The following is a 72,089-nucleotide window of genomic DNA, read 5'->3' on the forward strand; positions in this document are numbered from 1 at the left end:
CGATCACAAAATTATACATTTTTAATGTATATGTTATCACGAACATGATTTTTTATGTAAATATGATAAATACGTTGTATGCTTGGATTTAAGGAACTTTACGTATATACATGATTTTTATAAGTGATGAATATGTTGATATGTTTTGAAAGATGGGAGTTGGTTGTAACTAATACGAATACGAATACGATGACATGTAAGGACAAGGCTCAGTGGATGGGTAATACTTTCGCTGATGTTCTCGTCGCCGGGTACCATGTTTATACGTAGATGGATCCATCGAATAGAGCTGATACGGTAGAGCTGATATGAAAGTCACAACTAATGAACAAAATTCAAATTAAATAAAAAAAATTTATGCGTATATGCTGATATGACGAGACATGTTTTGACACGTTATGCTTTGATACGTTATGTTTAAGCTCATACTTTTAAGATCATGAAAGGTATTTTAATTACTGTACTTTTCACTGCTGGATGATATGTATATGTACTTGTTATAATGGTTCAGGTGTGTTGAGTCTTTAGACTCACTAGGTGTAATTGATGCATGTGATCTTTTGGTTGAGGAGACTGGAGGCGTTGAAGACTGAGTAGGATGAGCTGGAGTGCACGTGGAAACCCGAGGACCTTGCATTTCTTCCGCATAATATGTTTATGAGACATGTGTTTAAGCAATATAGTTAAATGTTTTGAATCATGTTATACGTTGTCGATTCATCATACTTTTGTTATCTATTCGAGTTTCTCTTTTAAATCAGTAGACTAGGAGATTGATTTCAGTTTAAGATTTAATTATCTGCAGCTATTTTTATTCAGAGGTTAGATTATCTTTTAAAAACGCATGTTTAACTTATTTAAATGTTGTTGTGTGTGAGTATTTTCGGTCGTAAATAGAATTTTAAAATGAGTGGACGTTTCATTGATGATTCAAGCTAGGTACCTTACAGATCCATTTTTGTTGTTATGATTTCTTGGTTATAACTCTTCATTAATTGATTTCTGGAAAAGTGATGATCATAAATTTATAGTACTTTCTCTTAACTCTCCATAGAATTAAGAAGCACTCGATTTCAAGCTCATATGAGAGAGATATGCTCAAAATACGATATTTATGCAAACTAGAACATTTTCTTCATTTAGTAAAGAACAAGAAATTTCAATGTGATTTGCACCATCTTAGGTTATGATTCAGACTCTGACTTGTGAGGTTTAATTGTGGACTATTGTCTTAGTTTTGTAATGTATATTGAATCGTTTTATTTTCATTACCGAGCAAGAAGATGTAAGCAAAATACCAGAACGAGTTTTTATTAACCAGGTTATTTCAATTCGAACCACCTGGATCTAGCGACCATTATTTTGCTTATATAAAGTCATAATCACCGAAATGATTATTAGAATTTTGAGTTTGGTTGTCGAACAAATTTGGAAGCAAATGATTTGGGTCACCGAGTAATGAGATATTATCGAAAAGTTTCACCTCACCAGAACCTCTACTATGTTGAATTTGAGTTTTCAACAAGGTAATTCATTTAAAAATCATTCTATCAACTGTACACTCAATTCAACACTTAATTAAATATATTAGAAACATAATAAAAAAACATTTAACAAAATTAATATTGTTTATATTTCCTGACCCAAGATTCTTTGTTTTAATTTAATTGTTAATCTAATATTCGTTGTGAAAGGTCTATTATATAACATCATACTAAATTTTATATCTTAATAATTATGTATGATATAAAAAATATATTGTTATATTATGTTATACGCGCAATGTGCCTGATAGCCAGTCATGTGTGTGAGGAATCCTTAAGGTGTTGGAACTTCAAAATCCCAATATTTCCCTCCACCTACTGCAAAGATGTAGATTTTAAGATGTAGAAAATTATTTATTATACATGATGTAAATTTTTACCATTAGCTACCTATCGCACCTTGGTATTTTTGATATATTTAATTAATTTTGAAATTGTTTATTCATTAATTTTTAATTTCTTTTTCTTTTACCTTCGACTATGCAATTTGTTCGTTTATTTATCTCGTTAAATATAAAAATGGTGGCAAAAACTTGTATGAGACGGTCTTACGGATCGTATTTTGTGAAACAGATCTTTTTTTGGGTTATCCATGAAAAATTATTACTTTTTATTGTGAATATCGGTAAGATTGACTCGTCTCACAGATAAAGATTCGTGAGACCGTCTCACAAGATACCTACTAAAAAATGATTGCCTGATCCAAGAATGTATACTTATTTAGTTTCCAACGACTACGAGTTAGCTAGGCTGTGGAAGTAGTTCATCAATTAATTAGTATCAATATTCTCATTATATATATCCATTATAGTTTGGGTTTATTTCCGGTTCGACCTTTAAATTTTTGACTCGGTCTCGCCCTTGACATTGACTCTGACGTTAATTCATTTAAGTCACATGCCTACATTTGGCACCAATGAAACCCTGCCAGCCACAATTTTACATTCTCATCTTCGATTTGTCCCTTCTTCGCCAAATCGAAGTCATCTTTCGCCTAATCATTGGAGAATTGCAAAGCAATATGGTATTATAATAAGATTAATATATTCGAGAATCCTACTAAGCAAATGATGGGTTGCCAACACAACAAGCACATCACAAGCATAAAATCTCTCAAATTGAAAAGTAAACAAATAAATGTTAGATTTTAGGACATAATATGGACATCTTATACTATATTTTCTGGGATGGTGTAATTAAACATAGTTATATTGTATATTTGATTGATTTTATTTTTGTGATTTATTGGTCAAAAAAATTGTTAAAAGATCTGAAGAAATTATAAGATTTGAAAATGAGATTTATTTGAATATTTTTGGCTATTTGTTGATATGGTATGATGCAAGAATATATTTATTATTTTGAAGATATGGTGCAAGATTTTGAAAAGATTTATTTTTTGAAAGAATATTACAGAATTATTTTAAATCTCGTTGGTGAATTTATCACAGATTTTGTTGCAACATGTTTTAAGACAACTTTAGGATTTGTTTTGATTCTGATCCAGATTGAGCTTCCTGTTCGTATAGAAATCAAGAATTTTCATTCATTTTGATGATTGTCGAGCGTGTTTATGTGTGTCGAGTGTGGTCATATGTGGTCGAGGGAAGCATACGTGCTTTCAATGTCAAATCTTTCAAAGTGATTTTGTTTCTTGTATACACTGTATTCATTTAGGCATTATTCCGGAAAAAAAAAAAAAGGCAAGTTCTCAAAAAAGAACGACGTGTGCTTCAACGGGATTTCTAGAAAGAGAATTCAAAAGTCGAGTGGTGATCATCGAACGGAGATCTATTAAGTATATTTAACATTAAAGCTTCAAAGGTAAAGAGAGAGTCTTTAATTGTACAAGTCCATAAATGCAACTAATACTGATTTCTTTAGTGGATTTGTTCGCTACTAGGCGTGGCTTGTGGAGTAGGTCGATTGGACAGAACCATGTAATGTGTTGATCAAACATCATAATTCTCAATTGTGTTTCGGTTCAAGTTTGGGCTCACGTGTATTGCTCATCTCACTTTTACTCGCTCTTTCATGAAGCATTTCATAGGCTTTCTCTTCATACCCTTCTCCACCACCTTTCTATCTCGTCTTGAAGGGTAATTAGACAAGTTCAATTTTGTTTCACCTCTCTTTTATAATGTTAAACAAGCTCACATCTCTCACACAGTGTAGAGCTCAAAATCAGTACACGTAAAATCTATGCATTTATTAAATTGTTAAATTATTTATTTAAATTTTTAAATGATTTTTTAACGATGCATGATTTATGATTTTCGCATTATTTTAAATTATTACATGTTTATTTGATGTACGCTAAAATGTTTTCTTGAGTATATGTTTTAGGCGAATATTCGATGTGGGATCGGGAAAAGAGACCGGTGACGATTTAGGCGACTTTTGAAAATGTGGTATTTTATTTCAAGCCAAGAAAATTGTTATTTTAAATGATTTTTGGAATTTTAAGCATTTTAAAGCCTAATTTTATTTATTGGGTTATTTTAAACTTTTCAAATACTAATTTGATTATTGAGAGATTTTAATCTTTTATTTGGCACTCAACTATTGTTTTATTTAAAATTTTGTTTGAGGTTAAATAATTAGATTAGCATTATTTTATCACTAATTATTTAACTAAGCAATTGTTAGCCCCTAATTATTTCTCCACACATACATACGTTACACACACTCACACACTCTCGGCACACAAACTCACACACACACACCTTTTTTTTATTTTTTTGAGAGGAAACTAGGGTTCTTATTATTCAGCAGCAGTCACCCTTCCCCCTTGCAAAGTTCCTGAAGATTTTCACTCATTTCCAGTGAGAAAACGGGCAGCAATCGTCTCCCGTTCATCTCTCGTGATCCATAGCGTCGGTATTCGTTATCTTCGAGCGTTTAGACGCAAAGACATGTATATTCTTTTATTTCTGCATCGATCTTGTCGTAGTAAGTATTTTGAAGCGTATTGTATGAAAATCTGTGTATGTTATGCAAAAGTTTGAGCAAAAATGTTTGAAACGATTTTGGATCAAAATTTTAAATCTCAAAACTAAGTATGCTATCATTTCGAGTACTGTGAATTTTCGGTCGACTTTCTAGAAAAACTTTCAAAATATAAAACGTAGTAATTTTTTATATATTTGATTTGACAGAAAATTCGTAATTTTCGGACAAGAAACGAGTGAGTTATGATTTTTCTCGTGTGAATGCTCAAACTGTTATTTAAAATGTGTTTTTTTGAGGATTTTCGAGTTGCAGCTTCGTTGGAACTGGGTGGCGCCCGAGCGGTCAGATCTTACAGCTCGAGCGCCAGGCCTGTTGGACGGGCGCGCTCGAGCGGTAAGATATTACCGCCCGAGCGCAAGGCATTCCAGAAATTTTTTTTAAAAAAAGAAGTTTTAGCATGTGCAGTAGTCGTCCAAGCGGGATCCAACGAAGCCCTCAACGTTATGTAAGTATGTTCGACGTGCAAAAGAAAATATTTTATGTTTTTAAGGTATGCTAATTGTCTTGTGACCAAATATGAACGGGTTTGGAAGCCAGAGAACGTGTTCGAGGACCTCTCTACCCCGGTAAAGTATGATCGAGTTTTGATCAAGATTAGAAAACGGTAAAGCATGACCCGGGACCAATCCACCCGATAAAGTATGACCGGAGATCTTATGTATGTGGTAGTGGACATCCCTGTCAGCCTAGTACTGTGGTTTAGTCTGATCAGGCGCACTATGTTATGGGTCACTTGCTTTGAAACATATCTCTACGCAAAATGATGATGATTATATATGTTTAAGTATGTATGATGCAAGTACGTTTATGAAAAATATTATGAAATGATGGCACGTCTATGGTTACGTAAATATTCAGGTTTTAAGTATGTATGGACTACTTTAAAGAGCATGTGGTTTTATTATGTACTACTTGATATTCTCAGTTTATACGTGTTGAGTCTTTAGACTCACTAAACTTGATCGATGCAGGTGAGGACGAGTTTGAGGAGACGAGAAACGGAGACCAATGAGATGACTCGGACTAGGCGGAGGACTAACCCGAGGACCGCTTAAGTTTAAATAATTCTTATGCATGTTGAACTCATTTACTCTGATTTTAACGTATTACTTTATGTTGTTTTAAACAAGTACTTATTGCAAATTTGTTTACATTTCAAATATTTGTTCAAGCATTTTATTTTTAAGGCATTTTGAAGGAGAATTATTTATTTGAGAAAATTTTATTTTCTGCAAATTTTAAGTATGTTCAAAAGTACGGTATGTTACACATAGTGTATAAATTTCCCTCATTCACAGTTGATTCATATGCATTGATCCATGTGCATGAAATTTATTTCATAGTTTTGATACAAAATAGTTTAAGCCTCGTTTTTATGATTTACGATTACGGTATATGCCCTTCAATCCTAGGCACAAGTCAATCTCTATTGTAATCCAACCTATAACAAATTAGGTTCTCATGTAATCACAATATAATAAAAATTTTGTTGCTAGTGGATTTTCAAAATTTTAAGTATATTTTTGAATTAGGCATTCCCATTCATACTTCAAAATTTACAATGTTCTCAGTTTAGTTCTAAATAAAAACGGTTAATAACATACATTACTATTGTGAAATACCGATATTTCTGAAAAACCCACATGACTATTAACTCCTCATTTTTTCAAATATTGAGCACACATACCCTGAAAAACATATGAACAAGGGTGCATGTGCTCAAAATTTGAAAAATGGGAGATGTATGCACTCAAGATTAGAAAGCACGATGAGTTAATAGATCATTTTTTTCATTGTTTTATTTAGCAATTTCAGGATTTCACAGGGGTACTGTATACAATTAACTCAAATAAAAATTACAGTAAGAAAGTATAAACGCAAAACACTTACTTGAAATTGATGGAGTAAGGCGGTTCCAGTTGAACGATCACTTGCACTTGAAATAGTTCCATATATTAAAAAAAATAAAAAAAGAAGAAGAAGAAGAACGAATTAAATTATAAAATAAAATATAAAGGATTTGAAAAAACTAAGTTGCCTCCCATTAGTCTTGAATTTATAATCTATAGCCTAACTATATTGAAGCAGTCATCAAAGAGCAGTTGTCGCTTATAATAAGTATAATACTACATTACATGCGAGTCCTGATTTTGTACGCCCTCAAACTTCATATGATATTGAAATTTTATCCACGTCGCTCCAACAATACTTGGCCTTGATTGATTAGCATGAGTAAAGAATTCTGATTTCGATTGAAGTTCATGGGGGACATAATGTCGTTGTTAAGATTGGTTAATATGGGTAAAATATTTAGAAAGTGGGATTGAATAAACACTTTCACTTTTTGAAATATTTTTCGAAAGTCAATTAGTTTTTTGATGAACTGATCCTGAAATCTTGTATGTCAATATCAATCAATTGACTAAGATAGTGAGGAAATAAACAGAAGGATAGATTTGAATATTTTGGCAAGGGTACTTGTGATAACTGAATGAACAAGAAGATTAAACACACGATTTTTTGTGGATGTTTGGAGATTTCAAATATTTCTACGTCACCTCTTCTATCTAAAGGATATGTATTCACTAAAAGAATTTGATTGATTACAATAAAATGTAATAACCCACTTCATTTTGGACTTAAACACTGCCAACATTGAAACTATTAGCTTTTCTTACAAAATTTATCATTTGATAACTTAATAGCTCAAATGAGTTGCCTAATTTCTACGGATAAATCGGTGAAGTGTGAGCTTTTAATTTGCAAACTGAGTATAAGCTTGAGAATAACTAGCAAATGAGAGTTGTTTGTAAAAATGTTATATTGTTAACCTCTTCCAAAATGAACTACTCAGCTATATATAGTCTTCGATTCCAACGGTCACATTGAATACATTTAATGATTAATATCCATTGAATCGTATTTTAGTCCATGTAGACGACTTTTACTGACAGAGGTACGATGTATCAGATTGTTATGATTTGTTCTTCTTTGGAACGGAGTGTCAGTTTTTCTATTGATATTCAAAAACTGTAATTGATGACGTGGACAACTGATCAGGAGTCAAATTGGTCGACTGATCAGTTCAGCTGGTCTATTTTGAAAATCAGTTCTAACTGATATCCTTTCAGTTTGAACGCGCTTATAGCTTCAGTTCAGTTTTCAGTTATGCTATACTAGTTAACATTCAGTTCTGCTCTTCAGTTCTGTTATCATTTAGTTTGCCAATATTTGATTTATCTGTTTGAGATTTATTAATACTTTTGAGAACTTTAGTTTATTTAGTTTAGTTCTACTTGGTTCATTTCAATCTGATAAGTCTCCTTCAATTCTGAGATCAATTACGTTCTTTTAGTTCAGTTACTGTTCAGTTCGGGTCTTCAGTTCTATTACTGATTAGTTTGTCAAACTCTGAACTGTTTATCTGATTTAGATTTTTTGAAATCGTAGGTAGATAAAAAAAATCTTCTGAGATGTACAGATTCATACAAAAATAAGAATAAACTTTTCATTAATTTTGAAATAGGTAAGTACAGATTCATCAAAACATTTCAAATTAAAAAGTTACAAAATAATAAGCTCCAACAGACTGTATAACTGATATTGGACTCTGATCATTTCTTGGCTTTTTTGTCTGCTGGTCCTTTATCAGTTGTACTATTTGGTTCACTACGCTTCTTGCTAGTTTATGCCTTTTTTTGCTCTTCCTTCTTTTTTTTTCAACACCCGCCATCTTGGAAAATAAGAGGAATTTTGAACTGAACTGTGCGAATAACTATTTGATTTTGTACAATATCAATCTTCTTGGACAAGCTTCAGTGCACAAAATCAATCTGTTGGCTGATTAGTTCCTGGGAGGTGACTAGTTTAGGGGTCGTAACTACTTCTATTTTCATCTCTTCGACTGTTGTGAATAGAGCAAATACGTCCTTGGTCAACTTCTTCAAGTCTTTCATTGTATGGTCCTTGAGTGTATAGAGACTTAAAGAATGAAGCAATTGTGTAGACTTAACTTGAGAAATTGTAGACCCCAGATCCGTCGAACTAGACATTATATTCTTGAGCATGACATCGGTTGTTATCGACAGTTCAGGAGAGAAGGTTTCAGCAACAGCTGGGGCTTTCCTTTTTCCTTTCCCACTGAACTCAACGACTGCTAATTGTCCAGTGCCAGCATCTTGGTCCACATCCTCAGCGACTTTGTTTACAGCTTCTTCATGAACAAAAAGACTTTGAGGCTGATCTTCATGAACAGTAGATGAACTCAGTTCCTCAACAGTCTTCTTTCCAGCAGAAATCAGCTGTTGGGTGGCTTCAGAAATAAAGAACATCTCGGGAATCACCAAAGTGGTGGAGATCGGTTATGTTGAAACTGATGGTTCCTGGACTGTTGTCTTGGCTTTAGCAGCAGTTATTTGTTCAGTTATGAACTGAACTTATTCTTTGATTATCTCAGCTGAAGCCATTGTTTCAGTTACTGCCTCCAAGACTTGTTCACCAACAACTTCTTCAGAGGCCTGCTCTTTCTTGTACACCTGCTGAATATTTTCGGCAACTGATAGCAGTAGCTCATTCACGTTGGCTAAAAATAGTTCTTCATCTATATTCCAAAACAGAAGAATTTCAATGGCAGAGGTATCAAGACTAATGATGGAAAGATCTTCCTTCCTCTAGGAGAACAGTCTTCTTATTGACCAAGGGTTTTTCTCTACTCTGTTTTAGTTACCCTCTGAAGGGATTTATGCTTTCTTTGAAGTGTCTCAAAAGGATGTTGAAGAAATATAGGATAATTTTTATGCATCCAGCAAAGCTATCAAGACATCAGGAATGAAGAATGAGATGAATTTGGAATATCAGTTGTTTTCTGACATAGTGGTCAAGTATCTGTTGGTCAAGGCAGGTTCATTTGATGTGATTAGTGCTGAGAAATTTCTGGTCATGACTGCAATTACAACTTGAATGAAAGTCAATTGGTCAGATTCCAAACTCTGAAAGCTATGAATCAATCGGAGAAGCAGTCTCCTGGTTTTGCATTTTCACTTTCAAGACTATTTGAAGATGCTCTAAGGAGACCTGTTCTCCGTTTGAATCATAACTTTTAGAGTTTGGAAAAGAATGGGTGACCAATTGACTTTTTCATTTAAGTTGTCATCAATAATCATAGGAAATAAACATGCCTTAGCCAACAGACATTTGACCACTATGTCAAAAAACAACTTATATTCCAAATTCATCTCATTATTCATTCTTGATGTCTTGATAGCTTTGCTGGATGTAGAAAACTTATCCTACATTTCTTCAACAATCTTTTGAGACACGTCAGAGAAAGCATAAATCCCTTTTAACTAAAACAGAAATCTTTTGAGTACAATAATTTTTTAAATATATTTTTAATTATCCAAATAAAAATAACCTAAAAATTTATTATTTGACCACCACCCCTCAACCAAAATAATAAATATTAAATAGTGCTGAGAACGTGTCTGGTCTCGTGAAAGAGTCGTGGGACCCACCATAAAGCTGACGTCAAGAACTTTGGCAGATGAAACCGCCAGCTATCTCCGTTCTGGCAAACTACCCCCGTTTGCCTATACCCATCTCCCTCTTTTTGCCACTTGGCATTAGAGCGTATTCATTGGTCCACGTCCTACTTTGGCATTGGATAGTCAAAGGTCAAATCTACCCTCTTATATTTATTACTTAATTAATTAATGATAACGTATATTTTTATATAATTAATTTAATTTATATAAAGTAGATTCTTATACTAAATTTGAAAAAAACCAATAAAAAATGGGAAAAACAAAAACAAATCTTGAAATATTGAAATCAATTCTTTTTGTTCTATAATGTCAAAACTTAAGAAATAGCAAGAGATTATATTATTATTATTATTATTATTATTTTAATATTTATTATTATTATTGAAATTATTTATATTTATTTGGAAGGGAGAATATTATTCTTTAATTAAAGCACTATATTAGTACGAGATAGAAGCATGTACCTAAATATCAATACATAATTAAATTTCACATAGAGTAAATTTTCTAGTTAAATATAATGATTGTAAAATATTTTTTTATTCAAAATTAATGTTTGAGTTTCTGTTTTATTGTATAATATTTTATTTTGGGAAAGAAAGAAAATAACCGAAATTATTAAAATCATAATAATCAAATTAGAGAGTTCTCGAATTTTTTTTTTGCTTAACCTGCTCTTTTTTTTATTGTTTTATATTTGCGATAGTGAGTGATCATAATTTTCAAATTAAATTAAAATTTTAAATTTTATTATCGTTAAAGTAGGTGTCCGAAAAATCATCATGTGGTTATGAGATTTTATTTTAAAAATAAATATCTATTCCCATAGTTGTACGCATGCACTTGTATTAATATAAAGACATTGGTTTAATAAAGTCCATGAAAAATATGATTACACAATTTTTGATAATTATTAAATATTGTGAGATTATTTCAAATATGTGAATGAACTACAAGGCACGTGTGCAATGTTTTCTTTTAAAAAATATTTTATCCTCCGCTTTAGTTACAGGGATACGAAAAATTTCTATCAGGACACAATGGAGATTTTTTTTTTCTGAGTTTGTAGGTGACTAAATCAAATCAGAATCTCAATTCTTTTCTTGAACTAATGATGCCATATATATAGAAATGAAACATTGATTCAGAACGGACGCGACTCTTCATGAAACAATGCACTCTTTCATGAAAACGTATCATGAAACAATGTGTTGTTTCCAAAGAGTTGTCTTACCCCTTGCGAAAGGTTGTGTGGATTCTGAATAGTTTTTGGGGGCCATGACCTGACCGGACAGGTCGATTTCCGTAATTTTCGCTGTAGTAACTTTGTTCTTTATCAATAAAATAAATTATGAAAAATTGATCTAACATTAAATACATTTCTTAGTGACGATAATCTCTAAAATTGTTGCTAGGAAACGAGCTCTTAAGGAAAAGGATATTGACAAGGCGATCGAGATCAATATTCGTGATGTGTGAATATTACGTTTTATTAGCATGGATATAAGGACATCTGCACACTTGATAGGTGCTTATATGATACCATCGCCCTATAAAAATTTTTTGAAAGAACTTTCCCAATTGTAACATCATGGTTGATTTACAATTATGCATTCAAAATTTTCATGATGGTAGCTTAATTTACTCCTTTAATGACACGTTAATGACCTCTTGACTGGCCTTTCATCATGCAGCCTCTAAAGTTTCGGTTTTTTTTTTTTTTTTTTTTTTTTTTTTTTTTTTCTTGTCATGAAATGGCATTATGCTGCCTCTCAAATTCTTGGTACTCTTGAATTGTTTTGATCGTGTTGTGTGTTATCATCTCTTGGTAACGTATATTTAATGTGTCTTAATTGTACACGTATCCTTCTAGAATAAGGAGTTTCTCCCTTGTCGAATCTCTCATACTAATCTTATCAACTTTTTACAAGATTTGATAGGATTAAATAAGCTTTTATCTATTCACGAGATTGTAGAACCTTCTAAAATTCTCCTTGGGTGATTTGACTTACTAGTTAGAAATCGACTAATCATTGTTTGATCAGGAAACTCCAAATTTAATCAATCAAACAATACATGATTATATTGTTATCACAATCCTGATTTATGATCAGACATCGCTAATATGACGAAGGTACATAACTCATTATTACGATAAAAAGTGAAAATTTCGAAAATCTAAATTTTCACTGCTTTATTTTTTGTAGTTGTCTTTTTTGGATTTCCTTCACCAAATTAGAAAGTTGTACTCTACTCACAAAATTAGTAGTCAAGCAAACTTCCACAACTTTCAAATATGAAATCTACTTATAAACACATTTATAAGTCATTTGTTTGATATTCATCAAACTAAATCATCAAATTTCATTCATTGAATTTGACTATCTGAATGAGAACATATAATCTAATACTTGTGTGACTCTCTATGATTTAGATATACAACTAGTCGCTGGGTTCAAAACTCTGTGATTCGAGATTATATTTATCTCTTATACATGCTTACCCTTATTAGCAACATTTTGTCCATCAACCCCTTGACCACAAGAATGTTATAACTCAGTTATGATTGCATCCATCGGATCATATAACGAGCATCTAGTAGCATCGTCTCATGATCATCTATGTATCATTGATAATGTCTACAAGAACCAATATGTTATGATTAACATACATTAAAGTCACTTCAACTTATATATCTTGATCGAATATGCAACCATTGGTATATCAAGAGTTGCATACGAATTCGATAATGATGTGTTGTTTTTTTGAGTAATCATTGTGACATCATATGTGCAACTAAGAAAACCCTTTTCCATAAAGCACAACTCATGTTTTTGCCAGAGATTCTTTACAATATTAACTAATCAGATCACATAAGATATCTACATTCGTAGATGAGTGGCGAATCTATGATTACAATGCGTTGAATCCTACATTTGTTGAAACTATACTCAATCTCATCACCTGATGACTATCATAGATTCAATAAATAATTCAAAGTGTAAAACTAGTACGTAGAGCGTCTATCTTATTGGTGTAAAATCATAAATGTGGATTTAATCCATTTTATAAGTGAAAATCACTTGGAAAATCCGAGAAAGGGTTATTCAGTGAATCAGCCAGTGAGCACTCATTTGTATAATTAGGAATCTCGAGACCCATACCAAAGAAACGTGGTGTTGACATTATCATCGTTACTTGTGGACCCTAATACACATCCATAATGAACACCCATCTATAATACACATCTATTGAGTTTCATGATCATCGTGATTTTGGATCTCATAATACTTTAGTATATTCAAGAGATTTATCTATACAGCTTGCATAGACAATCAGAATCTTTCACCACTCGTCATTCTTATATATTTATTTTCTTTATTATGAAACATCTGAGAGGGGGTTCTTAAGCCAAGTGGATTTTATGAAGTCATCAGAAGAGTGTCATTTAAGGTCGAATGATGGAATATCCACACCTAGGATATCATCATATATACTTTCAAAAATCGATATTCAATCATTAGAAAATATTTGAGACCATTCTAAATCTCACATAAATTTGATATTCAATCTTTGTACATCCAACGATTTAAAATATAATCTATCGAGTGTATTTTACTTAAAACACTGATTTTGTCCGATTTCTTTTTGTTTTTTCTAGCACATTTCCTCTTGTATAACAGTTTAGTTTTCTAAAAAATCGGTTTCAGTGGTTGCTACTCTTTCCATTGGTTATTAATTAATAATTAATTAAACAGTACAAAATATTCGAGACGATAACGAATCTTACATAAATTATTAATAGAACCTATAATTTTCAATGAATTGAAAATTATAATTTGATATAAAAATACATTGGACGACAAAATCCATAAATTGGGAAGATGGGGACCTATGATAAACTGTTATCTTGGTGGAAATCTCGACATAAAATAAATAAATAATTAATAATAATAATAATAATAATAATAAAATGTTCATTTTTTATATAAAATATTATAAATAATTATTAGCCACTCTACCTAAGAAAAGACACGTCGTTTTTTATTCATTTTTCTATGTACTGTATAACTGTTCACTTGTATTTAATTTCACAACGTGGACGTGGCTGATTCTCGAAGGAATCTGAATAAAAATTAGGTGATCTTGGCATCCATTTAGTTCATCCCCACACGACCAAATCTCATTTATCACAACTCTTTTCTTACCTACTTAGCCAATCTTATTATAAAACCTAGTGAATATGTACTTTATATTTTATGTATATATATATATATATAAATTAATTATTATCATCCACCAACTACACCACTTTTCATTATTATTTGTATTAATATGCCTTTATACGTAAGTGTTCCAAAAAAAAAAAGAAGAAGAAAACATTCAATTATATTATCGAACTATATTGTACGTGCTCGGGCTTGTGCTCATTCAAAATGCTAAAATGATCTTTATAAATAATGCTAATTTTCTAATTCCCTTTTCAACTTTTCCTTTTTGTGATGCAATATTTTTTGTCTAGTATTAATTTTTTTTTGAAATATAAAAGATTTTATTTAGATACATTTTATTTCAAATTATACCTCACAACTGTTACAAGTCCATCCAAACTGGCACTTCTAAGCGGAGAAAAACTACCTAGGAAAAAATAAACCGAAACGACAATTATTTTTCTTTTTATTTTGATATATTTGGTATCTTATTATTATTGCTCTAATTTTGCTTAAATATATTTTAATATATGTAACATATTTTATTTTTACTAAAAGAGTCACGTAAAAAATCATCGATACTTACCCAAAGATAAGAGAACTTGAATAGAAAATGAGAAATTATCTTTGGAAGGAGAAAAAAATGATATATTTATAGATCTCTTTTGGGCTTAAGATTTTTAATTAGGACATTTAACACATAATTAAAATAAATAATTACGAAACTCGATCTTAATTTAGTTTAAGTGTAATAAATAATTATAATAACCCGTAAACCATCAATTGCCAAATAAAAGCTAGTTGGTGGGTTTGTTGGATTCAAGAAAAAAAAGGACCATGCCAAAAAAACAAAAAATAAAAAAAAAAAATGTTACTAGAGGATAACTAAAATTCAACAGGTTATATGCTTAAAATTTAAGACATATCATATTTTAAGATTAAATTATAATTTATAATATTAAAACATTTAGACTAATTGAAAATTATTGACAGCTAAAAAGTTTTAAAGAATTTAATTATGTAGTTGACCTACATAATTAAGTATTTGTCTTGGTTAATGAGACGAGAGTAATATCCTCGGGCTCATGCAAAATCTAAGAGTTTGAATTAATTTGGCTTAATATAATATTTTTTATGTACATCTTATATATCGAAGTCCATCGCCCTTTGGGTTAAGCAAGAACTCAACCAATTATCGTACTTTCTTAAATACCTAAATTTACTATAAAAAATTATATAGAAAGATTTCCAATATAACCACATTTTATATAATTTCATTAGAACATTTATGTTTTGATGTTAACAAATGATTTAACGCAAAACTGATGTAAGTTAAACTAAACTATACTGTATGTCTCATCCGAACCAAACAGAACTGAATAGTCCACAAACTAAACGATTTACCTAATCTTGATTAGTTAAAACAAAATTGACTCGGACCTAAACTGAATTATGTCAAAGCAGGTTTTGACAAGTTATCAGTTTAGAGATCTTTATTAATTCTCAAATCCATCAGTTTACACCAGATGACTAAACTGATTATTGGATAAGTTTTTTCGTAATTTGCCGACACAGCTTAATCCAACCGCTCTACAATTTTGTACGGATGTCAGAGAGTGATGACCTGAACAAAATGCAGCAACGACTATTATTATTTGGAACATATATTTTTTGAAGTTTGTGACCGTTGCAGCGTGAAGTCTATAGATAGAGATACAGATAAGTTAAGCAACCAAAAAAGGAAAAACTTACAGAACAAAAGATTATATAAACATAAATCTGTTTCAAGCTTACAAGTAAAACTGATCATACACTAAAACACACTTTGCATAGTTGTATCTGATCATCATCAAGTGCTAGGAGAATTCTTTGTATTAAAAATAATTTTTAAACTATTACTTCGTTCAGTTGATTAGACTAGGAGTTTCAGTTTTGCAGTGTTCAGTCTAAACTGAACTGGGTTTGTGCAAATTTCTTGTAAAGATCAAAGTCTTTTAGTATGAGACTTCCCAAAATAAAGAATGAATAACGTAGAAGCTTGAGTTATTAGAACATCTAGAAATAAACTTCTATACATTTTACTTTCAATTTTCCATTTAGTTTACATGGCCAGACCATTATTTGAACTGTTCTAACATGTCATTTTGGCTACTTTTTGCACATATTTTGTTAGTCAACTGTCATTGAAAATCGAGAATACCAAGTTCAATTTTTAATCAGATTGAATTATTATTGAAGAAATAAATTTTAAGAAGAGTTTATTCAACCTCTTTTCTAAATACTTCAACCGATCCTATCAAGTGGTATCAGAACGAGCTTATTCTCGTCTCTGAACATTTTATAAAATGGCTTCATTCAACAATATCTCAATGTTCTACAAAGAAGAATGTGATGATTGGAAGATAATGATGCAGACTCATTTATTTTCACAATACGATGACATGTGGTAGATCATAACTGATGGACCAATGACAATTGTGAAATAAAACACTGTTATTGCTACAACAGATGGGGCACCTCAAAAAATTTAAAAGCCCAGAGATGAATGAACAAATGATGATAGGAAGAAAGTCAACCTCAATAATGTGGCTAAACAAATACTGTACAAAACTCTTGACAATAATACTTTCAGCGAGATCAAGATGTGCAAGACATCAAAAAAAAATTGGAAAAAACTGATTTGGTTGTGCGAGGGTAATGAACAAACAAAAGAAAACAAACTTTTTATTGCTACAGAGAAGTTTGATAGCATCAAGATGAAGCAAGTAGAGTCAATGTCTGAATTTGATGAACTAGTAAGCAGCTGCTTATCATTGAACTAATTGCACTTGGGAAAGTATACAATAATTGAGAAATTATTTTGAAAGTAATGAGTGAATTGCCCAAGGAGTGGATGTGAAGACTATGACAATTAGGGATTCAAAAGATTTAAACAAGCTCAAACTAGTGATCTGTTTGCATATATAAAAGCTTATGAATTTGGTTTGGAAACAAGAGAGGATGATCAATCGACCACTCGGTTGATTAAGGCCTTAACTGCAACGAAACTAGAACCATCAGTTTTAAGTGAGATGTCAGCCAAGCAATGATGTCATGTCATTATTTGTGAAGAAGTTTGGCAAGTTTCGAAGGAGGAATTAAGTCACTTTTCAAGACTCTCACCGAATATCTTATCAGAAGATGGAATCAACTGATGAATCCAATGCTTGTTTCAAATGTAGCAAAACTGGACATTTTATAGCTGACTGTACCAAACAAAAGAAAGATGACAAGAGATCAGTTGGGAGGGAAGAAGTCTTTTGACAGAAGCAGATCCAAAGAAAAAAGGTCTTTCAAGAAGAATCATAAGGTGTTGGTGGCTGAAGAAAGCTAGTCAAAGTGGGCTGACTCTGACAGTGGATCATCTGAGCCAGAATGCTCAAGTGTTCGAGTGATGAAGTGAAGGTGAAATGCTTGATGGCCAATGATGCTGAGTTAGAATCTACCAACGAACTTTTATTTGATTTTAGATAAACTGATTTCACAATATATGATCTTGTCACTGCATTTCATGAGATACTAAATGAGTACCAAAGACTTTGTATCTCATTCCAGGAAGTTAAAGCTATGCAAACTGATCGGCTAGACAACAAAACCGAACCTGACTTGGAACACTCTAGTGAGATGTTGAGTCTAAAAGCAGAGATTTCCAAGCTTAAAATTGAGAATGGCATGGCACATTATGAAAATCAAAAGTTAAAGTATGAGAATATGAAGCTAACTGAACTAGTTTAATCTTAGAACAAGTCTTCAATTTCCTAGACTGAAATGCAAGAGTCGCAAAATCATTTGGAGACAAAACTGATATTTGTTTTAACAGCAATGAAAGCATTTCCGAGTCTAGTACTCAACCGAAGCTAAACATGTGAAAAGAGAAGTACATTCACTTTGTGAGATCTAGTTCGGAATATGAACATACTGAACCATTCCTTAAGTTGCACATCATGTTGAATTTTTGAGTAAATACAGAAAATTTTGTGTTTATTACGTGCCTGAGAGTTCCAATGCTAAGGCCAACTGAAAGCTTAGCCAATCCAGTCTAGCTATGCATAACTCGATGAAAGACAAGTCTAACTGATAACTTAACAGCAAGGATGTTTGTTTAGGAAAAATATAGGCATCTCAATGAAGTTGGAAGGGTCAAACAACATTTGTATCTAAGGTACACAAAACACATCACACACATGCATATGCACAACCTCTTTGGAACACAAGTGGTCGATCAGTTAAACTGATCCAAGTTTGAGTTCCAAAATAACTAATTTTGTGTGGACCCAAGTAGATATGGGTACCAAGAGTTATTCCTCATTTGTGAACAGGGCACAAAAGCTGAACTAATCAAGAAGTCAACTTGGTATTTGGACAGTAGATTTTCAAGAAACATGACTAGTGAAGCTAAACTGCTATCTAAACTGACTTATTTACTAGACCTAAGAATAATTTTGGAGATGCTTCTCAAGGTAGAAATGTGGGTCGGAGTAAGCTTATCCATGATTACATCATTATTGAATATATACTACTTGTTGAAATCTTAAATACAATTTGATTAGCATAAGACAACTGTGTGATAATGACTATTCAGTTAAGTTTCATAAACATATTTGTATTGTCAAAGATATTTCTGGATGCATTATAATGACAGGTGAAAGATGTGAAAATACATGTAAAACCAATTGAACTACTCAACCTAGTGAACCAGTGTATGTCATTGCTCCTAACTTACCAAAGAACTGGTTGTGGCACAAGATGTTAAATCATTAAATTCTAAAACCATTGAAAATATGAGCAAGAATGAATTGGTCATTAGTTTGCCCAAAATTGAATTTTTCAAGGACAAAGTTTGTTTAGCTTGTTAGTTTGGGAAGTAAATTAGGTCATCTTTTAAAAACAAATGGTGAGTCTCATCAACCACTGTTGCATATGGACTTGTTTGGTTCTATCCCAGTCATGAGCTGATCGAGCAAAACTTGCACTGTGGAATCCTTAATAAAAATATGGTTTTGTATGCTCAAAAATTAATTGCAAGTGCACGATGTCAAGTAATAGTATAGTCTACGTGAGTACGAGTATCGTTCCACTGAAGACTGTATTTGACAATTATTATTTCTAGTTATCAAATCTTTAGCAACGAAAATTTGATTGATTGATTATTACTACTATGTTCAAATAAACATGCAAACAAAAAGATTCAGGAATTAAATAATGAGATGTAATATCTAGAATGATTGATTAAAATTCAATGAGAAATAAATTTGTTGGAAATTTCAGTTCACCTACCCCTTTTTAATTAATTAATTCGTTCGATAGTGATTGTATGCTTCCGACAGGATTTCCTATTCAATTGAGCACACTCTCTCGAGCTATGCCAAACTAATTGTACTCAGTGAAGTAATTAAATGTCTTTAATTATTTATCAAGAGTGAATCGCATATCGATCTATGAAATCCCCTAGTTTTTGCCCTACCGGACTATGACTATCGACGCGTATCCAATTTCATATATCTATGCAAATTGTAGATCCACAGACTATTCTACTCGTTCCTATCACAAGCTATTCTCTCGAACTCACTCGCAATATAAAAATGTTTTTAAAGTTATCTACGCTCTAACAACACCATGAAAAACAGTAGCACATGCAAGAATAAAGCAACAATCGAAATATAAATTAATTAAATCAAAGTTTGGGGTAAGATCTCCTTAAATCCCAACAAATATTTTAGTTTAGCTACTTGAATTCATAACGAAAATAAACAACACAATGTTTAAAGGATAAAAACTAAATTAGAAATACTAGATTTGACGAAAAACATGAAGAATGGTGCCCGGAAATCTTCGAATCTTCAATCCAAGCGCTTTCTCCAAGATTTTCTCTCCTCCTTAGGCTCTCTTTGCTCCTGAATAGTCCTTGAATAAGTTCCAAATCGTCCAAAATATCAACCTCCTCTCGAAATTTTGGAAAAAGATCGGGGGCAAATCTTTCCAAAAATCAAACGCGCCCGGGCAGACATGAGTTTCTGCCCGGGCGGATGGCTTGCGCACATCTTGTATTTAACTTTTTCTTTGACGCTCCCGGGCGGATGACTCTCGCAAAACATCTTTTTCTCACACCTTGCAGGCGCCCGGGCGGTCTCTCGAATTTCTTCAGTTTTTGCACGAATTTCCTGCATTTTAACCAACTAAACGCATGAGCAACAAGAAAACATAAATTATGCTAAAATAACACAAAATGCATGCAATCTAAATGATAAATACAACACAATGGGACATAACACGATATGAAAAACAAGTAAAATCCACCTATATCAACCCCCCAATACTAACCTTTTGCTCGCCCTCGAGCAAAACAGGTGACAAGACAAAATGGAACATGAGTCAAAGTAGCTCGACAGTGAATTCATAGTCATCAACTAATCTCAGCGAAACTCAACATATTCCCTTGTCGATCAATGTAAAAGCACAACTCTTTGCACTTCCCTTGGTCTAGACATTGTTTCAAATAAAACCGTAACGTGTATGTGTGTGTCGTTAGTCCTAGCATCATAAATGACAGAGGGATCAATTCTCAACCATTGTCAGAGATTTAAATCAGCCTGTTAGTGTAAATCTCACTCTATTTTATTCCTCTATACTCAGTAACCACCAGCAGTAGTTTTTTTCTTCTCTTTTTTTTGATTGAATTGGAATACTGTAATAAGATTGAATTGGAATACTGTAATAAAAGGACTATGTTAGAACCTTTCATTTCAGATTCAAATCCATGTGTTTTACATTTTTATCCAGGAATAGGATTTCATTCCTTTATTTGGCTCCCCAGCACCTTGCATCTCCAACTTTAGCCAGGAATAGGATTTCATTCCTTTATTCGGCTCCCCCACACCTTACATCTCCATCGTTCTATCTCTCTCTCTTTTTTTTTTCTGATAGATACCTTGATGCAAGAGAATATAGTCAAGTTCAATTTACACCTTCAACCATCTTCGTTCCCCACTTTAGTTTTAAATTTTCACCATCTTATCATGTATGCTTCTAGTTCTAATATTTGTGCAAAGAGAATTCAACGTTTTAAATAAAATTACATGTCTTTACCACAGTATGTGCTTAAGGAGTGCGATTACACGACAGACAGGGCATGTCTCATCACCTCTTAATCATCCTTGGCTAACAAGTACTACTCCAAACACTGTTGGCTGACACACACAAATGCAAAAAAAATGACTAAAACTAATGCCAACAGATAAAACCAACAAAGCACAAAAAATGAACACACGAAATAACACACATCCACCCCCCAATACTAAAGTCAAGCAGTGTCCCCAATGCAACAGACGATAGAAAAAAAAAGACAGAGAGTGCACAACAAACAAGGATGCAACATAACCGAAACATGCAACAAAAACATAAATAACTAAAATGATCTAAATGAAATGCAAGAAATAAAAAAGAAGGGACAGAAGTGACTCCCCTCTCACTGATCATCCTCTTCGTGCTCCTCTGGGGGAATGACGCCAGCTTCCGGCCTAGGTGCATCGGCATAGTGAAACTGAAATGGTGGCGGGAAAGCTGGCATAGGTGGTGGCATAAGGGCCGGGTCAACACCACTATGGCTAAGGGCCAGACGCAGCATGACATCAGTAGCAGTCTGATATGTCTGACTCACAGCCTGCCACTGTAACTGATGGTCTGCGAATGCAGCAAACTCGTCCATCCGGTCCTGAAGAAGGCAACGTCGAGGTCGCGGGGCCGGTGGTAGGGGCGCCTGTGGTAGTGGATCGAACGTCAAGCTTCCCAGATAGGGCCAAATTGAGGGAAGGCCTTCCGCCGTACTGCCATTTTCTGTAGCCTGCTAGCGTCATCAAGGGCCTTGGTCGGTGGCAACCATTCATCATCATCCTGAAAAACGACCTCAATACCAGCACACAGCTCGATGATAATGTGGGGAAAGAATAGTGTCACATTCGGATTTTGAATGCTCAGCTGGATTTGTGAATGAATAATCCTGCCCACATTGATTGGCATATGGGTCATCAGTGCATACAGCAGCACTCCCCTCTCCCTCTGTACTTCACTGGTGTGCCCAAATGGCATCAAACATGTGGCCAAAAATGCATACCACATCGGAGCCGAGACTAACAAATATTTTTCTGTGAAACAAGTGTACGATCCAGGTGAAACAAGTGTACGATCCAGCCGGGACTAACAAATATTTCTCTTCTGCCCATGCCACATACACCGAATCATCCACAGCGGGTGTCTCAAGCACCCTATTAATCTCAACGGAACTAAAATCTACCAGCTTCCCTCTCACAAATGCTTTACTATCGCTCCTCTCAACCGCATTAGCATAAAATTCCCTTACCACCGGTGCCACCGCAGCTTGCGATTGGCTACAAAATTTTCCCCATCTTATATTCTCAATTTGATTTATAATAAAAATTTGGACAACAAGTTGGAACCCTCGCTCTCAAATCGGAGCTCGATGTATTTTTGCATGTTCGTAGCGTTCTTCAGCAGCATTAGTCACAAACAACTGGGGGTTACGAGATGAAGATGAAGAAGCATCGTGACTTACCCAAGCTTTCTTAGGCGCCATCGTGGATTATTTGTGAAGAACAAGAAGCCCGGAGTAGGAGGCGTGTTGTCCGAAGAATGTGGTGGCCGAGAACTTCAGCGGCGGCCGGAGAGTGGCAGCGGTGGCGGGAGAAATTGTAGCGGTGACTGGAGAATTAACGTTGTGGTCGGAAAATTGATGCCCTTGGTGCTTGGTGAAGGTGGCGACACTTAATTGTACCTGAAATTGACACAAGGCAAGGGATTTGAGTGAGATTGAGAGAGGGAGCGACGGACATGGAGAAGGAGGAGGAGTAGGGTTCGAATGGGGAGAAGAAAAGAAGTCTGCACTTTTAAAATCTCCGCGACCCGCCCGGGCGGACATTAGTTTACGCCCTGGCGGATAAGTTGCGGCTTTTTAAAATTTCTTGAAAAAGGGTCGCGCTCGGGCGGACATAAGTTTCCGCCCGGGCGGACCTCGTTCGCTGCCCCACAAATTTCTTTTTTTTTTTTTTAAGTAAAACAATAAGAAAATAAGCTAAAAATCGAATTAAATGAAAGATAAGGGAAAGAGAGGTAGTTCTCAATTTATAGTCGAGAGCTTGACTGTCGGTTAGTTTCAGTTCGGATTGTCTTGGAACCAGTTGATTCCAAGTTGTGGCTCAACTGTGCCACCCATGTAGTGCTTCAGTCGCTGGGCATTGATCGTAAATGTCCCATCCTTTCCAACTTGCAATTCTACAGCTCCTGATGGGTAAACTTTAGAAATCACGAATGGACCAGACCATCGCGACTTCAATTTTCCGGAAAACAGTCGCAACCGGGAGTTGTAGAGTAGGACATTTTCGCCTTCTTTGAATTCCTTTTCGACGATTCGCCTGTCATGAGCCCTCTTTGTCTTTTCCTTATATGACAGTGCGAGATCATATGCCAGATTACGGAATTCCTCCAACTGATCCAATTGAAGCAGACATTGTTCACCTGCATCAGTAAAGTTAAAGTTTAATGCTTTTGTTGCCAAATATGCACGACGCTCTAACTCTACAGGTAAATGACATGCTTTACCTATATGGTGTAGTGCTTATAGGTGTTTTGAAAGCAGTCCTATACTCCCAAAGAGAATCATCTAACCTCACTGACCAGTCTTTCCGACTGACACCTACAACTTTTTCCAAAATCCGCTTGATCTCTCGGTTAGACACTTCCACTTGACCACTCGTCTGAGGGTGATAGGGAGTAGAGATCTTATATGTGACACCATATTTGCTCAAAAGTTTTTCAAAAAGTTTGTTGCAAAAATGGGTGCCACCATCACTAATGATTGCTCGTGGTGTCCCAAACTTGTTAAAAATATTTTTCTTTAAAAATTTCAGGACCACTTGAGCATCATTAGTGGCATATGCTTCTGCCTCTATCCACTTAGACACATAATCAACCGCCACCAAGATATATTTTTTCGTGAACGAACTGAGAAATGATCCCATGAAGTCTATCCCCCACACATAAAAAACCTCACACTCAATGATATTATTTAATGGTATTTCATGACGGTTAGAGATGTTACCTGTCTGTTGGCATTTATCACAGGCTAGCACATAAGAACGAGCATCTTTAAAGAGGGTTGGCCAATAAAAGCCGCATTCAAGTACCTTAGATGTCGTCTTTGTTGGCCCAAAATGACCACCTACCTCACAGTCATGGCAATGGTTAAGAATTTGACCGAACTCCTCCTCTGCAATACACGTTCTTATCATGGAATCTGCACAGATCTTAAACAAAAATGGTTCCTCCCAAAAATAATGTTTCACGTCAGAAAATAATTTCTTACGTTGGTGAAACGATAGGTTGGGTGGTGGTGTGCCTGTGACAATAAAGTTAGCAAAATTTGCATACCAAGGACAGTGTTTCACCTCAAATAGCTGCTCATCAGGAAACCAATCATTTATAGCATGATATACACAGTCATTACTAATTAGCTCCAACCTAGACAAGTGATCCGCTACCACATTCTTGAAACCTTTCTTATCCCATATTTCTAGATCAAATTATTGCAACAATAAAATCCACCTAATTAGTCGTGGCTTTGCATCTTTCTTAGCTAGTAAATATTTCAGTGTAGAGTGGTCCGTGTAAATAACGACTTTTGACAAAACAAGATATGAATGACGTTTGTCAAGCGCAAATACTACTGCAAGTAATTCTTTTTCAGTTGTTGCATAATTCAATTGAGTCTCATCTAAGGTCTTACTTGCGTAGTAAATTGTATGAAATACCTTGTTTTGCCGTTGGCCAAGCACAGCCCCCACTGCAGTATCACTGGCATCGCACATGACCTCGAAGGGTAGATCCCAATCTGGTGCCACCAAGACAAGAGCCGTCACAAAGCGCTCCTTCAAATCCTCGTATGCCTGTAAACAGTTACAATTAAAATCAAAAGGCACATCTTTCATAAGTAAGGAAGATAGAGGTTTGGCAATTTTAGAAAAATCTTTGATAAAACGCCGATAAAAATCGGCGTGGCCTAGAAAACTTCTAACTCCCTTTATGGATGTCGGAGGTGGTAAGTTCTTGATAACTTCCACTTTTGCCTTATCCACCACTATTCTATGCCCTGATATCTTGTGCCCCAATACTATGCCTTCTTGTACCATAAAATGGAACTTTTCCCAATTCAGCACCAAATTTGTCTCCTCACATCTCATCAATACCACCTTCAAGTTCTGCAAACAGTCATCAAAAGAAGAGCCAAAAATCGAGAAGTCATCCATAAAAATTTCAAGGAAAATTTCTATCATGTCATGAAATATAGCGGTCATGTATCGTTGAAAAGTGGCAGGGGCATTACACAAACCAAAAGGCATCCGTCTAAAAGCAAAAGTGCCATAAAGACAAGTGAAAGTGGTTTTCTCTTGGTCCTCAGGCGCAATCATGATTTGTTTATATCCTTAATGCCAAAAAAAAAAAACAATAAAACTCATGATTTGGGGATCCGAACGCTAATTCATTTCCTTAATCGTTATTAATATCAAATTCACAATTAAGTAATGTGGGACATAAATTTTTTTTTTTAAAATGCAATGCAGAAACGTAATGTACATATAAATCTAAAAGGACAAGTCCTGTACTAATACATTTACTAGGTTCAACGACATATCAGTGCTGAATCCTAATCTACTTCTGAGCCCGGATCTCCACGCTAACCAGTCCTGACTCGTTCTCTTCTTGATCCCGATCCTGTCCCACCTGTTGTCATGCACACATACAGACAAGACAACAGCCGAAAACTCCGGTGAGAAATACATCCCAGTATAAACAATGTAAACATGCAATCATATAGAAACATATATAAAAGAATATAACAGCTATCATTAACCTGTAGCAAATCAACAAACATGAATGATATAAAACTGTAAATCAACTAGTCATCTCAGACTCGACTCAATCGACGCGTCGTCTCAGACTCGACTCATTCCTAATCTAGGGATACCGGGGTCTGGATATTGACAAATATATCGAATCTCAGTCGATAGGAATGAATCAACCCTAAACGACATCGATATAATGCGTATATCCAGTATCTGGGCGAATCAGCCAACAGAATAAGCGAATCAGCCAATAGAATAAGCGAATCAGCCCAAGGACTCAGCGAATCAGCCGAAGAATAGGCGAATAGCCAAAGACTAGGCGAATCAGCCTATAGCTCTATACATACATTGTCTATGAATCAATAGATCACACACATCAATTCTCATAAATTGCAAATATCAATGCAATAAACTAAAGTATGTGATTTAGGGAAACTCGAGTCAAACCTCACTCGAGTTGTGCAATCCCAACTCAACATTAGTTTATACCTTTCACTCTATTACTCTGACTATGTCGAAGTCTCTGATTCAAAGCCTGTCAATATCACTCTGGAAATAACAACATCAAGGAGTATAATATCAATACCTATTCAATTCAATACTGGATATAATCAGAACTCAATCAAATTCTGTTTCAAAGGCATAACGGCATAATCTCAATATACCCAGCCATATCATATCAGTCAGATATCAATTCCAATATCTCATAATCGATAACAATTCAATTCTGATATCGAATCTTTATCAAATCAATTCCGAAAATCATAACAATTCCATAATCAGTTCGTTTCTCAATCTGACTTCGATTATACGATGTCTACTATGTCAAGAACACTATATATCAATCACATCTGACTCTGGCAATGTCATAATTTCAAATCATGTCTAAATGTAACAAAACTTACGTCCAGTTGTAGCCTGCGTTTGTAGGAACACAATACTGAAGTCGGATTCAAAATCGGACGGGCGGATTTCTTGCAAATCACAAATTTAATCAAAAGAAAATGCGTAAGGATATCTTCAAAACTTCTCGGTGCTTCTTTTCTGAAGGAACCATTGCTTTGTACATATATATCTATATATATACCTCCGGTTGCATGCACTTGAACGTTGCACAATTTCATCAAACTTAGGTGGCGCTCGGGCGGTTATAAATTATCGCTCGGGCGCCGCATCTTCTGCCCAAAACATTTACTTGTCGAACCATGGCGCTCGGGCGGTCCAAAACTACCGCTCGGGCGCAGAGAGTTCTGTCCGAAATCCTTTTTAAGATACATTGGCGCTCGGGTGATCATCTTCTACCGCTCGGGCGCCAAGAGTTCTGTACCTAAAATCTTGTTGATCTTGCACCGACGCCCGTCTCTTCCACGAGAGCTCCTACAATCTTAATTCTGTCAATTAAGTCATATCTGATCACAGTAATTAAATCTCGGGCCTTACACATGACCCGCTAACCTCTATAACATTTGATCAATAAAGGGAAGGGGAAAGTGGTCTTTACGGGTGGCATCATTTAATTTACTATAGTCAACACAAACTCTTCACCCCGTGACCGTCCTCGTGGGAATAAGTTCATTCTTTTAATTAGTGATCACTATAATACCACCTTTCTTAGGTAGACACTGAACAGGACTTACCCATGCACTATCAGATATAGGATAGATAATACCTGCATCAAGGAGTTTGCTAGTTTCTGCTTTTACTACCTCTTGCATCTTTGGATTCAATCTTCTTTGAGGTTGCACAAGAGGTGAGTACTTGTCTTCCATCAATATCTTGTGCATGCAGACTGATGGATTGATCCCTTTGATATCCGCCACCTTCCATGCGAATGCACTCTTGTGCGCTTTCAAGACTTCAAACAGTTTGTCCTCCATCACATCTATCAAAGCAGTAGAAATAATGACAGGTAAAGTGTTATTCTCACCTAGGTATACGTACTTTAGGTGTGGATGCAATGGTTTGAGCTCAAGTGTCGGTGGTTCCTCGATGCTTGACTTTTGAGGGGTCAAATCTCTCTGCTCTCCTAAATCCTCCAGTCTCATCCTCATTGGGCTTCTCCATGGATGGTTGGCATTAAAGTATGCCACGATTTCATATTTTTCTTCGTCCAAGTCATCTTCTTTCAATTCAGTTGTGAGGGTGGCTTCCAATGGGTCTTTCATGGCATCCTGCACAAAATTACACACAAGTGAATCCACATCATCAATTCTAAAACAGTCATCAGTGTGCAGTGTGTGCTTAAGAGCATTAAAGACGTCAAAAGTAATTTCTTCCTCGTCCACACTCAATCTCAACTTCCCTTCTTTAACATCAATCAGGGCCTTGCCAGTCGCAAGGAATGGTCTCCCAAGAATCAAGGGCATCTCCATATCCTCCTCCATGTCGAGCACCATGAAATCTGCAGGAAAAATAAATTTGTCCACTTTCACTAGCACATCCTCAATAATTCCCGTGGATACTTGACAGATCTGTCTGCTAGCTGTAAGGACATCCTGGTTGGCTTAGGCTCTCCTAATCCGAGTTTCATGAATACAGATAAAGGCATAAGATTAATACTTGCGCCAAGATCACACAAAGCTTTGTGAAAAACAACATCACCAATCATGCAAGGAATAGAAAAACTCTATGGATCTTTTAGTTTCGGTGGGATCTTGTTTCGTACCAATGCAGAACAGTTCTCAGCTAAGTTTATCATCATGTGATCCTCCAACTTCCTCTTATTAGCTAATATGTCTTTCAAAAATTTAGCATAACTAGGCATTTGCATCAAAGCATCGGCAAAAGGAATATTGATATGCAATTTTTTAAATACCTCAAGAAACTTACCGAATTGTGCATCAAGTTTTGCTTTTTTCAATGCTGCAGAAAAGGAAGAGGTATAAAAATTTTAGATTGTGCAGTGGGTGCTGGTGTAGAGTTAGAAGACTTACCTTTGGATGTCTCAGTCTGTTAATCCGATACTTGACTATTTTCTTTTTCTCTAGACTCTAAAATCTTCCCATTCTTCAACTCAATGACCTTCACTTGCTCTTTTGGATTGATCTCTGTGTTACTTGGCAAGGTGCCCGACTCTCTACTTGCTATCATCTTCGCTAACTGCTCAATCTGATTCTCTAGCCCCTTTATTGATGCATCTTGGTTTTGGAGTCTAGTTTCGGTAGATGAGATGAACAAGAATGCCAAGAACTTATGGGTTAATCGTAGGATTTTCGAAATAAAGGACCAATTTGATAATTTTTGAGGAAATTAATAATTTATTTCGCAATTGTTAAGGAATTTGAGGACTAGTTTAACACTAAGTGATAATTGAATACGTTAAATGATAAGAATTTTTGATGATTTAGGCTTTTAAGAATATTTAGAACATTGGGATATCTTGGTTATAATGTTATAAGGAATGTTATTTAAGATTTTTTAAGGATGAAGCAATATTAGGCTTGAAAATCTAAGCGTATGAGATTTTAATGTTGAAATATGATACGATGATGAACATTTTGGGTGTAATATAAGGAAAGTAATATACGATAAGAGTGGTCATCCATTCTTTTTATATAGGGAATTGTAAGAAAAGATGAAATTCGAGGTTATAATAACATAATACTAAGTCATCATGGGTCGTTTTAAGTTGCGATTCACAAATGAGAATTTAGAATGTAAATTTAATTGGGATCAAGGAGACATGAAGACACCCTAAGACTTATATTTTTATTAGAGTAACGCAGCGGAAGCGTGGATTATTGGGATTCTAGAACTAATTCTAAACTTTTGATTATCGAGGATAAGCGAATTTCGAGGACGAAATTCAATTTAATGGGGGTAGATTGTAACACCCCAAAAATTTGAAGGACCATGTGTACCACGTGCATACAAGTTATTAAATTCTTTTGTATTTTTAATTAAATGTGTTGGGATCGGGAAATAGTTTAGATGGGGGTGAATGAACTCTTTCAAATTTTCTTCTTTAAAATGTTTATTTCAACCTTTTTTAGGAGGTTGAAAATTCTTCTCAAACGATTGGAAATGTGAACCACTATTAAGTGCGGAAAACGGTTCACAATCTCCAATAGAAACTTAAACACGTTAACAGGCTTAATCAACAATTAGAGACTGGAAAAATAAGTGCTTGCGAGAAGTAAAGTGACACAAGATTTTTTATGGATGTTCAGAGAATGAATACTCCTACGTCACCCATTCTTCCTCCTTAGGAAAGTTTCCACTAAAAGACTTTGGCTTTACAAATTTTTTGCAACAGCCCACTCCAATCAGGCTTATCACACTGCATATTTTTGAAATCTTAGTGATCACTTTACACTTCTGGATATTGAGAACACTTAGTTCACCAGACACAAAGAGACACAAAGACTAAATCAAATAACCAAAAGGTTACTGATATGAATAAGAAGTTTGGTTTGAGTAGCACGAAATTGATCCTTAGATGATCGAATGTAATTCTGTTCAAAGCGTGTTGAAAGAGCGATGAAGTGTGTAGACTTTTGATAGCGCTCTGAGATCTTTGTTCAAGCTAGCAATGTGATTTTTTCAGCTGTGAATCAAGTGGTAGTTTAGCTAGCACACTCCTCCGTTAATATACATGATCTTCTTAATGGTCGTTATGGACAAAGCAACGTTAACCTGATTTTCTGAAAAAATGTGTTGATGTCGTCTTTATGAGCATTAATTGATCTCCAATAGACGCAATTAATGTTCCTTTTGCTCAGCATAGTTTTGAAGCACTTTTCTTGTGGAGTTCCTTTTATGGTAACTGTTTTTAGCATCAGAACTTGAAGTCTATACTTGGTCTTCCTTTTCTGGGATAGAGACATAAATGCAGATCATTCTTGGAGCTAATATAAGTATACGTTGACTTCAAGGCGGTGTAATACTTTGAATGTATTAAGCCGGTCAGAGAATGTCTTTGAGCAATTAATGGTTCTCTTTAATGATCCGGTTCTGAGGAGCTTCTATTAATGCTGTTAGACTTCTTTGAGCTTCAGTCGGTTAGAAAGATTTTCCTTTGAGCTGGGCGGTTGAACTGATACCTGTTTATAAAGTGCAGCTATTTTGGTGCTGTCTTGATTTTTTCATACACCAAAATTCTTGGGGAATAATAATTTCTTAACAATTTCCCCTTTTTTGTTATGACAAAACCCTAAGGAGATATAAAGGGACAAAATGAAATTACAATACTTAACATAACCAACTTAATGTTTCTTTGGACCTTTACTTTGTTCCACCGCTTTGGCCTTTTCTTCCAACTCATGTAATTCCTTCATAACAGATAATTCTGCTTCTTTAATTACCCTTTTTCGCTCTCTTTCCCCCTTTTTGACATCACCATGAACAAGGAAAGTCATAATCTCTGCAAGCTGGTAACCTTGGGCATCTATGCGTTGTTCTAGATTTGTTTGAAGATGAGTCATTTGCTCCGATAGGCCAAGGCATAGGTTAACATGTGCAGAATTGTGTTTTGTTTGCTGGAGGGAGACACTTGTTTCCAGGGTGGAAAGATCATTGCGGAGAGCAGACTTCATTGATTGAAGGGCCTCTTTTAAATCAAATTATTTTCGATTTAGAGCCAGAATGGATTGATCCATAGTAATGAGTCTTGTCAGAATCTGCTGTTGGCAACTTTCTTCTAGATACTCTTGTTCTTCAGATTCACCTTGATAAGATAGCAACCTGTTCTGGAAAGAGATCAGTTGATGGGAAGATGGTTTGACAGCCGATTTTGATGGCTCTGGCTCATGAAGTTCAGCCGTAATGCTCTCAAAGAATTGATCAATATCTTCATTGGAAGCAGATGGTTTAGAGCCGGTGACCTTTGGTTCTTCTGGTTTTGCTGATGGAGGACTTGGTGGAGGAGAATGAGTAGGCGTTGATGAAATGTTCAGCTCAGCTTCCTGTAAGTCTTTAGGAGAGGTCATTAATGGTTCTGGAATATCGGTTGCATTATCATCAATGAAAGGGGCTTTTGGGGAAACCGGTTGTTCTTTAAATGTGGCAGCTTCATCAAAATCAGATAAAAATTTTACTGCTTCATCAACGGAAAGAGTTTGAGCTTCTGATGGATGATCCGGAGGCTGTCGAGCAGACGCAGTAGGGTCAGAGATTGCCTGTGGATCAGATAGGAGATTTGGAGTAATCTGATGACATTGTTGTTCAGCACTGGGAATGTCCTCCGTCGTGATCTTTTCAGAGGGAGGCAGAGTGTTCTCCTCATCAACCAATTGAGTTGTTACGGTAAGTATTGGTGATGAAGGCTTAGTGCTTGTACCGGGTGAGGTAGATGAATGATCCTAAATTGTGGAGGTGTCTTTGAGCTGTTTAGAGCACGTGTCTTCATGTTTTTCCATCACAAAGTCGAACTTAACCTGTTCTGTAACTGCTGGAAGATGAAGATCCTGTCGCATTTGAGCAACATGTGTAGCAAGCGATAAGGCATCCATCTCAAGTTGAGAGATAACAGCTGAATCATCCTTGGCAGTAGGACAAAAGGGATCAAAATTTTTCCTTTTTAATTGAATGATGACTCGGAGAGTACTTTCTTTCATCTAAAGTTCCAAAAAGTCTCGACGACGTAGAGCGGTTTGAATATCAGATGTTTCTGTCCATTCCAAAATGGACCGTTCAAACTTGGCGGCTGCTTTTATTTTTCCGGTTTGAATCAATGAATCAAAGGTTATAACGGTTCGATATTGAACCCATTTATCAAACATCTCCATCTTCTTCTGTACGGCCTCATTGACACGTTCGCTGGTGAGACTATGCCCGTATGTACCGAATTGCTTTTTGGCGGATTTTCAATCATTATTTGTTTACCCTTATCTATGGAGAGAATAATAGGAACTCCTGAGTAAGAGGACTCAGTCTCTGTTTCAGTAATTTGAATCTTTTTTAGCTTTGTGGCTGAGATTGCGAGGATTGGGGCAGGAATTAGTGGTGCAGAAAGATGTTTAACCAGTCTGATCTTCGCTGGTTTTGATGTTTCAGTTCGTTTCTTCTTAAAGACTTGAGAGACGGGAATGTCATCCTTGGATTCATCATCGGAACTAGATTTTAGGACCAGCTTCCTTTTGGTTTCTTTGGGTGTTGAAACGGTATTTGATGTCTTCTTCTGTTTCACAAATTATACCGCAGTCTCGGTTTTGATGGATACTATCTCCTCATCAGCCGGTCGATTTTTCTTGATGAATTTTTCAACCGTTACCCAGTTGAATAGCTTGGTCTTTCCAACTTCTATCATATCAACAGGTTGAACCCCTGCATCAATTAGCATGTTGCAGATTTGAACCGCAAAGCCTTGCGATTGGTTTTCTTTCTTGATCATAGCTACCAATATCTTGAATAGAACATCAGACCAGTTGATCCGCAGTTTGGATGAAATGGTGGCCATAACAAAAAAATTTTCTAAGGTGATTTTATCATAGGCACCAGCCTTGGCAAGAAGCCCTCTTTGCCATAATATCAGCCAACAGTCTGAATTCAATCTTCAAATCGTGTTTTTCACATGTTGGATAAGAAATTGGAGAATCTGTGTTGGAGAAGGTACTACGCCAAATGTCAATATTTCCGTCTGACAGTGTGGAGAAATCAGTAATTCCAACCGTGGGTAAGCTGAACAGATCAGCAAACATCTTCTGAGTGAATTGGAGGTTTTTGTTTTGAACAGCACAAACAATTTCTCCGTTCTTCATGTATGCAGAATCAAAGAATTCCTTCAATAATGTGTCGGAGTATCTGTAGCTACAACCCAGAAAAGAACGAAGCCCAGAGTGTTCTATCGTGTGAAACATGGCTTGCATAGACTTGTTGGGCATGGCAAATACTGACACAAAGTTAACAGCAACTGTGTTTTGAGCAATGGAGCTAGCCATTTTCTTGATTGACAGAGAAAGATCGAATTTAGCACCTGCAAGATAAGCTTAAACGCTATCGAGTATAATAGCAAGGTAAGACTATCAATGCTGCAAATTTAGAGTATGTATTTACGGTTCAGATAATCACAAGACAGTCCTCGTGGAGGACTGTTAGTGGAGGAATTTTTGAAAGTTTTGAAAAAGATTGGGCGGCGGTAAAATCATTTATTTCAAATTTCAAAAAAAAAGCCGTCACGTCAATCAGAGGCAGTCGAAGAGTTTGAGTAATTTTTACGAAATGACGTGGAAGTATCGTGCCCAAAGAAAATGAACTTGATGAATAATGTGATTAGGAGGAAACGGTTGAGAAGTTTATTTAATTAATGACTTAACCAATGTTCCCCCTAAACATGTGGATTAAAAATAATCTTGGGAGATGAACCGGCGGTAGCTTTGATAGAAAGCTTATTCAAACCCTAATGCCAGTCATCAAGAGAGAGAGACCCTTCATATGGTTCTCATCTATAAATATAGGTGGAGGGGTAAGTTTTACAATCACTTAGAAATACAAACCAGATATCAGTATGGCGAAAGCAAGCAGTTCAAGCGAGACAGACTTGGCTAAAGCATTCATGGAATCAGTGGTGACTTCCCGCAAGGATAGCGTCTTGGAGAAGACGCTATTAACCTGGACTGAGATCCAGGAGCTTCAGTCTTCCCTTGAGGGAGGACTAGTTGCTAGCCCCAAGGAGGTGGCAACTCTGAAGAAATATCGGCGATGTCTTTACGTCACTGATAATGTAGACGTCTTTTCTGATGATGGTGTCTACCTCCTCTTGCTTCTAAAAGAGCAGAGGACTCTGAGAAGGATTGCCTTCTCAGATGATTTTTCACGTACCTCCACCGGAGGGCTGACCGCCTGGTTGACCACCTGGAGGAGGGTGGTTGATGAAGAAATTATGGTAATACGCGCCCGCCTGTTTTAATAAAATTTCCTATTTTGTATTACAGACTGTCTCTTTATTTTTCCTTTTATTTTCTGCATAACAAAGTGAACACGCGCAAGAAGTAATCATCTCAAGATAAATCGATTAATCCAAGCATATTTGGTAATGGTTTTGTGAAAATATCGGCCGTTTGTTGATCTGTATGAACATATTCAAGCCGTATTTCTTTCTTCATGACGTGTTCTCGGATGAAGTGGTGTCTGATGTCAAGATGTTTTGTCCGAGAGTGCATAACAGGGTTGTATGTGATGGCTATTGCGCTGGTGTTGTCGCAGAAAATGGGTGATTCAGTAGCTTGGATGCCATAATATTTTAATTGTTGTTGTATCCATAGCATCTGAGCACAACAACTTCCAGCCGCAAGGTATTTTGCTTCAGCGGTTGATGTAGCAATTGACGTCTGTTTCTTACTAAGCCATGATATTAGTCTTTCGCCTAAGAACTGACATGAACCACTCGTACTTTTTCTGTCGATTTTGCATCCAGCATAATCTGCGTCTGAATACCCTACAAGATTAAGACTTGAATCTTTTGGATACCAAAAACCCACATTAGCAGTACCTTTAAGATATTTAAGTATGCGTTTAGAAGCCATAAAATGATATTACATAGGTTTAGCTTGAAACCGTGCGCATAGACACACATCAAACATAATATCCGGTCGACTTGCAGTTAAATATAGCAAAGAACCAATTAACCCTCTGTATATTTTTGTATCCACAGAGATTTCCCCTTCATCTTTATCCAGTTTGATTGATGAACTCATTGGGGTGGTGGCTTGAGAGCAAATTTCCATGCCGAATTTCTTTAGCATATCTCGAGTGTATTTGGCTTGATCGATAAATATATCATTTTTGTATTGCTTGACTTGCAGTCCTAAAAAGTAATTTAATTCTCCCATCATGCTCATTTCAAATTGCTCCTGCATTATCTTAGAGAATCTCTCACATAGCTTAGGGTTAGTTGATCCGAAAATGATATCGCCCACATATATTTGAACAAAGAGTGAGTGATCATTTTTTGAGAATTTAAACAAGGTTTTGTCGACTGTTCCAATAGAGAAACCATGCTCAAGAAAGAATTTGGTTAATGTGTCATACCATGCTCTTGAGGCCTGTTTTAGTCCATATAGTGCTTTGTCAATTTTGTAAACATAATCAGGGAAAGTGTGATTAACAAAGCCGGGTGGTTGTTCTACATGAAATTCCTCATTTTACAACCCATTCAAAAGGCAGATTTAACATCCATTTGATATACTTTGAAGTCCTCAAATGCTGCAAATGCCAAAAATATTCTAATAGCTTCTAACCTTGCTACTGGGGCAAATGATTCATCAAAGTCTATACCTTCCTCTTGTCTATAGCCTTGAGCTACTAGTCTAGCCTTGTTTCTTATAATTAAACCGTTTTCATCCATTTTGTTACTAAATACCCATCTAGTTCCAATCACATGAGTATTATTAGGTCGAGGGAATACATGCCAAACTTTACTCCTTTCAAACTGATTAAGTTCCTCTTGCATGGCCTCTATCCAATTTGTGTCAAGTAGTGCATCATCGATTTTCTTAGATTCTATCTGAGAGACAAACGCAGCATGCATAAATTCATTTATCATTTGATTTCTAGTTTTAAGAGGAGCAGTAGGGTTATCGATGACCAGCTCGAGTGGATGATCCTTTTTCCACTGGAGACATGATCCATATGGATTTGGCTCAGTTGGTTGAATGGTGTCATTTCCTTGCTCCAATGCCCCTTCTTCTAGTTGTGTATTTTGCGGTTGTTGGTTGTCCTCCGGTTCATTCATCTGTTGAGTTTGTTCTTGAACGGTTGGATTTTTCGTTTGTTCTTGAACGGTTGGATTTTCCTTTGAGATGATTTCACCTGTTTTTCTCATATCTATCTCATCATCACTGCTGGCTTCAATGTTAGTAGCGTCAAGATTATTTTTTAAGTCATTTATACTGCTACTACTATTATCATGACATATAGATGATTCATCAAATATAATATGTATGGATTATTCAACAGTGAGTGTTCTTTGGTTATACACTCTGTATGCTTTGCTCACTGCTGAATATCCTAGAAAAATACCATTGTCAGCTTTTACATCAAACGTGGTGAGATGTGTCTTGCCATTAATATGAATGAAACACTTGCAACAGAATATGCGAAAATATCCAACTTCAGGCTGCTTGCCGGTCCAGATTTCATATGGAGTCTTTTCATGATTCTTATTGATCATGGACCGATTTTGAGTATAACAGGCTGTATTAATGGCTTCTGCCCAAAACCTTTGTGAAATACTGGATTCAGCCAGCATGGTTCTAGCTGCTTCCTTCAATGTGCGGTTTCTCTTTTCAGCTACTCCGTTTTGTTGAGGTGATTTTGCACCTGACAGTTCATGTTTTATACCATGGTTTTTGAGATAGGATGACAGGATTTGATTTAGAAATTCAATCCCTCTGTCACTCCTAATTCTGTCAACTGCTTCACTTTTCTCATTTTGAAGTCTTTTGAGCAGTTTGATTAGTTGGGTCGCGGTTTGATCTTTGGAGTGTAGGAATGTCACCCATGTAAATCTGGAGAAGTCATCAATTACTACAAGAGTATATTTCTTTCCCCCTAGGCTCATCACCGGTATTGGTCCGAACAAATCCATATGAAAAAGTTCCAGACATCATTCTGATGAGTTTCTTCCTTTGTTCTTGAATAATGATCGGACTTGTTTACCTAATTGACAAGCATTGCAAATTCTATCTTTGGAAAAATCAAAATTAGGTAATCCAGATACTAGTTTAAGTTTGCTAATAGTGGCGATGGATTTTAAATTACGATGATTGATTCGCTTATGCCAAAGCCAATTTTTATTTTCATTTAAGGCGATAAAGCAAGTAGGTGCATTAAGACAATCATCATTCCATTTAACTTTGTATGTTTTTTGCTCTCTATGACCAGTTAACGTGATATTTCCTGCAGTGGTTTTGACAGTGCATATGTGTTTTTGAAACTCCACGGTGTAACAACTGTCACATAGTTTGCTCATGCTTATCAGGTTATAACATAGATTTTCTACAAGAAGTACATCTTTAATGATAATTTTGCCGTGGATAATCTTACCTTTACCCACAGCTTTACCTTTAGAATAGTCATCGAAGATGATTGTTGGACCTTTGTAGTTGATTACTTCTGATAAAAGATCTTTGTTCCCAATCATGTGTCTAGAACAGCCACTATCCAGGAACCAGATGGATTCCTCCAACTTCTTTTTCTTTGATATCTGACATTATTGAGATAAGAGATTGGTACCCTTTTCTATTTGGGTCCTGAGTTTATTTGTCCTTTAGGTACCCACAGTGTCTTTTTCTTTCCAGTATGTTGTTTGGACCATCTGTCATTGTCACTCAACCTATATCTCTTTTGAACAGGTCAGCTGTTGTGGTAATGGTTAGGTCTAGTTTTTGAATGATATCCGGTTGAACTTGACTCTCTGCGGCCCAACCTGAACCAGTTGTATTTGGCCTGCGCCTGAGCCATGATCGGTTGGATTTAGCATTCTCAATTTCAACATATCCTAGACCACATCGCCTTTTATTATTTTCAAGATTTACATTCTGAGTGCCTTGATCTTCAGGTTTATCATGTTCATATACCATACTAGATCTGACAAATTTAATTGGTTTTAAATTGTCTTTTTCTAGTAGTGGTTGAGTTTGTGCTCCAGAGGTGCTGCATTCATTAATGCTATAACCTAGGTCGGTTCTATATCCGACCGGTTTCTGGATTTCATGCATCCTGTTAAGAGAAACAGAGGATTTGTTCCAGGTGTTGACTATATTTATCAACCGTTTATTTTCTTTCAACGTTGCATGGAACAATCTTCGCAGGACATCGTTCTCAGCTGCTAAAAGACTTATCTTTACTTTTAAACTGTCGACCTCTTTTTGCTGCGAATAGCTAGAGAGGGTCAACTTGTTTTTTTGCTTTTCTGTTTTAGCTTCACTGAACTGCTATGATAGCCCTTTAAACTCATTCACCATTTCATGCAGTGCTGTGACAAGATCTTCTCTTATGAATTCAACAGAGTTAATGTCAAATACCATTTCATCGGTAGATTCTTGATCTTCTTTGGCCATGAGACATTCTACTTTCTCATCTTCGCTTTCACTTTAAGATTCTTCAGAGATGGATTTTTCTGACTCTGATTCAGCCCATTTGCCTTTATCTTCTTCTGCAACTAAGACTCGCTGATTCTTCTTTTTGATGAATCTTTTGTTGTCTTTAACCCATCTTCTGTCACTAGATTTCTTTTCATCTCTTCTTGTCCTGTTGCATTCTGCAATAAAATGTCTTTTCTTTCCACAGTTAAAGCAAGCTTGACCATCATCAGTATGGTCCTTGTTGAAGTGAGGTTTATTCATCTGTAATTGATTCTTACGCAAGAATTTGCTGAATTTTTTAACAAATAGAGATATGGCTTCATTGCTTGGCCGATTTCTTACTTGTGGACTCTTCGACCGGAAGAGTCACTGCGGTAGCTGCCCAGGCCTTTGTTTGTTGGGAGGTGGATGGTTCTTCTTCAGTTCGTATTCCAAGCTCGAACTCATATGCTTTAAGGTCGGCGAAGAGATCATGAAGTTCCAGCTTGTTCAGATCTTCTGATTCTCGCATTGCTATAGTCTTTACGTCCCATTCTCTGGGAAGAGCTCGCATAACCTTCAAATCAATTTCTCGGTTAGAATATTCTTTTCCTAATCAAGTGAGTTCGAGGATAATACCGCTGAACCGTTCGTCAAATTCTGCTAGAGTTTCTCTTGGTTTCATTTTTGCATTGTCAAACTTTTGGATGGCAACAGTTAACTTTTTTTCTTTTGTCTGATCGTTAACTTCACATAATTGAGTGAGTTTTTCCCATATTTCCTTAGCAGTAGTGTAAGTCTTGATTTTGGCAAACATATTTTTGTCCAAAGTCTTGTAGAGGATGTCTTTTGCAACGTTGTCCAGATTTGCCTTCTTTTTATCCTCAGCTATCCTTTCGGATATGTGCTTTTCTACCATCTGAAGAGCACCTTTGGTTGTGGCAGCAGATGTGTTCACCTTCAGAATTTTCATTGGCCCGTCAATAATGACATACCACATGTCGTCATCTTGGGCTGCTAGATGTTCCTGCATACGAATTTTCCAGTCATCATAATCTTCTTTAGAAAACATTATAATTTTGTTGAAGGATGCCATAAGTATTTAAAAGATGTCAGTGTTTGAGAAAACCCCGCTCTGATACCATTTGTTGGGATCGAGAAAGAGTTTAGAGGAGGGGTGAATGAACTCTTTCAAATTTTCTTCTTTAAAATGTTTATTTCAACTGTTTTTAGGCGGTTGAAAATTCTTCTCAAATGGTTGGAAATGTAAACCACTATTAAGTGCGGAAAATGGTTCACAATCTCCAATAGAAACTTAAACACGTTAACAGGCTTAATCAATAATTAGAGACTGGAAAAATAAGTGCTTGCGAGAAGTAAAGTGACACAAGATTTTTTATGGATGTTCGGAGAATGAATACTTCTACGTCACCCATTCTTCCTCCTTAGGAAAGTTTCCACTAAAAGACTTCGGCTTTACAAACTTTTTGCAAAAGCCCACTCCAATCAGGCTTATCACACTGCCTGTTTTGGAAATCTTAGTGATCACTTTACACTTCTGGATATTGAGAACACTTAGTTCACCAGACACCAAGACTAAATCAAATAACCAAAAGTTTACTGATATGAATAAGAAGTTTGGTTTGAGTAGCACGAAATTGATCCTTAGATGATCGAATGTAATTCTGTTCAAAGCGTGCTGAAAGACCGATGAAGTGTGTAGACTTTTGATAGCGCTCTGAGATCTTTGTTCAAGCTAGCAATGTGATTTTTTCATCTGTGAATCAAGTGGTAGTTTAGCTAGCACACTCCTCCGTTAATATACACGATCTTCTTAACGGTCGGGAAGGACAAAGCAACGTTAACCTGATCCTCTGAAAAGATGTGTTGATGACTTCTTTATGAGCATTAATTGATCTCCAATAGACGCAATTAATGTTCCTTTTGCTCAGCATAGTTCTGAAGCGCTTTTCTTGAGAAGTTCCTTTTATGGTAACTGTTTTTAGCATCAGAATTTGAATTCTATACTTGGTCTTCCTTTTCTGGGATAGAGACATAAATGCAGATCATTCTTGGAGCTAATGTAAGTATACGTTGACTTCAAGGCAGTGTAATACTTTGAATGTATTAAGCCGGTCAGAGAACGTCTTTGAGCAATAAATGGTCTCTTTAATGATCCGGTTCTGAGGAGCTTCTCTTAATGGGGTTAGACTTCTTTGAGCTTCAGCCGGTTAGAAAGATATTCCTTTGAGCTGGGCGGTTGAACTGATACCTGTTTATAAAGTGCAGCTGTTTCCGTGCTGTCTTGATTTTGTCATACACCAAAATTTTTGGGTAATAATAATTTCTTAACAAAATGTCTTAATTGCAAGGATTAATTATGTTGTGCATATTTACATGTTTAAAATATACTTTTCTACATAAGTGTATTAAAATGTATTTTTAAAGGTTATTCGAGATGCGATCGAGGAACGGAGACCGATGACTGAAAAATAGAAAATGTTTTTATCGGTTAATTGTTTTTAATTATTTAAATTAAGGGTGATGCTTTTTCTTATTTTTGAAAATAAGGAGCTTTGATGTGATTTTATACGCCGGGACGCAATTTTTATCGGTGTTGGATTTTCAACAAAAATACGAACGTTTCGACAACCCGGCTAATAATTTCACAAACTTTATCAAACAAAATATTTTAGTTAAGCATTAATGGGCTAATTGAGCGTAATTAACTGAGTTAATGGGCCTAAGCTATCATTAGTATTTTAATTAATGATTTAAAGACTTAAACCAACCCCATACCCCATTCAATCACACGCCCCACTCCCCCACACCATTCAAACTCTTTCTTTCATAAAAACACGCACACACAAGGGAAGCAAGGGGTAAAAGCATCGAAAATTTGAAGGGTTTTTCAAGCCAACGTCTCCTCGTTATCGTTTTCGATTCTTCAACGTATAATCGTGCGTTAAAAACGTAAAGGCACGTCATACTCTTTCCTTTACACATCATCACACCATATTATGTATTTATTTATGAATTGCATGAAAAACAAGAGCACCTTCTTATATTTTAGTTTATGCATCAAAGGTGATTTTTAAAGCTTGATTTTTGTTCCATAAACATGATTTATACGTTCTAGAGGAGGCTGCCATGATTAGGACTTGTTAGGGGCATGCTTTATATGATTTTAAAGAGTCCTAGGATTCACTAATACGCTGCAAACAAGAAACGATCAAGCTGGAACCGAAGTTGCATGTTTTAAGGACCAAGGTTCGGTTTATGGGGTGAACCATGCATGGCTTGGCTTGGGTTCGACCAGAGCTTGGCTAGGGTCATGTGTGGGTCAGGGGAAGAGTTCCAGCCACGCTAGGACTCGAGCACCGGGGCTGGGAAGAGTCCTAGCTTTAACCCGAGAGCTGCGAGCAGGGACATCAGCGTGTGCAGGGAGAATCGGCTCGGCCAGGGGGCTTTGGGCTGGGCTAGGTTAGGTCCTTGGGGTCTGAAGAGGGTGCACAAGGGGCTGGGTCAGGGGCTGGCTCAGTTGGTTAGGGTCCTAGCAGCAAAACGTAGAGCCCTTGCCTTGGACGAGTTCTCGGCCAGATGTGTTGCTGGTTTGGAGGCTTCGGTTTTGGGGCTAGGGTTGAGTCCTATTGGTTCTAAGGATCCATGAGGGTTCTTAGAGGGGCTGGTCAGGGATCGGCTCAGGGTGGCTCGGGCGTGGCTCGGTGAAAATCGAAGTTGGCTCGAAGGATAAGGGAAGGGTTCGGTTTTGTGTTTTAATGGTTTAAAAATTCGTGAGGGTCGAGTCATGGTTCACGAGGGCCAAATAATAATTAAAAGTCTAGTTTTTTAATATGAGAATTTTATATTAAAGTTTGGTTTAATTCGGGATTAAAACGCATTAGTATTTTATATTTAAAGATTAATTTTAAAGTCCTCGATTTAAGCTAAATAAAAATATGAGAAAATTCATGTAAGCTTAAATAATTATTTAAGATGGTCTAGAGCCGACAGAATTAAGAAAATGTCAAAAACGTGAAATTTTAGGTCTAGGGGTAAAACGGTAATTTTACTCCCGAAAATTAGCCACCGTCATGGCAGTGTCCTGAATGCTGTTTTATATGCTAATATGATTATTTTAAATTTTTATGATTTAATTTGTTAAAATGTTTATTTTAAATGTTTATGGATTTTTATGATGAAACGATAACGTTAAAAGATATGATGCATGCTTGGTTTAAAAGAAAAACGTTATATGCATGTTTAATTTTTATAAGTGATGAAAATACGAAATGTTGAAGGAAGTGAAGTAATTGTGACTAATACAAATATGTGATACGATGATATGTTAATACGTAGGCCAAGGCTCAGTTGACGGGTGAGAGTGTAGCTGATGTCCCCGCCGTCCAGTACTGTGGTTACGTATAGATGGATCCATCACCCTATATGAATACGAATACGAGTCACAATTAATGATCTGAATTCAACGAAAACGAATATGAATATGAATATGAATATGTTGATATGAATATGTTTATGATGAATATGAATATGTTTATGTTGATATGAAAAGTATATGAAAATGTTTATGAAAATGTTCATGTTAAAAGTTTATGCATCTTTATGAAAATGATATTTTAAGTACAAGTATTTTCACAGTTGCATGTGTTTTGTATATGTAGTACTTGTTATCAAGATTATGGTGTGTTGAGTCTTTAGACTCACTAGGTATGATTGATGCAGGTGATTATGATAATAATGTTAATGAGGTTTTAATGGTTGACTTTGCAGGACTAAAGGTTCACATAACTCAAGGACCAGCGCTAGTTTTCCGCACTAGTTATGATTTATGATTTCAAGTTACGTTAAAGAAATTTTTACGACTTTTATTTATGCTTTTGAGAGGTTTTTGAGAGGTTGATAGTATGGGCTATACTTCTCAAATAATGATTTTAGGTTTGGTAAAATGTTGGATGATTTGATACTTTAAATATTTTCCTTTGGATTTTTAAATGTTAGTTGATTGTTTTATTTTCAAAATGATGTCAAGGTATTTTAAAGTATATATATGTATATTTCGATTTATGGGGATTAAAGAAGAAAAAAAATTCTAGCACGTTTTAAGAAAACGAGTAGTGGACGTTTATAACATCTCAAGATGATGACATGTGGCAAGAACATGTTCAGCTAGATCAAGATATGTTAACCGCTAAAGGGATCTGGGATAAGTTGACTCAACTTTTCAAGGGCAATGATCATACTAAAGAGTACAATTTGACTATGGAAATACTAAAGTTTTATGATGAAAAGTTGAAGCCCGGTGAGACTTTGAACGAGTTCGATGAACTGTTTAGCAAACCTAAAAACATACAAGTTCGAGGTGGGGATCCGAATCGAAGAAGAGTCATCCACTCCGCAACCAATCAAAGTTCTAACTGCAACGACCCCATCTTATACCTACAACAAAGAATCTTCTAGCATGAAATCTGTGATCGGATAAGCAATGAAGCAATGTCTTTATTTGTTAAAAATTTGGCAAGCATATGAGAATGAACCGGTCTAAATTCAACTATTATCGTAAAAAAGATCAATGTGAAGATAATCATACATGTTTTAATTGTGGCATGAAGGGCCATTTCATTGTATATTGTAATAGGGTCAAGAAAGACAATAAAAAGCCTTGCGAGAATAGAAGATCCAAGGATGAGGAGAGATCTTTCAAGGAGAAGAGAGATAAAAAAAAAAGTTGATTTTGAAATAATGAATTTAAATATAGACATTAATAAATAAACCAAAATTTTTACAACCAAATCACATTAAATATTAAAAAATATGCATGTATAATTTAAAATTAATTGCCAAAAATAATAAGTTGAAAATGTTTAAATAAAAACAAATATTCTAAATTTGAACATAATATATGCATATACGGTAGATATGTATAATAAAAGTGTGAAATAACATCCTCATCCAAATACCCTAACAATTTGTCATCGTCTCCATCCTCGTCCCCGTCGTCACCCAAGTTGTGTGATGACTCAATGTACTGTTGTGAATAGCCACGTTCATGGAAGGATCTATCATAGTGTGAAGGTTAGGCGACAAAACGGCCGTTGTTTGAGCATCCGGCGGTGAAGCAAACGTTGTGCTAGGAGCTCTGGGCATGAACTACCCGCTTGTCGGCGTATGCGCAGCTACTGCGGAAATCAACGGGTGGCTGCGTAGTGCTCCTTGTCACATGCCTGCAATGAGTAGACATCATTGCTGCTCCGAATAGGACATTCATGTCCTCAATCCCTCACTCATTTTTTACTCTAAAACCTCCCTCGCTATTCCCTCATACCTCTCATTTTTTTGCGGCAAAATCCCATCGTAATTCGGTTTTATCCTCGTTTGAAGCTGCATTAGAAGTTCCATTGCTGCTAGATCTTCCACGTCGACTTTGACATGGAGCCATCTCCTCAGGATATAGTGTAGATGTCTTCGAACCACAACCGTACATCCTCTCTTTTTGGAACCCCCGGTGACCAAATTAAACACGATATTTACCTCATGTGGAGTAAGAGCTTTCGGACTCGTTACGGTACAATTGTCCTTGATCTGGCATCACATACTTCCACTAATGACCACCTATGCATGTCTGCAGCGCGAATCTCAAAGTTATGTATTTTGACACTTTGTGCGAAGGTCCAAATGTGATAACATAATCCAACTGCATGTGAATCTAGGAAAAATGAAAAATAGCTAATTAAATTATTTTAATTGTATAAATTAAATGTGATAGGAATATTTACATGTTTAAAATATATTTTTCTATTAGAAAGCATAAAACTATGTTTTTAAAGGGGTATTCGATATGTGATTGAGGAACGGAGACCGGGGATCATGAAGGAAAAATATTTTTATTAAATGATTGTTTTTAATTATTTAATATATGGTATATTAAATATGAAATTTTCAAAAATGATGTCTTTTGAGGTGTTTTTACGTGACGAGTCGTATTTTAAATCGGTAATCGATTTTTGACGAAAATAAGGACTCTTTGATAACTCGGCTAATATTTTCGAAACCTTTCTTAAACGAAATATTTTTCCTAATTTTTAATGGGCCTATTATACTAAGGTTAATGAGCCAATTGTTTACCATATTATTTATAACCAAAATTTGATTTTTCCCAAGACCAAAACACACAAAACTCACGCCTAAAACACTAAGACTCCTAGGGTTCTCCCTAGCAGCCGATTACACCACACACACAAGTCCCTTAGGGCAGCAATTCACGTGAACTTTGAGGAAGAAAACGCAACAAGTTTTCCCCGTCTCTCCGCCAACGTTTTTCGCGTATATAATTGTTTTTAGTGCGTGAAACATGCAAAGACACGCCTTAATCTTTCTTTACTCATCGTTCATACCACATTATGTGTGATTAAGTGTTCTTGTATGAAAAATATGATACCCTTTCGTTTATTTTCGTTTTTACGCCATATACATGATGAAACTTGAATTTCCATGCTTTTAAATTCAAGGTATTGATGCACAAAAAGGCTGCCAAGGTAGGACTACTAGAATGGACATTTCACAGAAGGTTTAAGGGTCCATAGAGGCATGTTTAAGGGCTGCACAGGAGGGGAAAAAAGGTGCACAAAACCTAGGGCTTTCATGGGTTGTAAGGCACGTTTTTGGGTTCTAGAAGGGTGCGGCTGCATGCTATGTGCTGTGTTTGGGTCGCGTCTAGGGCTCCTAAGAGGGCTGAGTCATGGTCCTAGATGGGGTAAAAGGCGGCTAGTGCAAGGACTAGGGCTGGAACCGTGGGGCTTGGTCGCGCAAATCATGTAGGGGCGCGGGTTGGTGGCTGTGCATGCATGGCTAGCTAGGGCTTGTTCATTAAAGTCCTAAAGGTTCATTCTTGGTCCTAGGATGGTTGCATAGGGTGTGGACATGTTGGTTAAGGGCTAGGCTAGAAGGACTTGAAGTTGGTTAGGGTTAGGGTTTTCGAACAAGGGCAAGAATTTCCAGCAGCTATATAGGCTTTCATATTGGTCTTAAATGACTTGATTTGCGATGGAAAAGGGTTATTTAGGTGTTAATAAGCTATGGTTAAAGTTTGTTAGAGTTTCGAGTTAATCCAGGTTAAAATCGGAACTTTGGTTCAAGTTTTAAAACGAATTAATAATTTAGTCGAGGAGCTTATGTTTACGTCTAAGAAATGTTTATGAGTGTATGTTAAGGTGTTATGTTAAGTTTGAATGGATTCGGGTCATCGTTTTAAGGTGCAATGGTAAATTCGGCAAGTTAGGGTTTCAGGCGTAAAACAGCCATTTTAAACCTAAAAATTGTTAGACGTCCACGCAGTGCCCTGAATACATTAATAAATGTTAAAATGCTTATTTTGAAAGGTTATGGAGTTTTATGATGGAAAACGATAGATGCTAAAAGATATGTTGCATGCTTGATTAAAAGAAAAGTGATATCTATGCATGAATTTTTATAATTGATAGATATGATAAAAGGTTTTGGAGGAGGTGATTTGATTATGAATAATACGAATACGAATAGGAAATGATATGATGACATGTAAGGCCAAGGCTCAGTTGATGGGTGAGAGTGTCGCTGATGTCCCCGTCACCTGATACCATGGTAATACGTAAGATTGATCAATCGACCAACAACTGATACGAAATTCACAATTAATTATCTGAATTCAATAAAAGGAAACATATCTGTATGATGAAAAGAAATGATTTAAAGTTTATGCATATTAATGGCAAAGCTATTTTATTAAAAATAATTTTCACTGTTGCATGTAGATATATACGTATTACTTATTATAACGGTTAAGGTTTGCTGAGTCATTAGGCTCACTATATGTGAATGATACAGGTGAGGATGATTATGCTGAGATGGGAGGACTTGATGGTTGAACTGGCTGGATTGATGGTGCACATAACCCGAGGACCATTGCTAGTTTTTTCGCACTATTATGATTTTACAGTACTTTAAAGATTTTATGACTTTCATAGAGATGATTTAAGAGTTTATGTTATTTTTGAAAAATGCTAGCTTTAAATTTTGGTTTGACGATTTTACGTTTTGCATTGCGTTTTGGATTTTGAGTAAAATAGTTGGTTGAGTTATTTTAAATGGTGCAAAGTAAATATACATATATGTATAAGTAGTTTCAACCGAAAGATTTTTTAAAAAAATAAAAAAATTCTAGTATATTTTTAAAAAAAAACCTGTAGTTGATGTTTCATTGTGATTATTTGACATAAATTTGTTATGCATAATCTAATGAAATATTGTAAAAATTTAACAAACAACCACTTATAATAATATAATATAATTTTCAAAAATTGGTAACTGAAAATAATTCGTAAACTTGCATGTCATCCTTCACACACACAACTATACGTTGATCCATATTCTCACCATCCTCATAACTTGCAGCCTTATATACTATATCCCTATAACTTTAAAATAAAAAATAAAACTACATACAAAAATATGTGGAAAAACATATCGTCGTTTGAAAAGAAACAACCATATGAACAAACTTCATGCACTAGTAATTCTAATCACTGTTATTGTCGTTGCGCAAGACATCATTGTTTAACGCTTGAACATCATCTATCTCATTGTCAATGTTGTCCACATCAAGTTCATTATCAAAAATAACCATGACATCTAAAAGATTTTGCGATGCCAATACGAATTAAATCTTTATTTCTTGATTTTCACTTTCGTTGATTTGAAAAACATTGGTTGTAATAGCAACTACATTATCACTTGTCTTCATATCTCTAACATACACTACAAAAAAAATACTCTTACAGAAGCGGTTTTTTTCAATTTTAAGAGCGGTTTTTAACCGCTCCAGTACTTGTACCACCGGTTGCAAAATCGCTCCTCTTATTGATGCCCTTATATCTTATAGAAGCGTTTTTTTCAACCGGTGGTACAAGTTGAAGAACCGCTTCTATTGTTTATTTTAGGTGCAGTTGATAATGCTCGTACCCATCACGTATATTTACAACAGTTTCAAACCGTTTTTGTAGTTTTGTATTTAGGAACTATTTCAAAGTGTTCTAAAAAGCGTGAAGTGTAAGAACAGTCTTACACCGCTCCTACATGCCATGGATATAAGAGCGATTTGCAACCGCTATCGATGTTGCCAATTAAAGTGCGGTTTGAAACCAATTGTGCATATTGTGAATATTACAACGGTTTTGGACCACTCCCATAGCTGTGCATTTAGGAGTCGCTTCAAAGCGTTCTAAAAAGAGTGAGGTGTAAGAACGGTCATTCCCCGATCCTACACGCCATCAATATAAGAGTGCTTTGCAACCGCTATTGATGGTAGCAACTGAAGAGCGGTTTGACACCGATCATACACGTCCTGCATATCACAACTTTAAGAACGGTTGCAAATCACTCCTATATGTCATCGATATAGGAGCAAGAAATATAGGACCAATGTCAAACCACTTTGGAAACAGTTGGCAATAAGAATGGTTTTCCTCCGTTCCTATACGTTGTCGATATAAGAGTAGTTTTCAACCATTTCTAAATATATGAATTTAGGAGCAGTTGTAAACCACTTTTGAAAATATACTTAATGTAGGAACTTCTTGGAACCGTTCCTCAGCCAAGAATATTATAACGTTTTTCAATCATCCTTGAAATTAATAATTTCATGTGGCGATAAATTTGGAGCAATTTAGGACCGTTTTCAACCAATGAATTTAAGAGTTGTTTCAAATCGTTCGTAAAACAAAAGATATAGAAGCAATGTTTGAGCCGATAATTTAAAATGATTTTAATAAAATTATTTGGAATTGCTCCTAAATCCAATTTAGCAATAATGTATTCTTTTACTGTATTTTATTTAAAACAAATATACATTATTTCGAAACAATTCATCAACCAATAAAAATAGATTAATAAATATTAATCAAATAAACAATAAAAAAAACTTCATATTTAATATTTCAATCCAAAAAATGAATGATACCATTAATTAATAAGCACTATTATCCATAGAAAATACCAATAATACTCCAATTTCTAATATAAAATAACCCAAAATATTTCAAATTCAATTGATAAAATAAATGTGTTTTTCAAATTTCTTCTAATCACTGTCCGACTTTGACATTGATGGAGATCTTCGACTTTCATGTGCATTTTGTGGAGTATTTGTCTGTTGCTGCATAATATTTGCCATGATAGCTGCTATCTAGAAAAAAAATTAATTTAATACTATGCATTTATATAAGTACTTTAGAATGAATTCATTAAGTATTCAATATGTGGCTACCTGTGTAGGTAATAATTCAGGCTCATGAGATCTTCCAGCAGTTCCAGTTATCATACTTTGAATGACTCTTGTAAAATTTTGGAGTTGATGTTTATGTATCTGTCTCATCCGCTCCATTTCTTCTTGCCTTTGTTCTTCCATACTTTTCATTTTATCTTCTATTTCTCGTAACTTATTAGTAACATCAGAAGTAAGGAGATTACTCTGTATTAAAAATAATATGGACTTATACTGATTAGTAGAAAACTCAAAACTAAATAAAATCTCCAAGTAAATCGCTCGGTTTATAAATTTATTTTCTAAAATAAACATGAGAAAAAACGAGAAAGAACATTTAAAAGATTTACTTCCCGTTGGTTCAAGTTTTATTCGGTTAGGGTAAAAATGAAGAGAAATCAGAGATGGACAAACATTAGACGAAGAACAATGAAGATGAAGTTGGGTGATTCTAGTGGGTTTAGGAAATATGGTTTATAATAATTGGTTTTTTAAAATTTATTTTTTAAAATTAATTTTTAAAAGTAAGACCAATAATAATTGGTTTTTTAAAAATTAATTTAAATATATAAAAATGTATATCGGTTTATAATGATCAATTTAACCGATTTTTTAAATTCAAAGTAGATACCAAACTGATAAAATCGAATTGACCAATATTTTTTTAAAAAGAAAATCAAACTACTAATTAAATCGAATAGAATTTCTTATTTAATTGTATCTGGTCTATTATTTCAGTTAAACTGAGCTTCTAGCTCACCCATTGAGGAGATTGTGTTTTTTTTTTGTTATTTTTCCTATTTATTTTGTTTCTTTATGTATCGTTTGCATGTAATGTATATACATATATGTATAAGTGTATATATTATATATATTTATGTATACATCCTGTATGCTTACAAGTGTATATGTAAAATATTTATACATATGATCAGTGCTTAGAATCCTCCTAGTAGCAATCAATCATATAATCGGTAGTTAAATTATTCAATAGGTACAATTTCCCAACCAACCCAACAAAAATAAAGCAATAAAATTTTTCAACAACACCAGTTCTACGAAAATCAATGTTACAAATGTTTAATATGAATAGTTTTCATCATGTTCCTAATAGTTATATCAACAAGAGAAATTTGCAGCAGTGATTTATGAAACCAATTAAAAAGATATTCAATAGGTGAAATTTCCAATCCTAAAAAAATCAGAGCAATAAAATATGTCAACAATACAAGTTCTGTAAAAACCGTTGTTAAAAATATTCAATATGAGTAGTTTTCATAATGTTCCGAATAGTTATATCAACATGAGCAGTTTGTAGTAGCGGTTTATTAAACCAATACTAAAAAGTATTCAGCAGGCGTAATTTTCAAACCAATCCTAAAAAAATAGAGCATTAAAAGCAGTTCATAGCACTTGTTTTGTGAAACGATTGTTAAAAACATTCAATATGAGTGGTTTCCAAAATTTTCCTAATAGTTATATAAACAAAAAGCAGTTAGTAGTGGTTCATATAGCCAATATTAAAAAAATTCAAAAGACATAATTTTCAAAAAAATTGCAAAAAAATAGAGCGATAACAATGATTCATAGGACTAATTTTTTTAAAACGATGTTAAAAATATTCAGTATGAGCAGTTTTTCAGAATGCTGCTAATAGTTATATTAACAAGAGAAATTTGTAGTAGCAATTTATACAAAAAGTTCTAAAAGTATTCGATACATATAATTTCAAATTAATCCTAAAATAGAGCCACAAAAGCGGTTCATAGCACCACTTTTGAGAAAATCACTGCTAAAAATATATAATATGAGCAGTTTACAAAATTATCCTAATAATTATATCAGCAAGAGCAGTTTTCACTACCGGTATATAAAACAAAAGCTAAAAAATATTCAATAGATATATTTTAAAAACATTCCTAAAAACTAGAGCAATAAAAGCTGTCCACGACGAAGTTTTCGTGAAATCCGTTGTTACATGTCTTTAATATGAGCAGTTTCCGGAATGCTCCTAGTAGTTATATCAATAAGAGCAATGTATAGAAAGGGTTTATACAACCAATACTAAATGTATTTAATAGGTATAATTTTCAAATCAATCCTAAAAAAACAGAGCCATAAGAGCGGTCCACAACACCGGTTTTGTGTAATCGCTGTTAAAAATATTCAATTAGAGTAGTTTCCAGAATGGTCCTAATAGCTAAATCAATAGGAGCAATTTATGGCAGCGGTTGTTACAAATCGGTACTAAAAATTGCGCAACTAAAGCGGTTATGCGACCACTCCTAAAATTAAGGAAATAGAAATTGTTTAAGTAAAACTGATTTTGTTGTTCAGTTTGCATGAGCAGTTTAAAAGTGCTCCTCAAAAAGAGCTTTTAGAAACACTTTTTTTTTGTAGTGATAAGCTCTTTATCATAAACTGTTAACGAATATTCAATTTGGAGTTGCTCTTTTGGTTGTTGGATACGTCAAGTACATAACTTGTGAAGCTTGTGTAGCAAACACGAATATTTCATAGTAATCTTGAGTTCTTTTCTGATTAACATCGAAAATGTTGTAGTAATTGTTGTGTAAGAGTATCCTCATAATTATGTTCCGACACCTTTTGAGGTTGCATGGGCAACGTATTTTGCCCTTAATTAGCATTAAGGATGACTTGGTTAGAATGCCACAAATTCTTCTACAATATGACAATACTCTTGGGTGATGAATTCATTCTCTGACCTACGATACATCTAACTTATATAGTTGTAATCCATTTTATTCTACTAGAAATTGCCAATTTTATTGGCTATTTTAATTTGAATGGTTATTTTGAATAATTATCAAAGAAAAATATGATTTATTTGAATGATAACATACAATAATAAAATGTATACACAGAAATAATAATTATTTCCAAATTTTAAAAATATAAATACTTCGAAAATACATTAATTGAATAAAGAACTAAATTGTCTCTAATAAACGTATATTGATATTAATTTATAAACTTACAAGAATGATTATCTACATTTTGTACAATTAAATAGAAAAAGGTAAACTTTTCTGGTTCTTGTTTAAAGAATTAACTAAAAATGGCTGGATTAATGAAATAAAAAGTTAAAGTATACATCAATTTCAGGGCACTTTTGGTTGGGAACCCGTCTATAAGAAAATATTCTAAAATAGGGAAACTTCTAAACAAGTGAAATGTTTGACTAGTTTTGAACAATGTGATGATAACAATTAAATTAATCCAAGATACTGGTCAAACATAGAATGCGCAATAAATAAAGTAATTATTTACCATATTCATGCATCAACATATATATATATATATATATATATATATATATATATGATNATATATATATATATATATTAAGTTTGAGATGTCTAGAGTAACTAACTTTTGGTTTCATGGTCTATTTTAATAATCATATATATAAATAAAGTGTTAAAATTTTAAAGCATGTCACACATAGCTCAGTAGTTAGATCTGCTTAGTTTTCTAAGCATTAGGTTACAGGTTCAATTTTTACTTGAATCTTTTTTATCTTTTCTTTTTCTTATTTATTTTTTTAATTGATGTAGTATAATTTGTCAATATTTCTTATAATTATATTTTAATCTTCATTTAAATATAAACAAAATAAATTATAAAAAATATTATATAAGCACGCAACGCGTGTATCAGTACACTAGTATATATTATATTCGAAGGTTAATTAATAACCACCCCACCTCCACTAAGCACAATTGACAGCTAAAACTTGTTTCGTAAATAATTGCTTACTGAACTTTTAATATTCTAAAGAATCTATTTTATTCTCACCAAACATCACTTTATTTAAAGAAATTATATAATGTTGTTTATCAATCCACCAACATGCCACGTAAACCGAGAGTTATTAGGTTGAAATCTATAGCATCGGTAGAAGAAAAATGATACAGAGGTGGTGAATATACCACTACAAGAAAATGGACTAATTTGAGACGGAATCAGATAAATTGTAGCTAATTTTAGTGATGAATTTGCAAACAGTTTTAATAAATTCTCACGGTTTTCTTATATTGGTGACGGTAATATAAGAACTGTCTATATTTGGGGACGGTTTATTTGTTCTATCATTGTTATTAGCGACGTTTTACATGAACCGTCATTGTTAATAGCTACGAGATCGATAAAATGTCGTTAATTATGACGGAATAGTGTAAATCTTCACTAAATTGGGGGGACAGTTTTTGATAAATCGTCACATTACAAGGATTTGAGAGAATTCTAAAATTTGCAACGGTTCAAGTATAATTTACATCGATGATTTATAATGGAATTTAGTTGTTTGGTTTCGTCGAAAATTCAAAATTTGAATTTGAAGATGGAATTTTGTGAAGCATTTCTGAAAATCGTTGCTATTTTAGCGACGATTTTGCTAAAAACCATCGTAGATTGTCTATAATCCCCCTTTTCGTTTTTCTTAGAGATTTTCTCTGGAATGGAAATTTTTTTTACCTTTTTTATTTCATGCATTTTAATTATATTCTAACATGTGTTTTTGACTATTATTATAGATATGTGGCCGTCTTCACTTTTACTCCGTGCTTCAACAAGGTTCATTTTTAATATATTTATATTGTATATAAAATTGTGCTCATGTTATATATAATGTGTAATTATTCTTAGATCACATATTAATTTAGAGGAGATGAATAAACAATCTCAACAAATTTTAAAAATATTTCGGTTGGGCTTAAAAATACTGAAATGAAATTCTCATCAGTTGAGTATCAATAAGCTAGCAATTGAATACTGCGCGAAAAAAATATCACTGACATGGTTTGAACACAGAAATGGCTTGAGTAAAAAATAATTTAGTTATCAAATGAAAACTAAAAACAAGGTAACTGAAATGTAAATGAAAATGTTTGTTCTTAATGTTCGGATACTTGAATAATTTTTACATCACCCTTTCTTCATCATGGAAAGATTTTCACTAGAAGACTTTAACAATTACAACAGTTTTCAAATGCTCACTTTAGCAAGACTTATCGCTCTCTAACTGAAACTCTTAGTATATTCACAAATTTAAACAAAGTGACCATTAAGAATTGTTATTGTCAATTACAACTATTTCTTAAAGAAATACTAACCACAAAATGATTCTTAAATAATAAGATAGAATAAGATATGCATGTGGTCAATTTTTGTTCATTCAGTTAGACTCTCAAGAGCTTGATAATACTTGATGATTCTTAAAGTTAGTCACTTGAAAGTCCGTCCATCCAACTGATCTATTTATAAGCTAGCTCCAATTCCAACAGTCGGCATTTTTTGAATCTGAGAGTAATTCCCGGATTGGGAGGTTATTGTGTAATGTCATCGTCTTTTTTGACAAATAGTAAACTGTAGGTAGTGCACATGAAGTTTGACATTCTAACAAACTGATAAAGTTGTTACACAATCATATCCGATCTATCAATTGGGCATTGATCCTTTTAAAGAATTATCTGAAGAGCTTGAGAATATATGCTACAAAACTTGACTGATTCAGCTAGGTAGGATCATCATATTTCCTTCAATCAGTGATCCTTAGGAAATCTGATGATCCTTGAATCAACTATCTTCCAACAGCTACGCTTGGCCTCAATTAGTCTTAATAAAATTAGTTTCACCTTGACAATCAGTTCATCTCAAGAAACATTAACACATGAATAACCAGTTTTTCTTTCTAATTAAGTTCAGCTTGACCTTTAATAAATCTTCTTTAATCAGTAGTTTTATTTTAAATCATCGAAATTTAAATTATCCAACAAATTATATGTTAAATGTATATATGTATTGAAAAACATGCATATTATATATATAGATCTAGATAACAAGCTAAGCTATATATAATAATTTTTTGTTTTTGTATATAATATATGTTATTTATTCATTAATACATGTTACTAGCTAATATTTCATTGTTAACAAGTAGATTTATATATGATAATGTTCTATGTTTTATTTATTTTACATGAATATTGTAAAATATAATTATATGTTAGATTTAATTAGTATAGCTAGATGTAGTATAGTCTCTCTCTTTTTTTTTTTTAAAANTAAAGTTAATAAATACTAAAATTTAATGTTGTTTATATTTTTTAACAAAACTTTTATTTTTTTATATTTAATTTTAATGGTATCTGTACTTATCAATATAAATATTATTAATATATTTATTATTAACATTATTATTATTATTATCTAATAATTAATTTATGTTATACTTATAAATTCAAACATTAATATATCGATGTGTGTGTGTGTCTATATATATATATAGATTGTTTTAAAATTTTATATTAATTAGTTTTAAATTTAATTACAAATAAAAATTACTATTTTTTTAATTTGTTTTTGTTCATACTGCTAAATATATCGAGTACTAATTCGTTTTATTTTATGAATTTGAAAAGGAATATTAGTGTATTGTCTTATTTCATTCTATAGAACTGTGACGAAACGTTTAGAAAACTGTTATCGAAACTTTGTGCGGAAGCATTCATACTCAGGTATATCGAATCTATAGTATTGAAGCGATAATTGTATAAGTTAAAGAAATAATGACTAAAAAAATCATATTTGAGCTGTTGTAAAATTTTACGAGTAACTAAAACTTTTAGTAAAACAATAAACATGAGATTTTACAAAAATCGTTAACTAAATTATGATATAATATCTTAAACTGTAAAATCGTTAACTAAATTATGATATAATATCTTAAACCCAATTATAAAAGGCAAAAATTTGTGTGAGCCGGTCTCACGTGTCGTATTTTGTGACACAGATCTCTTATTTGGGTCATCAATAAAAAAAAGTATTACTTTTTTTGCTAAAATTATTACTTTTTATGCTGAATATCGGTAGGATTGACCCGTCTTGCAGTTAAAGATTCGTGAGATCGTGTCACAAGATAGTTACTCATTATAAAAATATTATTTGTTAGTTCACATTAAATGACTGGATTAGCTTTAAAAGCGTCGTCAACCAAATGACCAAAAATATTTTGTTCTTCATAGTTGACCGAGTATTTGGAAAGTGATGTAAAGACCGAGTGGTTTGAACAAGTCCAAATCAAACAACCCATTTTAGAAAATTCCATATGTGAGAATCTATTTATTTGAAAAATTGCTATATTCAGAGAAATTGCCTTCCGAATCTTATTCAATGAATTTTCTCATTTACGCACGTTCGTGGGACTCGGTCAATTAAACATGTCCATGACTCACAACTTTCAAACAAAGTCAGCTTCCCTTTGAATTGAGAAATTTGAATTCACATATTTTAAATTCATTCAAATTGTGAAGTATAATGAATATAAAATTTAAATAGATTTTTTGTGCTAGTGGATCGATAAGAAACTATGACACTAATTCATCTAAATCGTAGAATCTGAGTACGTAAAGTTATATATATATAAAAAAAACTATAGTTTCATCTGGTACTGTTCAAGTGTTTCATGGTGTTTCTAGTTGGAAAAAATGGTTTTTTTTTTTTAATTAATAATTTATATAAAGAATGACGTAAAGTTGCGTTTGGATGGAAAGATTTGATATAAGAAGAGATTTGAAGGATGAATTTGAAATAACACCATCAAACCCTTCATTATTACCATTAAATGCAAATAAATTAGTGAAGAGTAGTTTTCAGAGCTATCCAACATAAATTAATCCGAACAATAAAATGAATTTGAAATTCATGACTTTAAATACTTTCATCCAATCGTAACGTAATTAAAATTAAGTTATATTACTTGAGGATGATCACATCTGAAAATATGGATTTAAATGAGAAAAGAGGCAGAGAAATTATGGGCCTGGATTAAATTACTTTATAGCCCATTTAATTTCCCTACATATGAAAATATGGATTTCAATAAGTGAGCCCATTTAGCTTGAAACTTGACTGAGAGTTATCCGTTGCTTCCCATTTGCTTTTGTGAGGCAATTTTTATTTTCATGTACATTATATTAAAAAATAATAATAAGAAAAAAGGCAGAAAAAATATAAAAAAAAATTCATTATAAAATATTGTTGTTTATTTCGTTTTGGACTGACAAATACAACATTTCAACCTAGCATATGTTAAGCTCAGATGGGATAAGTATTTATAAAAAGAAAAACATTTTTATAAAAAAGTTTTATAATTTGTTTGAAGAACAAATACGTGTTTACATAACTATTCTGAAAAACATTTTTATAGTTAAAAAGTAATAGTTTTTTATTTTTATTATTGTATTTATTTCTAAAAACATCAAAAACACCCCTCAATTGTTTTTTAAAAAACTATACTTAGATAACACTTTTTTAAAAATATTTTTCAAAAATTATTTACAAAAATCTTATTCAAACACATATTTAAGTTTTTCACTTATAAAATACTAATTTTTTTTTAACTTACTTGTTGGATCAATTAAGTTTTGGTGATTTAACAAACTGAACTAAACCGAACATGAGCTAAACTGAAAATTTTGTAAGACGAATCCATTTGAAGCTTAACTGATATCTAAGTCTACCAAATTGCATGCTGAAGACCAACTAGGCTAAAAGATAGTTGAGATAAACTGAATAGACATTATCTGAATAATAAGTTAGGCTATTCAGAATTACAAAACTGAATTATTGGATAAAGTTTTTTGTACAAACAGTCTCTGAATTGTCCGAAATCCGCGAGCACTACCTACGGTGTAGGATGTGTCAGAAGAGACATTGATATGAAAAAGACGGGATTAACTGCTACCATATTTAATTTGGAATGAATATAATATTTGATTTTACTGAACGTTTGATCCAAATTTATAGATAGATGAACTTGTAAATCAGTTAGACTCTCTGGAATTATCAAATATTCAAGCTTTCAATAGTCCAACTACTTTCAATACTTATTAGCACACGCTTAAATATTACATTAGATCATTAAAGATCAATTTGTGGTTAATATCTTTCATTTTGAAATACTTGTAAACTGACCGTCAGTGTAGTTTTCAGTTTTGTTAAAGTAAGTAAGCTAAACAAGGATTTTCAGTTAGATAATGATAAAGTCTGACTGAATCAAGTTGTTACAAAAGTTGTAATTTCCGAAGTCTTCTAGTAAACATCCTTCCCACAAGGTAGAAAAAGTGACATAAGAGTTGTTCAAAATTTCCGAACATCCAGAAACATCTTTATATCATTTACATTTCAGCTAGCCTAATCTTGATAACCCAACTGTTTTTCTTACTCAGTCATTTTTGAGTGTTTAATATCTCAGTCTAGCTTTCTTCTGCACAAAACTTATCTGATTAGCTAGTTGTCATTGACTTGGAGAGAATTACAAAATTCAAAGCTGTTGACCCAACAGAATTTTAGACAAACTAGTGTGATTGTTTATTCAATCACCTTCTAACCAATCACCCAATTTTAACATTACTTGTCCAAATCTGTGTACTTAATAACTAAAATAAAATGAAAATGTCACTTCCAATATTATAATTCAATAATTTATTATCTAAATCGGTTTAGGTGTGAAAAAAAAAAGAGAGTTTGCAATTGAAAATATATAGTAAAATAAGTGTGAGTTCATAATCTCGACAAGTGTCTAGCTTTCTTAAAACTTGGGTAAATTGTCAATAACTCCCTAAACCCAAAACTTATTTTATCGTTACTCCTTTGTCCCTTAAAAGTTTGTTTGAGCTTCATAATCATTTAAATTTCCAAAATATCATTGAGCTCCTTAATTTTTGGTATGTGGCGTTGTTATACCTCTCGAGCATGTTCTTAAAGATATATAACCTAAAGACGTATAGTTACACAAGGTTTTCATCTTATATACCATAATTTTTTTCCCCACCATACTTCTATAAAATAAATTAAATTTTACTTCTTTGACTAGAATGTCGTCGGGTTGTATCCAGCAGGTTTTACAAATTACTTCTCACAGCCTAACAACATAGTCGCAAAAGATGGTTCCTGTAGTTGATCTTTTCAACAGCACTTAGCACAACCCTGTATCATTTTCTACCTCAAGGTGTATAGTAAATAAGTTTAATTTGAAAATAATACATGAAAGAGCGGTAAGCTTTGATTATTTTATTCAAACATGCAAAATATTATTACACTGTATCCTCTTTTAAAGGAGAAGAAACTTTTTTAGCTACTTATCGTAGTTGGAATTACAACGCATATAAAATGAAAGAAAATATTAAAAGTTTTATTTTGAAACAAAATGTAAATGTTGAATGATATCTCGATCTTCTTATGGTCTTGATATATATAGAATCATTGATAGATTTGAAATCTAGACTTCCTTTACATTATTGCCAGTTGTAGCCTACAACATCTTGTTGTAGGTGGTCTCGTCAGACCACTAGTTAGTGGTTCGTGTTTTTATGGCGGTTAAGTGGTTCATCCTGCTTTAGTAGGTTGGTTGAATTACATGTTTTTCTTACCTTTGTTGGGGAATATTTTGCTTTTGTATGGTCCATTGGGAAAATGTGGCTTGTGTGGTCCTTCACACTTGAGCTTGTTTCTGTATTATATTTTCGGTCATATATTTTCCTAATACATTTCCTAAAATTTGGTTCTTTTTTGTTCAGGCACTCTAGGCAGATGTCTTCTGGCCATCTCTCAACATGAGCCATGTTGCAGGATTATCGACGAGTTTCTTTACTCCCGGCAGTTTGCTGTTCCACAGAATATTTCTTTTCTTTTCAAATATGTCTTTGCAAGTAAAAATAATGATCATTTTTCAAAAGGTCTTTTTACTGCATAAAATTCTTTTTCATTGATATGTTATCATTTGGCTTCTGCATCGAAGAATAACCCACCGCAAAATCTTCATGGTTATTCTCTATTTGGTGTGAGCTTTGTAAGAACCGCTGCTCATTAATGATCATTGGCACATGTATATAATACTATATCATTTTCATCTTGAGAAATAACCATTTTTGGAAGATTTTTGCAAATCTTCTTCAGTTGGCTAAGTCCATTTGTCCGTTCTTCTGTCTATATGAATATTGCATCTTTTTCAGTAATTGACTGAACACTTTTATGTGTTTTGCTAGGTTCTTAATGAATATTCAATCAAAGTTAACAACTTATAATAAACTTTGAAGTCGTTTCTTTTCTTTTAGTTTATCCGAAAATTTTTGCACATTTTTCTTCACGTGTTCTTGTAAATTATTCTCGACTCATCTATTTCTACTACAAGAAATTAAATATTTCTTATAACAATGACTTTTTTCTTTTCAGATAGGACTAGTCATTCTTTTTTACAAATTTTAGAGGAAATCTCTAAATGTTTAATAAGTTCATCTATATTTTTAGATGCTACTAAAACATCATCAATATAAACAAATATAAAATTAAAATAATATTTAAATATATTATCTATCTATCTTTGAAATATCTAGGGTGCATTAACAAAACTCATCGATAATACTTCCCAAATATAATTATCTTTCAGTGTGGAGAAAGTTGTGAATTTCTTGCTTTCTTCCTTCATCAAAATTGATAAAATCAAGACTTACAATCAAATTGAGAGAACATTTTTGTGTTGCATATACAAGTAATTAAATGTTCTCTACTAGGTATGAAAGACCCATCAAAATCTAGAATTTTATTAATTTTTGATAATTAATTACCAGCCTGAGTTTGTTCCTCTTGATTTCATCATGATTTTTTACGAGGAAACCCGGACTATTGTAAGGAGATATTCCTGCCTTGATTAAAGGAATGTCCAAATATTTCTTGATAATAATCAGCATATCTTTTTTATCAATTATGTTCATATTCATACCCTTTCTTAATTTTAAGGGTGGCTTGGAGTTGATTCTTTTCCCACCATGCCAAGAGATCTTCATTGTAATTATCTTTGATCATTCTTTTGACATATACTTTGATTCAAACTTTACAACCTTATGGTGCAAAGCTATCCTGAGGAGTTCAATTTCTTCTAGTTGGAGGTTTTAATCTGCTCTTAATTGGAGCATTTTTTTCCCAAACCGTCTAGAATATTTCATTTTTGGGTTTATAAGTTTTTCTTCATCACCACGCTTGCCGCGAAACTGGATTGACAATTTTCTATAAGATTTCTATCTTAGTCTATGTACTATGACTTTGTCATCATATGATATTGTGATAATTAATCGTCTAGTCTCATTTTCTTGTGTATATGATTTAAAAATTTGTAAAAAATTATCTCATTTATCATGAAAATAAATCGGTGGTATTTTCACCTTGTACCAAGGTGTTTGTCCAGCGTCTTCGATAAATTTTTTGGTCCTTACATAAGATCAAGATTCATTTGGAGAAATCTTATCCAAACTGGAAGCTATAATTCGTAATAAGGTCAGATTAGTGGCACAAAGTTATAAGAAAGAAGAGAGAATAGATTTTGATGAATAATTTGTGCCTGTAGCCAGATTAGAAGCTCTTAGGATAATTTTTTGATTATGCTACTTTTAAAGACTTTAAAGTCTACCAGACGGATGTTAAAAATGCATTCTTGAATTAATTATGTTAGGAAGATGTATGTGTTGAACAACCTCCTGAATTTATGAATCATGTATTGCCTTATTATGTTTTTAAAATAGATAAAGCTTTGTATGCTTTGAAGCAAGATCCCAAAGCTTGGTATGCTACTTTGTCTAAATTTCTTGTTGATCATGATTTCACAATCAACACAATTGATAAAACATTGTTTAAATTCATTAAAGGAGATAATACTTTGCTATTTCAAATATATGTTGATAATATTATATTTGAGTCAACTAACCCCAAACTATGCAAAAAAATTTTCTAAGCTTATGCCGAAAAGTTTGAAATAAATATGATGGGTGAGCTGACGTTCTTCCTTGAATTGCAAGTTAGACAACTTTATACTGGAATTTTCATCAATCAAGCTAAGTACACCAAAGAACTTCTCAAGAAGTTTGTAATGGAGAACTGTTTAACAACATCAACAACAATGAGCTCCTCAATCAAGCTGAACAAGGGTGATATTAGACCATCAATTGATGTGACACTATTTAGAGGATTAATTGGTTCGCTGTTGTACATAACCACTAGCAAACCAAACATCATGTTTGGTGTCTGCATATGTGTCATATCCCAGGAAAATCCTAAACATTGTATTCTCACTTATCTTTTGTTTCGACGAGTGTCATTGTAATGTGAGAATCAATGTAACTGTCAGGAGACTTGTTTCTGGACATATCAAGTTAAGAAAAGAGTTACTAAAAGTTTCAGCTCATTATGGTTGGTGAACCAAGCTGAACTGAGTTTGTAGAAAAGGTTGTACTGATCAAATATTCTAGTGAATCCTTCTGAAAACATAAGAAAGAGAAACATAGAGCTTAGTTTTAAACTCCCATTAACAAATTTCGGCCTCCCTTTACTTTCAGTCATTTTACTTATCTTATTTGTCATTATCTTGATGTTGTCTCATTAACTTGACCTAATTTGTTTCATCTGCATATATCTTATTTACTTAGTGCTTTAAGTTGTTTCCACACATAAAGTATGTCATTAACTTATTTTACTTAGTCTGATCAAAATATTAACTTGAGTTATTAACATAGTTTGAGTTTCACATTATATTTTAAAAGTTTTATAACAGTTCATTCATTATCCTCGAAATTGTTATCATCGATCCTAACAATCATTTTTAGCTGTTGTAAATCTTAAAAAATTTGAGTTGAAATTTTTTATGAATAACTAAAACTTTTAGCAAAACGACAAATATTATATTTTACAAAAATCGTTAACTAAAATATGATTCAATATCTTAAACCCCAAATGATATAAATATTATTTGTTAGTTCACATTAAATGACTGGATTAGCTTTAAAAGCGTCGACCAACAATATTTGTTCTTCATAGTTGACCAAGTATTTGGAAAGTGATGTAAAAGACCGAGTGGTTTGAACTTTGAACAAGTCCAAATCAAACAACACATTTTAGAAAATTCCATATGTGAGAATCTATTTATTTAAAAAAATTGCTGAATTCACATATTTTAAATTCATTCAACTTGTGAAGTACAATGAATATAATTTAAATAGATTTTAAATTCGTATCAGTTAGCACTTGTATTTGTAATTGTGATCGATCATTATTGTAATATTTTTTTTTTAATCAAATCACTTACTATAATTCAAATTCATCCTTCCAAATAAGTATTTCATGTCTAATGTAACGATGTCCGACATTTCATTTAAAACAATGCCATGGAAAATGACAATTATAGACGGCAAGTGTATAATTTTTTTGGTCAAATTACATGTTTTGTCTCATTTTAATTTGCAAATTTAACCATCTCAATAAATTTTCATTACCAAACATTTGTTATTTTATAAAAAAATTATAACAACCGATAACAATAGTAAAACTCAAATATATTTAAATTTTACTAAAATAGAAGCGTCATATTCGTTTGCTCTCTTAACATGCCCAATTATTGTTTCAAAACAATCCAACTTCCGGTTATTGCACTACATTGTAACGAATTTGAATCGAAACTATGACATTAGTTTATCTAAATTGTAGGATCGAGTACTTATGGTTATATAAAAAACTACAGCTTCAGCAGGTAACCTCCAAGTGTGTCATGGCCTTTCTAGTTGGAAAATTATTATTATTATTTTTTTTTATAGAAACTGACAATTTATATAAAGAATAACATAAAGTTGCGTTTAGATGAAAGAATTTGATATGACGATAGATTTGGAGAATAAATTTGAAATGATACCATCACATCCATAATAATAACCATTAAATTTACATAAACTAGTGAAGAGTAGATTTTAAATCTACCCAAGATAAATTAATCTAAAAAATAAAATGAAATTGAAATTCATGAATTTAAATCCTTTCATTCAACCGTAATGTAAGTAAAATTAAGTTAAATTACGTGAGGATGATCAGATATGAATATATGAATTTAAACAAGTGGACTCTCGTTCATTGGTGCAGAGAAATGATGGGCCTGGATTATTGATTTATAGCCCATTTAATTTCTTCGCAATATTTTCTAAACGGCCCAGTAAACCCATTTAGCTTAAAACTTGACGACAGTATCCATTGCTTCCCATTTGCTTTTGGGAGGCAATTTTGATTTTCCTGTATATTATGTTAAAAAAAAGGCAGAAAAAATATAGAAAAATTTCATTATAAAATATTTTTGTTTATTTCGTTTTGGACCGACAAATACAACATTTCAACATAGCATATAACATGCTACGTTTGGACAAATACTTATAAATGTTTTTTATAAAAATATTTTTTACAAAATTTTTATAAAAGATTTTAAAAGTTGTTTTAAGAACATCTATGTGCTTGAACTACTATTCTATAAAAAAAAAACATTTTTATAGTTAAAAAATAATATGTTTTTATTTCCATCATTGTCTTCATTTCTAAAACATCCAAAATACCTTTCAATTTTTTTTAAAAAAATTATATTTCGAGAACATTTTTTTTAAAAATGTTTTGCAAAAATCTTATTCTTTTAAGTTTTTCACTTATAAAACACTAAAAATATTTTTAAAATACTTTTACAAATTCGTGTACTTAATATCTGAAATATCAAGAAAATGTCACTTCCAGAATTACAAATCAATAATTTATTAACTATATCGGTTTAGGTGTGAAATACAAGAGAGTTTGTAATTGAAAATATATAGTAAAATAAAGTGAGTTTATCCTTCCGACAAGTGCCTAAGCTTACATAAAACTTCAAATTCACAAATTTATCAATAGTTTATGGAGCACTTGGTAACATAGGTGTTTTACCCGGCTTTCAGCTATTACCAAATCAATAGTTTTGAGGATCGTCCTTTGAAATATTTCCAGTATGTTTGATAAAAATTTGTGGAAATTCATGGAATTATTCATTCAGTTTTTCAACATGAATAATTTATTTGAAATTTAAAAATAAGAAATTGGTATTCATTCGAATCACTGAACTGTTCAGACCTTTCAAAGGGAAGTCTCACTGAACTGTTCAGACCTTTCAAAGGGAAATCGGAGACTCCGATCTTACACACCTACTTAGGTGTAGCTTCAAAGACATTTTTGAACCGCCGAACCAGTGTCTCGGATCTTCCGATTTCACTTTATCATGGAGGTGTCAAACTAACATGACACATAACCTGCAAGGCTGGATCGGAACTTCCAAACCCGAGTTCGGATCTTCCGATCTCCACCTATAAATAGGACATGCGAGATTCATAATTTTGTACCATTTGCACAATTCTCTCTCGTATCCAGCTTGTATTCTAGGCGCCTTCTACTTGTTTTCGAAGGAATGGAGAGTTTGAAACTTTTCCGGAGTAGCCGAAAGCTCGAGGATCTGCGGACGAAGCAAGCATAACCAAAATACTAACGACAGATGAAAGCGTCATACTAAAGCCTTAGAATTGGGGATAGAATGTTATTATTATTTAAAGCATGTTTAAGAGAATGACATGACTAGTTAGTGACATTGCTCTTCTATCATGTCTAGGATCGAGCATACCCAGACATTCGAAGAGATACGTAAGTATTGACTGAGATGGTCGGTATACATTCTTATATATTGAATATTTAATTGTCATATTGTACATACTTTATTGTCATGATTTTATATGTTGCATTGCATAACATTGAACTTGATATCTTTTAAAATAACCTTATTTATTAGGCAGCTCCATCCTCTTTTATTGGACTATCGGGTAAGCAGAGTGCTACAGTGACTCACAACATTGTAGGCCCAATATCGTGTTTAGTGTGAGAATGATCCACTTGTTCTTTGGAACAGAGTGCTACACACTTAGACGCCTCTGGACTGAGCTTGATATTCCAGTATTGATATCTGATATCCAATTTATGTTTCATTCATTTGCAAATAGGTTTTACATGTTGGGCAATTAGGTCTCTCACGTTCTTATTTTATCTTGGAACCACATTCTCATTAGACAGGTCTCAAGTTTAACGAACCAGGCGGACATGGCAGCGACTAGACGAGTCTAATCTTCTGCAGAAGGAGGTTTATCAGTTGATATTTGGTTTTTATTTAAGTTATTCAATATGGTTGTATAACCATTAAGTTAGTGCTACATTTCCGTTTGCATTTCGAGAGATTATGATTGGTTTTTTTTTTTTTTGGTTAATATAGACTTAACCAGTACTATTTAATTGGATTTGATTATTGTTGAATTATTGGTTATTAAAGTTTTAATAATGCATGTAAATTCTTGATTAATGTAGGCATCCTGAGTGAGGTCGCTATCTAAGTGGTTACCATTTATCGAGTATATAATTCTGTGTTTATGGTTGTACACCATTAATCCTTATGACCAGAAACTACACTAAAGTTCTATATATTAGTGACATGCTTTGACTCGTTTACTAATTCCATGAAGGTCATTAAGTGATGAGATTGGGTACAGTTGCGACATATGTAAGATCCAGTGTATTGTAGTTAAGATTCACCTCTCGTCTACGACCATTGACATCCTATGTAATCTATTGAGATCGTAGTACATAGAATTTTTAGCCAGAATAAGATATGTGCTTTAGGAGAAAAAAAAGGTTTCTTATTTTGCACATGTTATGCAACTATAAATGCTCAAAGATATATCATATGGTTATCAAATTCATAGACAAATCTTAATGTACTAATAATTGCAGATCAGGTCGGGATATATGTGACGAATGGACCTACTGTATGTTAACCATAACCAATTAGTTTTTATACCTAGGAAGTCATAAAGCGATGTTACTAGATGATCTTACCATAATTTAATGAGCCCAATCAGAATTAGTTATGACATTTTTATGATCAATAAGTTGATACATAGAATGAAGCTAATAAAAGTGGGCCCAAACAAAGGAAAAACGTCGTCCTGAATCACAAAAAGTTGTGAAATAACGATTAACTATATCCTTAAACCATTAAGAATCTCACAAGTATTGGTTTTCTTATTCTCGTTGAGATACCCAAATTCAAGAATTTGGCTATAGGAGTTTGTCAATATCAAACATTTTAAGCTTATAAAAAAGTTACAAGTATAATACATTTTAGAAATTTGGAGAGAGAGAATGCCTTCAAAACAATATAGAGATTGCAACTACTAAAATAGTGTGGTAGGATTCTAAAATTAGCATTTACTATATTTAGTATAAGTAAGTTGATAAATCAAACTTCATATCATAATAATGAGATATTTATAGTCGTTACATCGGTGACATTGAGTCTTTCATAGAGATTATAATGAGTACTCCATGATGATAGACCAAAGTTTGGGGTGGTATGAAAAAATTATGGGCTCGACTGTCCAAATCCATTCTACTTAATAAGTTGAGTCTTAGTTGATTTATAAAAGTCCATCTACACTAAACATAAATAGGCTAGTAAAGAACCAACCATTCATAGCACAACTTTGCAACAAAAGAAAATACTATCTCCCCTCTCTCTCCAAATGCGGTCGAAACCTTTCATCAAACCTAGGGTTTCCTGCCACTTTCATCTCAACCCAAAATACGTTAGATCTTCTGGTGCAATCTTGCGTATGAATTAGGTTCACAATAGTGGATTTATTAGAGGCGCAACAGGTGCGTAATTAAAAAAAAATTATTTGCTGGGAAAAAATTTATTTTGATTTTAAAAAATACGAGTGTATTAATTTATTGAATAAAAATAGAGTTTACTAAACATATATAATAAAAATAACAAAAATTTTCATTAGTTGGGACATATAATAATTCTTCGAACTATCGAACTTAATTGAAATCTATGTCAATAGAAATACTAATATATATTAGTGGGAAGTAGGTCATGGAAGGCTAATCGATTGTCTCTAAGCGAACCATGTCAGCGGTTGTAATGACCCTCGACGTCAAATCTCTGAAGAACATACTCAATTCAGTAAGTGCCTGCCAAACATTAGTGGGAAGTAGGTCATGGAAGGCTATTGGAACAAGTCTTTGCATGAATATATGACAATCATGACTCTTCATTCCAAATATTTTCAATTTGTTCATATCCACACATCGAGCCATATTTGAGGCATATCCATCAGGAAATTTGATGTCTTTCAACCAACTACACAATGCCTGCTTACTTTTTTTTTCCAATGTGTAACATGCCTTTGGTAATTTTTTAGATGTTTCATCCTGGTGCAACTTTGGTCTGCAACACAATTCTTTCAATTCCTCATGGGACTTTGATGTGTCTTTCGTTCTTCCCGAAACATTCGTCACAGTATTGAAAATATTATCAAAAAAATTCTTTTCAATATGCATCACGTCCAAATTATGTCTAATGAGCAGATCCTTCCAATATGGCAATTCCCAGAATATGCTCCTTTTCCTCCAACCACATTTGCACCTCTTGACAATTTCTTTATTTAATTCATTAGAACCAATTTCAGTTACTAATACCAATCCATAGATCTCTATTTCCTCAATACCAATCCATAGATCTCTATTTCCTCAATGATTTCCTCTCCTGACTTAATTTGTGGTGGATGTTTTGTCACCTCCCGATTCTTTGTGAAAGATTTTTTATTTCTTCTAAAAGGATGGTCATGAGATAAAAACTTACGATGGTTATCAAACCAAGATGTCTTTCCACTTCCAGGTAATGTAAATGCATCAGACTCGTCCATGCAATGTGGACATGCTAACTTACCAGCTGTGCTCCATCCCGACAACATTGAGCATGCGGGAAAATCACTAACTGTCCATAACAAGGCCGCGTGCAATTTAAAATTGGTTTTACTTGCAATATCATAAGTTTCTACCCCTATACTCTATAGGTCCTTAAGCTCAGCAATCAAAGGTTACAAAAAGACATCTATCTTCTCTTTCGGGTTTTTTGGACCTGGTACAAGCACAGTAAGTCTTTCATGCACATCCAAGGGTGTTGGGGATCGATGTAGAGTTTAGAAGGGGGGTGAATAAACTCTTTTCTTTTCTGATTTCTTCTTTTGAAGTTGTTAAAATCCTGTTAGAGATTGTAGCTAATCTTGTTCAAGTATGCAACCAACAAATCACAGAATAGTGCGGAAACGATATGATGGTTCAGTAATTGAAATGATAAAAACAGTAGGCAGTAGACAATAGTTGTTTATGGAAGTTCGAAGATAAAATCTTCTACGTCTCTCCTTCTTCTGTTTCCAGAAGGTATCACTAAAAGACTTTGGATTTTACAGTACACACTCGTATACACCCACTTCAGCAGGACTTACCCTCTGCCTACTGAAACTCTTAGTGTATCAACACAATAAAATAATATATAATCAAAGTTCTGGAAAAGACTCTTTTCCAGATTACAAACTCTTCTCAACAAGATATGAATAGTGTGAACTGTTTATGAAGAGTATGAGAAATAGCAGCACAAGATGATCTTCAACCGATCAGATATATGCTATGAAGCGTGTGCTACTTTTCTGTATGTCGAGCTTTTTGTGAGATAAGAGAGTTTTGTGCTCAGATCAACGTTGTGAGTATTGTAATCAGTAGTGTCCCAATCTTTATCAACGTTGTTCTTGTATATTTATAGAAGTTTTTGATCCCAACGTCTATAAACAAAACGGCTTCTTTGACTTCTGATATATTCAGCTTTAATACCTGAAATAGGTCCTGCAGAAAAGCTTCAAAACAATCAGTCTTGTTTTATACCAAAATTGGTAAGACGTAATAAATAGCTTCATACATCATTAATGGTGCAATTAATGCTAGTACTTGATAAAGTAACGGTAACATTCAAGGCTAATTCTGTTTATGCGAAAGACGTTAAGTTACTTCAGTTTGGACTGAATTCTGCTTCTGTTTTTCTAGAATTCTAAGTTCTGCTTCTGGTTATCTTAGAACTTTAAGTTCTGCTTCTGGTTTTCGTTAGCTGAAGACTACTGCTTTTATATTGCCTAAAGATCTGCTGATTTTAAATCTCATTGCCCATCGCCACAATTAAGTTATGTCTAAAAATTTTCCCCTTTGTGGTGATGCCAAAACCTGAATATTAGCAGAAAAATAATGGCAAGATAAAACATAATTATATTAAGATAATTAACGAATGTTTTAATTATCGATGCCAATGTCCCTGTAAATGGTTTCTTCAGCATCTTGATATCTTCTGGCAGAAGATTCTGATGTATCTCCCGTTGTTTTTCCTTCTGCTTGTCCTCCTTCTGGTTCTGCTTCCCCCTTTTTGACATCAGTGTCCAGTACTCGAGACAACAAATCATCCATGCGGCTAGAAAGATTGAGAATACCATCGTTGAGCATTTCCAGATATGGTGCCTGATTAGATACTCGTTCATTGAGAGCATTGAGAGATTGATACTGGGACTCAATCTTGGCATCCATAGATTCCAAGGTGATGGAAACTGAACGAATAACCTCATCATGGTCGGTGAGTCGTTTGAGTATGTCAGTTTGACTGAGTATGATGATGCCTTGGCTTCTGGAAACATTTTGTCGAAAGATAATGGTCTCAGCATACATTTTACTCACAGATTCTGC

General features: G+C 33.8%; 1 protein-coding gene across 1 annotated transcript; it reads right to left on the bottom strand.

The window, feature by feature from the left end:
• Nucleotides 1-22,125: 22,125 nt before the first annotated feature.
• On the bottom strand, nucleotides 22,126-28,645 carry LOC140988426 (uncharacterized). The gene is made up of 8 exons (XM_073457439.1): nucleotides 27,899-28,645; nucleotides 25,434-25,616; nucleotides 25,170-25,304; nucleotides 24,725-24,815; nucleotides 24,461-24,628; nucleotides 23,538-23,877; nucleotides 22,548-22,733; nucleotides 22,126-22,345 (listed from the first exon to the last, which is right to left on the bottom strand). The coding sequence occupies exons 1-8, from the start codon at nucleotides 28,643-28,645 to the stop codon at nucleotides 22,126-22,128; spliced, it is 2,070 nt and encodes a 689-aa protein (XP_073313540.1).
• Between the last annotated feature and the right edge of the window lie 43,444 nt (nucleotides 28,646-72,089).

The sequence above is a fragment of the Primulina huaijiensis genome, chromosome 11 (assembly GCF_012295235.1).
Source record: "Primulina huaijiensis isolate GDHJ02 chromosome 11, ASM1229523v2, whole genome shotgun sequence".
NCBI classification, from domain to species: domain Eukaryota; kingdom Viridiplantae; phylum Streptophyta; class Magnoliopsida; order Lamiales; family Gesneriaceae; genus Primulina; species Primulina huaijiensis.

Coding starts and splice junctions, on each gene's coding strand:
- LOC140988426 (XM_073457439.1), bottom strand. CDS start 28,645: ATGGAGGAGGATATGGAGATGCCCTTGATTCTTGGGAGACCATTCCTT. Junction 25,617..27,898: donor CTATATCTGATAGTGCATGG/GTAAGTCCTGTT, acceptor GACTGTTTGCAG/AACTTGAAGGTGGTATTGAT. Junction 24,629..24,724: donor CAACCTATCGTTTCACCAAC/GTAAGAAATTAT, acceptor CGTGTATTGCAG/AGGAGGAGTTCGGTCAAATT.